The 72089-nt window shown below is 36.7% G+C and overlaps 1 long non-coding RNA gene across 2 annotated transcripts; it reads right to left on the reverse strand.

Moving 5' to 3' along the window:
- Nucleotides 1-9805: 9805 nt before the first annotated feature.
- LOC143666178 (uncharacterized) lies at nt 9806-52225 on the reverse strand. 2 transcript variants are annotated; one of them, XR_013167445.1, is made up of 4 exons: nt 51953-52225; nt 18479-18547; nt 10093-10174; nt 9806-9829 (listed from the first exon to the last, which is right to left on the reverse strand). It is a non-coding gene; the product is annotated as an uncharacterized LOC143666178 (long non-coding RNA). The 2 variants fall into 2 exon arrangements; XR_013167444.1 differs by having other exon boundaries at nt 9815-9829; nt 10089-10174.
- Between the last annotated feature and the right edge of the window lie 19864 nt (nt 52226-72089).

Raw genomic sequence — 72089 nt, forward strand, 5'->3', positions numbered from 1 at the left:
ATGGCTGTCAGAAGAGACTATGGCGAGTAGCAGCATCTGCTGGGGTTGAATGGGACTTTCTCTTCAAAACAAACCAAAAATTATGAAAATGAATGTACAATATCATTCATTTAATAAAATGTAGCTTCTAGATGCAGCTACAATCTAATTTTTGAACAAAGAATAGAAGAGGTGTGGATAAATATATATATTTTGTGGGGTATGCATCACTTTTCTGAAATGTAGGATAGCTCCATATAACACTCTTGTCTTTGTGATTTTTTGATAGCACAATTTTATAGACAAAACCATTTACAAAAATATTCAAATCTTCATCAATTTTCTGAGATGTCTTTCAAGTTTTTGATTATCATTTTATCTTCTTTTATTTTTCTCTTTCACTTGGTGTTAAAATGGTTTTCTTCTTATCAAAATAGCATTTATACCATCCTCTTTTGAAGTATCTGTGTATCCCTCTCTTCTTCATTTGACAGGTGATTTAATTCTATTGCATACTCATTTGTCAGTTGTTTTGCTGGATAGATTTCAGCAGCCCTTACTCTTACCCCTCATTAGATCTGTATCTTTGTAAGATATGCAATGTCACCTTATATTTGCTATGTATTGAATTTATTGTATTGCTAGGTATTTAAAACCACCTATTGGTTCAATAGGTGGGGTGTTTGAATGAGCACAGATTTTATTGGTAAATATTGTCCTGTTATAATGGACCCTCCATACTTTATCTAAATTCTCAAGCACGAAGTCTATCAAAGAGAAAACTTCAATAATAACCACACTTTTATAGTTTTTTTAGTTTAGTTTTTTTTTTGGCATGGGCAGGCTCCCATGGAACCCGGGTCTCCAGCATGGCAAAAGAGAATTTTGTCACTGAGACACCATTGCACTGCCCTGCCCCTTTACCTTTTATGTGCTTTATTTCATTTAATTCTCCTTTCAACTCTATGAGGCAGATACAGGCTTAGTAATTTATATAATTTGCTCTAAATCACAGATTTACCAAATTCCAGGATACAAAGACAGGAATGTTGAAAAATGCTTGTGTTCTTTGTTGCAATGATATGCTAGTGTCCTTCTCCCCACCACACCAACCCACTTTTATTTTGTCTGCCTTTATTTTCCCCTTTGCCTTGATTTCTATATCTACTCATTTGATATTTAAATTTTTTTTTTTTTTTTTTTTTTTTGCTTTTTGTTTTTTGTTTTTCACATGGGCAGGCACCGGGAATCAAACCCAGGTGTCTGGCATAGCAGGTAAGAACTCTGCCTGCTGAGCTACCATGGCCAGCTCCATTCGATATTTAATTTTACATTGTTTTACCCTTTTTGCAATTTAAATCCTTTTTTAGCAATAAAGAGAAGTATATATGTATTTTTAAAATACCAAATATCTTTTTGAATGCGATCTGAAAAGGAAGTGCAGTGGTTATGAGCACAGGATCTATAGACTATGCCCAATCTCTGGTTCCTTCACTTATCAGCAGAGCAAAATAAGGCAAGGCCTAAAACATCCATTTCCTCAGTTGCAAAATATTGTAGTTAGTATTCTGTATCACATCGGGTTTTTGCTGATTGAAAGCTCTTCTGTACCTGATAAAAGGCCATAGTCTCTTAATCTATCCTTGTAGGGCAGACCTATTGCTGGGTGGAAGCTTTTGGTTGAGTTGTTTCCATGAAGATGTGACCTAGCCCATTCAAGTTAGGGTCTTAATCCTTTGCTGGAGCCCTTTAAGAAGTTCATGGAGAGAGGGAAGGTAAGATAGAAAATGCCTCAAAGAAGCAAGAAGGACCCATAGGAGCTTAAAGAGCCATTTTGAAGCCAAAACCAGGAGAGAAGGACCAGCAGATGTCACCATGTTCCTTCCCACGTGACAGAGGAAACCTGGATGCTAGCAGCCTTTCCTCAGAGATGGTATCTTCCTCTTGATGCCTTACTTTAGACATTTTCATGCCTTAGAACTATACATTTGTAACCTAATAAATCCCTATTAAAAAAAAACAGCCCATTTCTGGTATATTGCATTCTGGCAGCAAATCAAAACAGGGTTGTTTTGAGATGGAATACATATAAAATGCTTATGAATCTGCCCTTTTCATGGAAGTTAATTAGTAAGCATTTCCATCCTCATTCATCTTATTCCAACAATGAGACAGCATAGTCAATCAAAGGTGTACTGAACTGAGAAAAGCCAGACCAGTTTTATTCTAAGTCCCATTACTGTCATGTAACTTTCATTTTTCTCAATTTTTAGATTATTTAGATGAGACATGCATTCTTTTAGCATACTGAGTGGATTCCTGAAACTTTCTTTGGAAAGGCACCATCTAAATTAATTCTGTAATGACCAAGCTAAAAATATATTATCTTATTATTTTGAGGACAGACAATATATATTAATTAGGTATGCATAAATCTCAAAGGAAAGCAATATTGGTGCTAAGGTGACTAATTTTAAGGGCTTTTACAGTATCAGAAGACGTTGTCATGATGAATTTCTCAATGGACAATGGTTTGGTCGTGGTTGTTTTAGTGGATGCTCCTCTGCAGGGTCAAGAAATTTCTTTGGGCCATATGATTTTCTACAGTAACCAAACTCTGTTCTTATTTAGACTCAAATTTGCAAATAGGAATTATATTTTAAGTTACAACTTTAAATTTTAAAAGATATTTTATGGACCCAAAGAAAAGCAACATTCTTGAATGCCGCTGAAAGGTCAAGGTAGATGATGTAAGTAAATTTGGTTGGGAATCCAAATTGCCAGTGGTCTCCTTCCAGTGAAAACACGGTCAAATTAACATTGCAAAAAAAGTTACCTGGAGACTCCTATGGTAATAGGAGTATGAGTGTGAGTTCTTGGTAAGTTATTTATTTTATTAAATATTTTTATTGAGATATCTTTATTCACCATACAGTCCATCCATAGTATACAATCAATGGTAATCACAGTATCATCACATAGTTGTGTATTCATCACCATGCATCACTCCAAAAAGAAAATAAAAAGAAAAAAGCAAAAACACATCTCATACACCTTACCTCTCCCTCCCATTGACTGCTACTATTTCAATCTACCCAATTTTTTTACACCTTATCCCCCCTATTATATATCCATTTTTTGTCCTTATTTTTTACCCATCTGTCCATACCCTGGATAAAGGGAGCATTTTCACAATCGCACAGTCACATAATAAACATTATATTGTTATTCAGTCTTCTTCAAGAATCACAGCTACTGTAATACAGTTCATCAGTTTCAGGTAGTTCTCTCTAGCCACTCCAATACACTAAAAACTAAAAATGGATATCTATATAATGTGTAAGAATAACCTCCAGGATAACCTCTCAACTCAGTTTGAAATCTCAATCACTGAGACTTTATTTTGTCTCCTTTTTCTCTTCCCCTTTTGGTGAAGAAGGCTTTCTCAATCCCATGATGCCAGGTCCCAGCTCATCTCCAGGAGTCATGTCCCACATTGCTAGGGATATTTACACCCCTGAGAATCATGCCCCACATAGGGAGAAGGGCAGTGAGTTCACCTGCCAAGTTGGCTTAGAGAGAAAAGCAACAAAAGAGGTTGCTCAGCACAATTATAAGTAGACCTAGTCTATCCTTCATAGGAACAAATCTCACAGGGGTGAGTCCCAAGATAGTGGGCTCAGCCTATTGATTTGGTTGATCCCACTGCTTGAGAGAATGTCAGGAATTCCTCAGATGGGTAAGTTTAATATTTCCTCCTTTCTCCCCAGTGCCCCAGGGGGACTTTGCAAATACTCTTTTATTCTCTGCCCACATTTTATTCTACGATGTATCAGGGCATCACACTAACCTGTGCAAACCAACAAGATCTCATGCTATACTCAAGATTCCATGTAATTATTATGTTTGAATAAACCAACCATACAAGTTGTTCTAGTCTGCTAGCTGCTGGAATGCAATATACCAGAAACAGAATGGCTTTTTAAAGGAGGAATTTAAGAAGTTGCTAGTTTATAGTTCTAAGGCTGAGAAAGTGTCCTAATTAAGACAAGTATACAGAAATATCCAATCTAAGGAATCCAGGGAAAGATACCTTGGTTCAAGAAGGCTGATGAAGTTCAGGGCTTCTTTCTCAAGTGGAAGGGCACATGGCGAACACAGAGTTTCTCTCTCATCTGGAAAGGCACATGGTGAACACAGTCAGGGTTCCCCTCTCAACTGGAAGGGCACATGGAGAACATGGCATCATCTGCTAGCCTCTTCTCCTGGCTTCTTGTTTCATGAAGCTCCCTGGGAGGCATTTTTCATCTTCATCTCCAAAGGCTGCTGGCTGGTGGACTCTGCTTCATGGTGCTACAGCATTCTCTGCTCTTTCTTAATCTCCCACTCTCCAAAATGTTTACTGTTTTATAGGACTCCAGTAAACCAATCAAGACCAACACAAATGGGTTCAGACATTTCGTCACCTAATCCAGTTTAACAACCACTCTTGATTAAATCACATCTCCAGGGAGATGATCTGATGACAGTTTCAAACATACAGTATTGAATAAGGATTCTTCTGCCTTTATGTAATGGGATTTAGATTAAAACATGCTTTTTCTAGGGGACATACATCCTTTCAAACCAGTACACAAGTTAAATTAGATAATATGCTACCAAAATATAAATTTTGCACTAAATGAACATCTCTCCTTTTGGCCTCACACAGAAGCTGAAGTTTTAAAATATAGACCATATTATCCTTTACCCTCTATTATGATTTACCTTAGTCCTATCCAGATCAGCTTCATTAAAATCTCACTGGAAGTCTGATCATTTTTTCAACTTTTTTAACAGTTGCTGCGTGGGTTACTGCTGACTTTCATAGCTTCAGATCTCTGACTCTGAATTATTATTAATACTACATTTTCTTGGCATATCTCAGTGTTTTCACATAATTTAAATACTCTTTTCTATGCAATTATACTGAGATATATTCACATACCACATAATCATCAAAGTGTACAATCAATAGTTCACAATATCATCATATAGTTGTGCATTCATCACCACATTAAATTTTTAACATTTTCATTACATATAAAATACATATACGAATAAAAATAAAAATGAAAAAGAACACCCAAAACATCCTGTGCCCCTTATCCTCCTCTATTATTTATTTTTGTTAATTTTTTCAGGACTTTTAATTATTATTTATTTATTTTTATCCTTTTTTTTTTTTTTTACTCATCTGTCCATACACTGGAAAAAGGGAGATTTTTTTGTTTGTTTGTTTTTACATGCACCCTGTTTTAGATTTGATTTGCTAGTAGTTGGATTCTATTTGCTAGTATCCTTTTATAAAGTCATAGACTAAGAGCATCAAAGAAAATTTTTAATAAGAAATGAGATATTGGATTTTTAAACCATTAAGAATTGCAGACATATTGTAATACTAGAACTTCTGATTTTTGAAGAATGGCTATTAACTCTTCTAAATGAATAATTATTTTCTTAAATTTAAGTCCCCCCACTCTTAACATTTGTGGGATCTGAGGCAAGAGTACAGTAGAGGTCTGTGGCCCCTTATCCTGCCACCTCTGCCTCTGCCCTGAACCATGCGAGGTTTTGCTTTCAGATATGTGGACACTTTAGCCATGTATCCAAGTTCCCGCTAACCTCATACACGTTGATGAATTGCCTGTCCAGTGTCTTGTCTCATCCTCTGGTGCATTGTCAACACCAGGAAATTTGTTAGAAATGGAGATTCTCAAGCCCCACCCAGACCTCGTGATTTACAGTCTACTTTTCCAAAAAAATCCCTAGGTGATCTATTTGGCATTAAAGATCAAGGACAGGGACCTCTATCTCCTACTTCTAAGGGTAGTGCCATTAAAATCCTCAGTTCCTCTCTTGGCCTCTGAAAGGATTGAGAAGATTCTGGGCAATGATCAGTTCTCCCTAATTTCTTGTTGGACTTATGTACATTTCAAATTACAGTTGATTTTCCATAGCATATAGATATTTGGAGACTTAATTTTCCAGTTTGCTAATTTCCTTAAGCTATTCTTTTATTTAGAATCCAACCCACCCAACTCATTCTTCTCTGTCAATGTTAAATTGCACCAACATGGCCACCACTTCTGTGAAGCCATTCTTAGTGCCCAAGGAGATCTTCTCATTCGGACTCCACTATCCTTAGGAAGAGCTTCTGGTAAACCATTTACTGAACTCTGCTCTTGCTACACAATTGAATCCTCCACTAGATGGGCAGTTCCCTGAGGGTAGAAACTGAGTCCTACTCATCTTCCAGTCCTCCACTGCTCAAAGATTGACTCCATTAACTTTTCCATGTGAAATTATATTTGGATCTTTCATTTTTATTTTTAGAGATTTCTGCAATTCTCTACCAGTAGTAAGAATGGAGTGGTACTAATAGGTCTTATCATATTTATAAATGTCTACACCTTTCATAATCTCTTGTGAAATTGTGCTTATGTCTGACCTGATGTTCGTGAGGAAAAACAAATACTAAGCTAAAGGTATTTTTTTTATAAATGGGAATCCTTGAGCAGCTAGTTCTAATTCTGTCAATGATTTACCCTGCTGACATAATAGTATTCAAATGGAGGAGCGTTAGCCAGGAAAATGAACATTAGATACAGGAGGAATTGAGCTGGAGGAAAACCAATATATGATGGATGGAATATGAAAATTTAAAGAACAGTTACATTCTTATAATTAGTCTAATCCTTTAGTCCATGATGTTCATGGATTATTATTAGGGGGCTGTTCTAATTTGCTAGCTGCCAGAATGTCATATAACAGAAACAGAATGGCTTTTTAAAAAGGGGAATTTAGTAAGTTGCTAGTTTACAGTTTTAAGGCTGAGAAAATGTCCCAATTAAAACAAGTTCTATAGAAATGTCCAATCAAAGGTATCCAGGAAAAGGTACCTTGGTTCAAGAAGGCCAATGAAGTTCAGGGTTACTCTGTCAAGTGAGAAGGCACATGATGAACACAGTCAGGGTTTCTCTCTCATCTGGAAGGGTACATGGTGAACACAGCGTCATCTGCTAGCTTTCTCTCCTGGCTTCCTGTTTCATGAAGTTCCCCAGAAGGCGTTTTCCTTTTTCATCTCCAAAGGTCGCTGGCTCGTGGACTCTCAGCTTCATGGTGATGCAGCATTCTCTGCTCTTTCCGTATCTCTCATTTTCCAAAATGATTCCTCTTTTATAGGATTTCAGTAAACCAATCCAAACTCACCCAAATGGGGAGAGACACATCTCCCCTAATTCAGCTTAACAACCACTCTTGATTAGATTACATCTCCAGGGAAACGATCTAATTACATACAGTATTGAATAGGGATTATTCTGCCTCTACGAAACGGGATTTTGATTAAAACATGGCTTTTCTAGGGTACACACATCCTTTCAAACCAACACATTCCACCTTCTGGACCCTAAAAAAGACATGTTTTCCCCATATACAAAATACATTCATTCCATAACAATATCAGAAATCCTTAAACCATTTCAGTTGCAATACACATGAGATACAAAGTTAGAAATGTACATACTCCTATCAAAGTTAGTAACAGGCATAGTCTGTTCTAAGGCAAAATTATCCTCTGGCTCTGGACCTATAAAAACTCAGAACAAGTTATTTGCTGCCAACATACAAAGGAGGGACATTCATAGAATACATGTACCCATTTCCATAGGGAGGAAGGAACACAGGGATCGCTGGACCCATAGAATTTCGACAACCCTCCAGGCAAAGTCCATGAAGATTTCAAAGTCTGAGAATCATTTATCTTCAGGGCTTCTGAAAGCAGCAGTCCCACCCTTTCGAAGGGCCTACACAGAGCCCTGCCTCTCTCCAAACGCAACCTTGGGGGACACTGGGGAGACCACCATTTTCTCAGCTCCACCCTCTACAAGCATCGGGGCTGCACCTGGGCTCTCTGCCTTCTCCAGGGCACACACTCAACCCCTCCATGTGGTGGCAGCCAGGCTCTCCCCAACCCCCAGGGAATGTGCTTCACCCTCTCCATGTGCATGGGTGTGTCCGCTCTCCTAGCCTGAGGTTTCTTGACTTCACATCTCATCCTCCATGGTTCTGCCTCTGAGGTTATTTTTCTTCCAATGTGTCTCTTCTCTGTCCCTCTCAGTCTTGACTGACAATGGTTTTCTTTATACAAATCCCTCAGCACTCTTGCTGGCTTTCTATGCAGTAGCCTTGGATCATGCCCATCAGACATAAGGAGTTTCCACAAATCTTCCTGGATAGCTCCATGTCCAACCCTGGCTTGCTCTGAAATGGCTGGTTGGTTCCTCATTTGGTTAAAGCCTCAAATGGGGCACTATTTTCTGGGGTCTCTCTTTCTGGAGGCCCAGAATTTTCTAGAACTTCAATTTCTATTATCTTTGTTCCCAAGAGTTCAGTTTTCAGCTTATCTCTTTCCTATCTTCCTTCCATGTGAGAGAAATGCATTACAATCTTGGTAAAGTCACTGCTATTTGGGGTTTCACTCTTTTTCATAGCCAAACTCATTTCAAACTAATGCAATGTAAACAATTTGTGGAGCAGGGAAAGGCTTTGTGGGCTCAGATTAAGTTTCCCAATTTGTATGTCAACATGACTTGCAATGTCTATTTACTGAGACCTTCTGTTTTTCAATTCTATAAGTATTACATACCTACATGGCAGATCATATATTTCATAGAGAGTACTTCTTTTATTTCCAAGAGTAGATAGGGGATGGAAGGTCAAGAAACACAATTTGTTTTTCATGGTTTTATCTTATCCTTTATTAATATATATAATTTTCTTGACATATACTTACCTATTTATTTACATACACACACACAATTTAAAGTTTTAGTCTCTAGCATTGCTCTCCTGATTATCATAAAGTCTGTATGAAAATTGGTGGGCCCTGAATTACACTGAAATATCAAGTACAAATCTTTAAATTTTAACTTCTGATGTTAACAATTGCTATTATTGGCAATAATCAATATATCTAGTGTATAGGTTTTAAAAGTATTCCCACATATTTTTCAAATTTAGGGGCTTTGATGAGAACACATTTTAAGAATTCTAATCATTTGTCTTCTATATGCATAGTTGAATAAACATACATATACACACACACCATATATAATATAATGAAATTTGTTTCCTGTGAATTTGTTTTTAGCCTGTAAAAAGTTGTTTTTAAAAGTTTTTTATAATATTTATAAATTTTATAATACTTATACATTTTAATTTCCAATTGGGGATAAGAATGGGGTGGTGGTAAAATGGTAAAAGGAGAAGTATATATATATATACTTTTATACTAGATATATATATATATTTATATATAAAAGTATACATACTTTTATACTAGATATAATCATATATATATATATTAGATTCAGGACATAAGACCTGCCAAATTCTGGGATTTTCAGTTATGTAATTGTCTTCTATTTCCAAATCTTTCTGGATGGGTAGTGGTAAAGGGACATGGTAGCTATTTCAGGCTATTTAATATGCAAACACCTTTCCCCCCTCTCTGTCTCAGATACACACACACACACACACACACACACACACACACACACATATGCACATGCAAGCATAGTACAGCACAGAAACCAAGCCAAACCATACAAAAAGTTCATTGGAAGGGGAAAGGAGATAGAAAATAAACCCTAAGACCTTGCTTTTATGTTTACCTTCGTTCCTCTCATCCAGGTTAGTGTAGATGGAAGCCAGGGTGAATAATGAAAAGATAATAAATGCCAATAAAATGAATGCTGTTTCCAGGTTGGTGAATGGAAGCTCCATGAATCATTGGAAACTTCTTCACCTACAATATAAAACAAACATTGTCTGCTATGCTCTAATACAGAGTTCATTCAACACTTATCTAGTTTAGAATCAAACACTTTTGAGATTTACAACAACTTGTTAAAATACTTCTGTGCATTCAAAGGAATGCATTGGGTACTGGCAAAAATAGTGTATGCTCTCATTTTTTGAAATTTAGCATAACTGAACTTACACCTTCACTATGTAGGTTGGATGAGAACATGGAAGTCTGAAGAGCAGCGCCAATGTGTATTTACCTACCTGTGATGGGTTAAGTTCATGTGTCAACTTGGCAAGGTGAAGGAGCCCAGATGTCTGGTCAAGCAAGCACTGGCCTGACTTACTGTAAGGGAATTCCATGGATTTAAACCATTAGTAGGTTGATTGTATCTATGGCTGATTGCATCTATAGTCAACTAAGGGAAGTGTCTTCCCCAATGAGAGAGAATTAATCCAATCAGTTGAGATCTTTGAAAGGGGAGGTGATAAAATCAGTATCCAAAAAAGAATTTTCATTTCTGCATCAGCCAAACAGCCTCTCTTGAAGATTCCTTAGAGACCTTCATTGGAATCGTCAGCTTCCAGCCCACCCTACAGAATTTGGACTCATGCATCCTCACAGTTGTGTGAGACAGTTTTATAAAATCTCACATTCACAGTTATCTCCATGGATAATCAAAAAAACTTCTATCCAGCAATATTGAATGAGGATTAAAGTACATGGCTTTTCTGGGGTCCACAAACCAGCACACCATCCCATTTTCACTATCTTGCAATGTTGACATTCATTTGTTCTCTCACATGCAAAAATGCTTTTATATTTGCACATTTAATCACCATCATTGTCCACTCTAGGCATTCCTAAGTTATACCATCTCAATCTTTATCCTCTATTTTTCTTTCTGGTGTCATACATGCCCCCAACCCTTCTCCCTCAACCATACTCATATTCTGCTTCATTAAGTGTACTCACATTGTTGAGCTACCATCAGGTAGTATTGTGCTATCCATGTCTGAATATTTGCAATCAGTCGTGTTGTGCATTCTGTATTCCCTCAGCAACAAATGCCCAATCTCTACCCTCCTTCTATCTCCTAATAACCTGCTTACTTTTTAAAGAAATATTTTTATTGATAAATCTTCACACACATACATTCCATACATGGTGTACAATCAATGGCTCACAAGATCATCACATAGTTGTGTATTCATCACCATAATCATTTTTTAGAACATTTGCATCACTCCAGAAAAAGAAATGAAAAGATAAAAGAAAAAAATCATACATACCATACCCTTTACCCTTCTCTTTCATTGACCACTAGTATTTCCACCTACTCAATTTATTTTACTCCTTATTGCCCCTAATATTTATTTATGTGTGTCCATATTTTTTTACTCAAATGTCCATACCCTAGATAAAAGAAGCACCAGACACAAGGTTTTCACAATCACATAGTCTCATTCTAAAATTCTATCTTATACGGTTGTCTTCAAGAAGCAAGGCTATTGGAACACAGCTCAAGAGTTTCAGGTACTTCTCACCAGCCACTCCAATACACCATAAACTAAAAAAGAATATCTATATAATGCATGAGAATAACCTCCAGGATAACCTTTTGACTTTGAAATCTCTCAGACACTGAAACTTTATTTTATCTCATTTCTCTCTCCCCCCCTTGGGTCAAGAAGGTTTTCTCAATCCCTGGATCCTAGGTCAAGGGAGAGCAGTTAGTTTGTCTGACAAGTTGGCTTACAGATAAAGGCCACATCTAAACAAAGGAGGTTCTTTGGGGATGACTCTTGGGCCTAATTTTAAGTGAGCTTAGCCTATCCTTTGAAGGAACAAGTCCCATAGGAGTGAACCCCAAGATTAAGATTTCAACTTATTGATTTGGTTGTACCCACTGCTTAAAATATCAAAAATTCTCCAAATGAGGAAGTTGAATATTTCCTTCTTTCTCCCCAGTCCCCCAAGGGGACTTCGTAAATACTTTTCTATTCACTACCCAAATTACTTTGGGATATATAGGAGCATCACACTAACCTAGACAAACCAACAAAATCTCACACCCTATTCAAGAGTCCATGTACTTAAGATGTTCAACTAAATTGACAATACAAGTTAGATTAGGGAATGCACTACCTAAAATATAAACTTTACACCCAATAAATATCTCCCTTTGGTCTCACACAGAAGTTGAAGTTTTAGAATATGGACAATATCATCCTTTATCTTGTATTATGATATACCCTAGCCCTATTCAGTTGAATGTGTATGTGTTGGTTTTTTTTTTAACTTGAGCATGTCCTCAAAGAAGCTGTAAATTAATTTTATTAAATAATGATTCTTCTATACTTGACTGTTAATAAAATAGGAAGTGCGCTTCAAGTTCTTTTGCTGCCTACCAAAGTACAATGGCTGCCTGGAAGAAAAGCAGTTGTGCCACTGTTTGAGTTGTAAGCTAAAAATCCTTTTGTTTTTTCCATAGGACAGCATTTCTATGTATTCTGCTGTATAGAAAGAACAACTGACAGACAAGCTATGGAGCTGGCTGCTATTTTCTTGAAACCCAACTGAGTTTCACTTAGTTACTTTGATGGAAAACAGCTGACAATATTTGTTGCCAATGATAAAGCTTGAGCTTTCAAACAAAAATTAGCATTTTGGCAAACTTGTATCTGCCACTGTGACTCTGACAGTTTCTCAGTACTTAGAGAATTTTTTTCTGTGTAATATAACATGTATACAAAGCAAAGAAAGAAAAAAGCAAGGTTTCAAAGCACTCTTCAACACATAATTACAGGACAGATTCAAGAGTTTGTCATGGGATACAATACCAACACCTCAGATTTTTCCTTCTAGCTGATCCATAATATAGGAGGATAGAAGGAATCACTATTTCCTTTATCATCACAATTGACTTTTTTCTTTTTTTGTGAAAATAACATATATACAAAAAAGCAATAAATTTCAAAGCACACCACAATAATTAGTTATAGAATAGATTTCAGAGTTTGGTATGGGTTACAATTCCATAATTTTAGGTTTTTACTTCTAGCTGCTCTCAGATACTGGAGACTAAAAGAAATGTCAATATAATGATTCAGCAATCATACTCATTTGTTAAACTCTACCTTCTCTATGTAACTCCTCCATCACTTTTTTTTTTTTTTTTTTTTAAAGGAAAGACAGAGAGAAGGAAGGAAGGATAGAAGGAAGAAAGGGAAACATTTTCTTGTTTTTATTGTATTCTGTTTCTCCGTTTTTGTTACATGGGCTGGGGCCGGGAATCGAACCGAGGTCCTCCGGCATAGCAGGCAAGCACTTTGCCCGCTGAGCCACCGCGGCCCGCCCCCTCCATCACTTTTGATCTTTCTCCCACTCTTTAGGAGTATTTGGGCTATGCCCATCCTAATTTTTTCATGTTGGAAAGGGCTGTCAATAACATGGGGTAGGGAGATGGAACTAGGTGATACTCCAGAGAGGCTGGGCCCTCTAGGTTTCAGGACTTATCTCATCCAGGGACCCACCTTAGGTTACAGGTTTCTGGAAAGTTATCCTAGTGCACGGAACCTTTGTAAAATCTTATATGTTGCCATAGATTTTCTTTACAATTGGTTGAAATGGTTTTGGTTAGGGTTTGGCAAGTTATGATAGGTAGCAATGTCTAACTGAAGCTTGCAATTAGCTTCTCTCCTCTGTTAGAACTCTTTCAGCCACTGATACCTTATTTGTTACACTTCTTTCCCCCCTTTTAGTCAGGATGGCATTGTTGATCCCACCATGCCAGGGTGAGACTCTCATCCCTGGGTGAATGTGTTTTACAATGCCCTCACTAGGCCCTCTAAATTGAGAGAAAAAATATGAGGTGAAAATTGTATTTGCTTTCTTTTTTAATTGCATTCTTCAGCATTCCATGGCAGAAGAGATGTGGGTGAAGGGAATAATGAGTTCTTAGATATCTACTAGTTTTGAACAGGTTTCTAGCATTTTTTTATTTGGACATTGAAAAAAATTTTGATAATGAAGTTTGGGGGATGTTGTTCATGGTCTGTCGTTGAGAATTATCTAAGAACACTTAAGAATTGAGGTACAATGTTTTGTATTTATCTATTAAGTCTAGTCCATTTATCATAGTATTCAAGTTCTCTATTTCCTTATTTATCTCCTTTCTAGATGTTCTGTCTATTGATGAGAGTGGTATATTGAAGTCTTCAATTATTATTGTAGAGACATTTGTTTCTCCCTTCAGTTTTACCAGTCTTTGCCTCATGTACTTTAGGGCACCTTGGTTAGGTGCATAAAAATTGTATTGTTATTTCTTCTTGGTGAATAGCCCTTTTTATTACTATATAGTGTAATTTTTGTCTTTCGTTTATTTTTAAAGTCTAATTTTTCACTTAAAGTCTATTTTGTCCAATATTAGTTTAACTACTCCAGTTCTTTTTGCTTACTATTTGCATGGGATATCTTTTTCCAACCTTTCGGTTTCGTCCTATCTGTGTCCTTGGGTCTGAGATAAGTCTCCTGGAGACAACATTTAGTTGGATCATACATTTTTATCCATTCTGCCAATCTTTGCTTTTTGATTCATCCATTTTATCCTTTGGCTTTGATATGTCATATCTTTTGTTGTTGTTGTTGTTTGCTCTTTTTTTACCCATTTAGTTACTCTGACTGATATTCTTCATTTCTGCACTCTACTTCAGGCTTCTCTCATCTGTTATTTTCCTTTCAGCCTGAAGAACTTCCTTTAGTATTACTTGAGAGGCAAGTCTCTGATTGATGAACTCTCTTGGTTTCTGTTTATCTTTGACTATTATTATTGCTCCCTCATTTTTGAAGCACAATAAAGTTTTGCCAATAAAGAATTTTTGGATGTCAGTTTTTCTCTTTCAGTATCTTAAATATATTTTACCTTCCTTCTTGCCTTCTATGTTTCTGATGAGAAATCAACACTTATCCTTATTGTGTTTCTTTTGTATATGACAGATCTCCTTTCTCTTGTTGCTTTCAGGATTTTCTCCTCATCTCTGGCGTTTTACATTCTGATTCATATGTGTCTCAGTATTGGTCTGTTAGGATTTACTCTGTTTGGAGTATGTTGTGCTTTTCATTTGTATATTTATGTTCTTCAAAAGAATTGGGAAATTTTCAGCCATTAGTTCCTCAAAATCCTTTCTGCTCCCTTATCCTATGCTGCTCCTTCTGTAACACTATGATGCATGTTCGTGCATCAAATTCCTGAGAGCCTGCTCAAATTTCCCCTTTATTTTCTCTACCTGTTCTTCTGTCTGTACGATTTCAATTGTCCTTTCTTCTAGTTCATTGATTCTCTCTATTGCCTGTTCAAATCTGCTGTTGTATGCCTCTAGTGTATTTTTAATCTTTTCTATTGCATCCTTCATTCCCATCATTTCTGTTGTGTTTCTTTTTTATGTTTTCAAATTCTTCTTTGTGCTTATACAGAGTCTTCTTAATATTTCTTAACTCTTTAGCCAATTTCCTTCATCTCCTTGAATTGAGTTAGGAGATTTTTGATTAGTTATTCCAAATTCTGTGTCTCCTCTGAAGTTTTAATTTGGTCTTTTCATTGAGCCATATATTCCTGTTTCTTAGTATGGTTTATAACTTTTTTTGCTGGTGCCTAGGCATCTGATGATCTTGATGAGTTTACTCTGGAGGCTGGTTTCTCTCTCTTGCCTAGGGCTTTCTTATCAGTTGAATTTGTGCTAAAGCACTTCTTTGACACTTGTATGACTTACTATAGAGTTTTAGAATAGCTTGTACGTAAGTGATTATAGTTTTTCAGCTCTTATTCATCTGATTCTTGCCCTGGATATATGGTACTACTTTTAAGATTGCACCACTTGGGCAACTGTTTCACCCCCAGAGGAAAACTGCCTTCCCCTATTCATTCTCTAGGAATGCTGCTCTGTTATACTTGGTTTTGCTTTCTTATTTTTTAGGTGCATAGTCCAGGTATCGAACCTGGTTCTCCCTCATGGAAGTGGTTCCACCACTGAACCACCCATGCATCCTCTGGTCCCATGCACACTGCTGTCCAATCAAAAAATCCTATTTTTGATTTGCCTTAATAGTTTTTTTTTTTTAGCAGTCTTTTTTATCACCTATAGCTGATTTTGCCTAAAGGCCATTTTCAGGGAGAAGGGTCACCTTCATCCATTCAGGAGCTTCCCCCATATTTTCCAGGCGAAACAGGGCCAGAGACCCATGAAGAGGGTGAAATTAGTTCCAAAGTGCGCTGGGGAGGAGATCTTGAAGGATGCCAAGCTTGGATTTGATGGCTCCCCTAACCTGTGTTTTCCCGGCCTGTCCAGCAGATGGTCATTTCAGCAAAATGTTCCCCACAGTCCTATAGTGGTACTGTACTTTTAAGTCTCAATCAACTTCACCCCTGTTGAGGTATGGTTGAAACAGGGGCTGCCAACCACTTTTGTCCAGAGTGAGTTAAAACCCTAACACAGAGCCAGGAGCCAGGCAACCTGAAATTGCTAATCAAAAACTATGAACAATGCTGGGTTGTGTCACACACATACCTTCCCCCCTTTACTTGGGGAAGAGCTGCCCTTCGGCAAACTGTTTCCTGAAGCCCCGAGAAAGCACTATGTCTCTAAGTCCCCCTGCCTCCCCACTTCCGTCCCTGTTGGGAGTGGGGTTGACACAGAGGCTGTCAGCTTCTCTTTTGTCCTGGGCTGGTTGAAACTGTAGCGGCCCTCAGAGCCAGAATCCAGCTTTCTGGATTCACTAACCGAAAGCTGCAATCAGTGCTCAGCCATGCTGACCCCCTTCTTGGGAAGAAGATTTTATTTCCAGTTTGGAACTGGATCCTCGGGCAGCCTGCCATGAGACTGAGGGAGGCGCACAAGCCTTAGCTGCACAAAGAGCTCTGCTCACATCTCTTCCTTGCAGGTTACCAGTCTCTTCCTTCTGTTCTTCCATGGATGGTTTACCACGTTCTTCTAATCCCCAGTGCCCCCAAACATTTGTCCCAGACAATTCCTGGCTGTTTACTAGCTGCCCCGGAGGATTAACTGAGTTTGAAGCTCCCTACTCTGCTATCTTACCCAGACTTGCTCATTATTCTTTTAACGCAGAATAATATTCTGTTATGTGGCTGTGCCAGTTTGTTTATCCATTCACTTATTGAAGGGCATATTGGTTGTTTCCAGTTTGGGGTGATTATGAACAAAGCCGCTATAAACATTCATGTGCAGGTTTTTGTGTGGTCATAAGTTTTAAACTCAATTGGGTAAATAGCTAGAAATATGATTTTGGTTCATTTGGTAAGACCATGCTTTGCTTTGTAAGAAACTGCCACACTGCTGTCCAAAGCGGCTGTGCAATCTCATGAGGCATCAGTGAGCATCTTGTTGCTGCCTGCCCTCACCAGAATTTGGTATTGTTAGGTTTTTGGATTTTAACCATTTGAAAAGAGTGTCATGATATCACATTGTTTTAATTTGTAATTCCCTAATGCCAGATAATACTGAGTATCTTTTGATAAGCTCATTTGCCATCTGTGTATCTTCTTTGGTGAAGTGTCTGTTCAAATTTCTTGCCCATTTTTTTATTGGGTTATTTATCTTCTTACTGTTGAGTTTTAGGAGTTTTGTGTGTATTTCAGATATAAGACCTTCATTAGATGTGTTTTACAAATAGTTTCTTCTATTCTATGAGCTGCCTTTTCATCCTCACAACAGTGTCTTTTAAAGAATAATTTTTAATTTTAATGAAGCCCAACTTATCAATATTTTCTTTTATGGGTTGTGTTTTGATACTGTATCTAAAAACTCATCACAAACCCAATATCACCTAGACTTTCTCCTATGCCATCTTCTAGAAGTTTTATATTTTTGTATTTTATATTTATGTCTAAGATCCATTTTGAATTAATTTTTATAAAATGTATAAGGCCTGTACCTAAGTTCACTTTTTTTGCATATGAAGATCCAATTGCTCAAGCACCATGTTTTTTCTGTAGGATGCCAGAATGTGATATGCCAGAAATGGAACAGCATTTAGAAGTGGAAATTTATTAAGTTGTAAGTTTATAGTTCTAAGGCCATGAAAATGTCCAAACTAAGACATCCAGGAAAAGATACCTTGATGCAAGAAAGGCTTTATGAGTCCAGAACTCCTTTGTCAGCTGGAAAGGCACATGGCCACATCAGCTAGCTTTCTCTCCTGGCTTCTCATTTCATACAGATTCCCTGGGGGTCTCCTTCTTCTGCATCTCCAAACATCTCCTCAGCACTAAACCTTTTTCTAAAGTGGTTCCTTCTTAAAGGGCTCCAGTAAGCAACTTCACCTTGAATGGGTGGAGACACATCTCCATGGAAACAATCTAATCAAAGTTACCACCCACAACTGGGTGGGCCATATCTCCATGGAAACAATAAAATGGTTCCACCCAGCACTATTGAATGAGGACTAAAGGACATGGCTTTTCTGGACGTATATAATAGCTTCAGATTGGCACATTCCAACCTTTGGATCCCCAAAAGACATGTTCTTTCCATATTCAAAATACATTCATTCCATAGCAATACCAGGAAGCCTTAAACTATTTCGGTAACAACACAAATACAATACAAAGTCAGAAACAGTACAAAATCTCACCAAAGGGGGTGCAAGGGTAGTTCAGTGGTAGAATTCTTGCTTGCCATGTGGGAGGCCTGGGTTTGATTCCTGGTCCGTGCAGTTTCCAAAAAAACCCAAACAAACAAAAACAAACAAACAGAAAAATTGAACAAATGGTGCTGTAATAACAGGATACTCACATGGACAAATAATGAATGTGACCTGCCATATAGCATGTAAAAAAAAATAGAATCTTATCAAAGTCTGTTACAAGCATGGTCTGTCCTAAGGCAAAAGTTTTTCTTCTGGGTTTGGATCTGTGAAAGTCAGAACAAGTTTTCAGCTGCCAACATACAAAGAAGGGACTGTCATAGGATACAAATTTCCATTCCCATAGGGAGAAATTGCAGGAACATAAAGGTCACTGCACTGAGAGAGTTCGAAAACCTACAGGACAAACTCCATTGACTTCAAAGTCTGAGCATCATTTATTCTTGGGGCTTTAGAAAGTGACAATCTCACCCTTTCCAAGGGTTTATGCTCTCTCCAAACACTGGAGTAGTTGCAACCTTGGGGGACATTGAGAAGACAACCTTTTTCTTGGTTCCACCCTTTCCAAGCTTTGGGGCAGCATCCAGGATCTCTGCCATCTCTGGAGCACACTCTCAACCTCTTCAGAACAATAGGGTGGCAGCCAGACTCCCCCCAATCCCTGGATTATGTGCTCCACATTGCCAATGCCTGGGTGGCACAACTCTTCCTGAGCAGTGAAGTGAAAGGCCCACCTTCTGCTTCCAGAGCAAACTCACCCTCTCCACAGGTATGGATGGGTCAGCTTTCCTGGCCTAAGATTTCCTGACTCCAGAACTTAGTTAGCATCCAAGGTTCTGTCTGAAGCCATTTTTCCTTAATTTGTCCCTTTTTTGTCCCCTTTAGTTCAGACTGGCAGTGGTTGTGTTTATAAAGATCCTACAACACTCTTGTTGGTTTTCTAGGCAGTGCACTGGAATCATGACCACCAGACAAGAGGACTTTCCACAAATCCTTCCTGGATAACTCCATCTCAAATCTTCACTTGTTCTGAAATGGCTGACTGGTTCCATGTTTGGTTAAATCCTCACGTAAGGCACTATTCTCTGTGGTCTCCCTTTCTGGAAGCCTGGAATTTTCCAGGCCATCAATTTCTGGTTTCTTTGTATCCAAGAGTTCAGTACTTAGCTTATGTTTTTCTGTCACATTTCACAGTAAGCTGCAAGGAGAAACCAAGCTGTACTTTCCACATTTAATTTGGAAATCTCTTCTGCTAAATATCCAAGTTCATAGCTTTTAAAATCTGCCTTCCATCTAAAACTAGTAGTTAATTTTGCAAGATTACTGTGCTGGTTTGAAAGGCTGTATGTCCCCTAGAAAACCCATGTTTTAATCAAAATCCCATTTCATAAAGGCAGAATAAACTCTATTCAATACTGTATGTAATTAGATCATCTCCCTGGAAATGTAACCAAATCAAGAATGGTTGTTAAGCTGGATTAGGTGACGACATGTCTCTACCCATTTGGGTGGGTCTTGATTAGTTTCTGGAATCCTATAAAAGAGGAAACATTTTGGAGAATGAGAGATTTAGAAAGAGCATTGAATGCTGTAGCACCACAAAGCAGAGTCCACCAGCCAGTGACCTTTGGAGATGAAGAAGGAAAATGCCTCCCGGGAGCTTCATGAAACCGGAAGCCAGGAGAGAAAGCTAGCAGATGACACCATGTTTGCCATGTGCCTCCTCACTTGAGAGAGAAACCCTGAACTTCATCGGCCTTCTTGAATCAAGGTATCTTTCCTTGGATGCCTATTATTGGACATTTCTATAGACATGTTTAATCGAGACAATTTTTCAGCCTTAGAACTGTAAACTAGCAACTTCTTAAATTCCCCTTTTTAAAAGCCATCCTGTTTCTGTTATATTGCATTCTGGCCGTTAGCAAACTAGAGCAATTATCTAGCATTTTAAAACAAGGGTCACCTTCCTTCCAGTTTGCAATAACACATTGTTCTAGTTTGCTAACTGTCAGAATGATAGTTCTAAGGTTGTGAAAATGTCCCAGTTAAAACAAGTCTATAAAAATGTCCAAATTAAGTCACAATGGCTAATGAAGTTCACAGTTTCTCTTTCAGTTGGAAAAACACTCAATGAACATGGTAATATCTGCTAGCTTTCTCTCCAGGCTTTTTGTTTCATGAAGCTCTCCTGGGGGCATAGTCCTTCTTTATCTTCAGAGGTCTCTGGCTGCATGGCCTCTTGTGCTTTTCATGGCTCAGTTGCTGTAAAGGTTTTTCCAAAATGGTTCCCTCTTAAAGGGCTCCAGTAAGCAATCTCATCTTCAATAGGTGGAGACACACCTCCATGGAAATCATCTAATCAAAAGTTATCACCCACAATTGGGTAGGTCACATCTCCATGAGAAGAGTAAAAAAGATCCCGCCCAGCAAAATTGAATGAGTATTGAAGGACATGCATCTTCTGGGAGTATATAATAGCTTCAAAATGGCACAAACCATTTCTTAAAAGGAGTGCCCTTTTTCCTTTTCTCCTTTGCCAATAATTATTTGGCTACATTTGTATGGTTCTATTTCTGGACTCTGTTATTTTCCAAAAATTTCTCTCTGTTTTTTGCAATTTTATTGAGATATATTCACAAACCATACAAACTATCCAACATACACAATCAAAGGCTCACACACAGTATAACCACATAGTTATTTATACATTCCCATATCAATTTTAGAACATTTTTATTATTCCAGAAAAGAAACAAGAATAAAAAAAATAAATCTCCAATCCTCTCTTACCCCTAATCAACCCCTATTGCTGACCCATAATGTTGGTGTTGTGCATTTGTTATTGTTGATGAAAGAATATTAAAATATTACTGTTAACTGTAATCTATAGTTTGCAATAGGTACATTTCCCCCATATATCTCTTTATTATTAACTCCTTGTAATAGTGTCATACTTTTGTTCTAGTGCATGAAATAATTTCTTAGTATTTTTTTTATATTTGTACATATAATCACAGTCATAGTCCACCACAAAGATTCACTGTGTTATACATTCCCATTGTTTTGACCTCCACCTTTCCTTCCGGTAACATACATGACTCTAAATTTCCCCTTTCTACCACATTCACACAGTTCAGTACTATTAAGTATTCTCTCAATAACATGCTAACATCGCCTTTATCCATTTCCAAACAATTAATTCAATTTAGTTAAACCATTTGCAATTATTAAGCAACCACTACCCATTCTATAGCCTCATTTATACCCTGGTGCCCTCTGCTCTATATTTTATGTGCATGATTTTGCATATTATAACTTGTTCATATCAGTGAGCTCATGCAGTATTTGTTCATATATGTCTGATTTATTTCATGCTTCAGGACTTCATTCTCTCTTACTGCTGAATATTATTTCATCATACCACATTTTGTTTATCCACTCATCTGTTGACGGACACTTGGGTTGTTCCCATCTTCTGGCAATCGTGAATAATGCCACTATGAACAGCTTCCTGAACCACTATGAACAATGCCAGACTGTCTTCCACAGCAGCTGTACCATTTTACATTCCCAGCAGTGAACAAGAGTTCCCATTTCCCCACATCCTTTCCAGTGCTTACGGTTTCCTGTCTCTTTAATCGTACCATTCTAGTAGGTGTGAGATGTCATCTTCTTGGGGTTTTGATTTACATTTCCCTAACAGCTAGTGAGATCAAACATCTTTTCATGTATTTTTTAGCTATCTGTATCCAAAAAAGGTATTTCTTTTTTTTTTTCCTTTCACATGGGCAGGCACCGTGAATCGAACCTGGGTCTCAGGCATAGCAGGCAAGAACTCCCCCTGCTGAGCCACCATCACATCACCCCAAAAATGTCTTTCTTTTTGATAGATATTTTGTAGGAGCTGTTTTATCATACTTTAGGCATTGCTCTAATGTCTTCAGAGCTACCCTCATGTCATATTTTTTAAGGTAGAAGGTTATATATCTCAACAAACTGAGACCAGCTCCTAATAGTGCACTATCATCTCCCTACTCTGTAAAACCTCTATTCACGTCTTCCGTCAATGTGCAAACACAACCTCCAAATTCAGTAATGAGCCTAACTTGTTCCTTGTTAAAAGGAAATGCATATGGAAAAACAAAAACTGAGCATTATGTTAAAAGCAATTACAGTTGAATTCTGTAACATCTTAACACAACCTCTTTCCTGTCTCTTCAGAGAAGTCTGTGCTTTTCCAAATTCCTCTTTTCCTACACCATGGAACTGAAGCCACATCTGCTTCTCCACGTCTTTTCTGACCTGCCTGAGGGGTCTCATTCTCAGAGAATTTCCTCAGAATTTGATTTCTGGCTTTTATTTCTCTCTGTTTGATTGTTTTCCTTTCATAACAAACACAGGTCAGCACAGAGTAAATGTTTCACCTCTCTTATGTCTCATTTCCCTCTGGTTTTTTTTTGGTCTCCGTGTGGCGTCCACTATGATTTCTACCCTGAGAAGGTTAAGATCCAGAGTTGGGAAAAATAAGATTAAAAGTTTGAAAGAGAATACACATTTTTAAAACTTGAACACACATTTGCAATTACATGCATAAGAAGTGTAAGAGTAAATAGTGATGCTAGTTTAGGAAGGAAGGAAGTCTTCAGAGGAAATTTGAACCTTAAACTCAGCACGTAAAAAAAAGTTGTTTTAAATCAGTAGCGAGGAGAGGAAAAGTCAGTCCAGAAGACAAAGGTTTGATTCATTTAAAACAGTTTTTGGGATTTGGCATTATGCTAAATAGTGTATGTGTAAGGTGAGGTGGTGGGAGGAGAGAGAAGAAGAATCAGCATGTAGCTGACATTTAATGGACACCTACAGATGTTAGGCATTGTTCTAAGAGTTTTACTGTTCTAAGAGTTTTACTATTATTAACCCATTTAATCATCATCATGACTCCATGAGGTAGGTACTATTATTTCTCCATTTCATAAGTGAAGTGATGTAAGCATTGAAAGGGAAAGTAATTTACCTTAAGTTTTAAAACTTGTGTATGATGGAGCTATAGTATTAATTCTGACAGCTTGTTTCCAGAAACCTCACTCTTTATCAACCTGCTATACTAGCACTCAACCAACCAGACAAACAAACAAATGAGCCACAAACCACCCTAATTCCTAGAATTCTGTTTTGCAAATCACTGTGTGAATTGATTGGAAAGGAGTTTTTATTTTCGTTAATGGGAAAAGATAACCTTGGTTAGACAATGAAAAAATGGAAAGAATTTAATTGCAAGATTAGAGTTTAGATTTGATCCTAATGATATTACAAGGTGAATATAAACTCTTTAGTACTGAAATGGCACAATGAGGAGGTGTTTTGAGAATATGATTTGAATTTTCATGTGCAAGATAAATTGAAGAAAAGGAATGACAACTGCGAAAAGACATGGTAGTTTTAGATCTGTAGGAAGATTTTAGAGGAGGAGAGGAAGCTCCATGCTGTTCTGAAGGACGAACAGAAGAATCTTGGAAACTTGTTGGCTATATGGGTGCATAGGGTGTCCCAACAGTAGTTAAAATGCAGGACAGGGAAAATATGGGACATGGGGATAACTGGGAAAAAAAATTCAGAAAAGCACGGGTGAGTACAGTGGTAGAGAGTATCAATTCCTCAAAACTTCCTTATGGGTGGTAGAGCTGTAGAATGTATCCCTTATTTTTTAACGCAGATTTATTGAGATATATTCACGTACCATATAATCATCCAAAGTGTACAATCAGCAGTTCATAGCATCATCATATAGTTGTGCATTCATCAACACAATCAATTTTTGAACATTTCTATTACTCTCCCCCAAAAAACCCATTAAGAATAAAAATTAAAAAAAACACCCCAAACATCCCAGACCCCTTATCCCCCTATTATTTATTTATTTGTTTATTAGCTTTTTGTCTTTATTTTCTTATTCATCTGTCCAAATACTGAAAAAGGGAAGGTCAGCCATAAAGTTTTCACAATCATATGGTCACACCGTAAAAGCTGTATGGTTGTCCAATCATCTTAAAGAATCAAGACTACTAGATTACCTGTCAACAGTTTTAGGTATTTCCTTCTAATTGTTCTAATACACTAGAAACTAAAAAGGGATATCTTTATAATGTGTAAGAATAACCTCCAGAATGACCTCTCAACTCGATTTGAAATCTTTCGGCCACTGACATTCATTTTGTTTCATTTCTCTTTCCCCTTCTGGTCACAAATGCTTTCTCATGATGTTAGCGCCAGGCTCATCCCCAGGAGTGTCCCCTGGGAGTGAATTTATTCCCCTGGGAGTGAATGTGCTTTCATACATTCTATCATCCATCAATAAATATTGCTTATGCTTTTATTTCTTCAGAGAATATGAAGATTATTAAGTCTATTAAAGCACAGGGAAAGAAAGTCATTTTTATTGCCAATATACTGTGAATACTTTCCTCATGAAAAAACAAAACAAAGCAAAGAAAAAAAAAAAGGAACTGGAGCCACCTAGTGGTGTCCAAGTACAATAGATAGGAGAAAGAAATAAGCATGAATTATCCATACAATCTATTGGTGATATATTACATGTATATGGTACCAAATACCTAGGCAAAACAGTGTCCCATATTCTCCAGTTTTATGCCAGGCTTACGGTAGCCACTGATTTGAAGGTAGCTGCTTCTGGAAGGAGGCAGTGTTACTGTTTCCTGGCCATTCAGATGATGTGTGGTGAGCTATTTCTAGTATCATCATACGAGATGCTGTCATTCCAAGGTTCATACTAATGTAATGGCCTCTGGATTTTCAGCAAAAATAGAAAGTTGGGTGAAAAGACACGGTGGGATAATATACATTGTCAGACATCTACGACCATTGAACATGGAACATGATTATCTCCTATCAAGTGCATAGTGCATGGAGCGCTTTACCAGGAGCTCTCTACCATTTGCTCTTAATTACAGAATGGTGATTCCATGGCTATTTTCTGTGTCTCAAAACCAGGCAAAAGTTCAGTGTCTACAGGGAAAGATGATGCTTCTGGTGTTGCCTGAGCCATCCCCACCCTTGAATATTCTTGTGAGAACATCTGAAAAACAATTGGTTGTAGGACCCGTGTTTGTTCCCAGGTTGAGTATATCTGTACTCTCATCTCTGGAGACTTTTCTCCATCTCAGCTTACTCAATGCATAAATGACTCCCTTATCCCCTATAGCTTCTCCCCCCGCCCCACACACACACAGCTTCTTAAAGCATAGGACTAATTGTAATTATTACTTAACAGGAGACTATGTAAAGCATACTCACTTTAATGGAATAAATGAATCTTACATCTTTTATCATCTATGATAACATATATAATGTATAATATGAAAGGTTATCTAAGCTTATTTAAGTTACAGTCATTTACTAATAACTAAAGCGTGGTTGCCTTGATTTTGTCATTATTACTTAGATGATTCCAGGAAACCAATTAATGCAGACATTAGCTCTCAATTTGGAGAGAGAAATCAGTCATTAGATTAATGCTGTCACTCCTCGGTCCTGCTGTGTGTCAGCAACGGGACTGATCTTTGCAAATGTAAATCGGATCCTGCCATTCTTCTGTTTAAACTCAGAATTGGCTTCCCATCACCCTTGCAATGAAATCCAAACTCCTAACCCTTCTCTCGAGGCCCTGTGACACTTGCACCCACCTGCTGGTTGTGATAACTGTGATATTTTATGTGCTCCAACATAATGACTCTGTGTCCCTGGGCACGCTGAGCTTATCCCCACCTGGGCCTTCACACTAATTCTTCCCCTTGCTTGGAACTCTCCCTCCACATTTTCTCAGGTCTGTTTCCTGAGTGTCCTTCATTCTTCAGTCCATCTATCACCTCCTCAGGGAGACCTTTCTTCACCTCCAATCTAAACCAGGCTCTGAGCATGCGCTTCACTGCCCTATCTAATTTTCTTCACAGTCCTTACTATCCATTGCATTTTTTGTTGTTTGAAATCAAATAAAGCTCCATGAAAGCAATTCCTTCATTGTCGCCTTCCGCATTTGTAGGACTCAGAAAATTGAACAGTATATAGTAACATTTTCAATAAATGTTTATTGAATGAATGCAAGCAAATAAATAGTGGATGAAAGGAGCACATAAGCAATTGTATGTAAAGGTCTGAATTTCATAGCTGTGGACAGAAAATGTGGGTTGACGGTATCATCAGAAATCTCAGTGGCATAAAACACTAGATCACTTGGGCAAACTCCCCTCAGAGGTTGAGAAGAAGGCTTTGAAAATGCTCTAAACGTTTCAGTAAAATAGGTAGGGCGGCTGGGATTGCTGGTTTTTCTTCCTGTAACTGCCCGCACAGGGGAGATGTGCTCCTTCTTGATTTCTCTCTTTGGCAGTTGTGTTTGTACTACGCTCACTGCTCTTTTTGCGCTTCCTTCGTTTATTCCATCGTGATCCCCTCGAGTGCTATTATGATTGCTTGGGGAAGACGGGGAGCATTCTCTTCTTGTTCAATCTCCGTCCTAATGTAAATGCTGCCTGTATGAGCTCAGGGCCAAAGAGAGTAGGTAGAATGATTCCCTTAATCCAAAGAAAAACCTGCCAGAGTCAAACAAAAGGGCTCATTCATAGTAAGTAAACAAACTGTTCCAGGCACCCAAGGAATTTTTTTTTTTTTAGCATTTTGAATTCTTACAGCCTATTACATCAGAAAATTATAGGCTGAAAAAATCCTGAAAGGCTGCATTCTCTCACATTATTTTCAAAGGCCTTGGGAAAAAGTCTAAAAGTTATAATATTTACAGATACCATCTCATTTTAGAGCAGTCTCTGCCCACTTACCCAATGTGCATGGTGTTTACCTTGCCTGCTGGAGCTGTTTGCCCTGTTTTTGTTTTTGTTTTTGTTTTCTGAGACAAATTATCACTCCCTTCTTCCTTAAAAATTCTGAGCAAGATGTAGGTGCTGCATGGAATGCTTAACCTTATTTAAATAGTCTGATACCTGTAGCGCTTCTTTCTGCTGTGTTCATAGGACTGCAGATGGTTATATGAGTGTTTGTGTTGTCATGCAAATATCAGCTACAAAACAACATCTTGAACTGGAATCTCTTCCATTTCTAAAATAATACCACTCACTAGTCTCCGTGTATTTCTGAACTAACTATTCACTGTATAGGCTCACATTGGTGAGAAACTCTTGTTGACTCCTGGTTACCACGTGCCAGGCAAACTGTACTTGCTGAATGACAAATGAGGCATCCCCAGCTTGTGTCACCATCGCTTCTATTTCAGCCTGCTCAATATTTTCATGATTGCTTTTTCTCAATTTTTATTTTGAATCATGCATCTTATTGCCTCTTCCTTTTTCTTGGATGAATCCATATCTTACACCCTTTCCTCTTCAAACTCAGACTCAAAAGCCATCTCCTCCCTAAGAACTTTCCTGTAATTCAAATTTCAGATTTGGAATGGTAATTAAAATCACCTTGTCCAAATACTATGCAGTTATTAAATTCTGCCTGTTTTATTTTTGTCAATTAGATTTCCCGCCTAGGCTTGGATTTCTCTAATGACAGAAAACTCATTACCTTTAGAAGACACCCATTTTGTCACTGGTTAGCTCTGATTGTTAGAAAACTTTCTTAAGATGAGCTGAAATCCCTCTCCTTTTACCCATTACCCTTCAGTTCCTGGGTGAAGAACTAGCAATTTCCTGTTTCATGGGAGTGTGCTTCAAATATTTGGAGGCAGTGAATTTATCATGAGTTTCCTGGGCTTTCTCTCCTTTGTCTAAAGAAACATCCCTCCCGTGACATGGTTCTGCATCCCTTCTGGTGATTCCTGATCTTTGCCTCCACATTCTTCTAATGCAGACACCCGTACTGAAGACAATGTTTCCAATCATGTTGACTGAGGCCCAATAGGGCCGTCCAGCTCACACAGCATTCCTGCTATTCTGTTTCTGCTGATGGACTGGTTGTCGGCCAGGCCTCACTGTATTGTCAGACTAAACCTCCTACTTCTTTTTCACGTGCATTCTTGTCGATTTGCCAAATTATAGTTCTTGCATTTTGTAGTTGATTGCTTGGCCCTTAACATTTATACCCACTACATTTCATAGTATCAGATTGAACCCATCTGTCCTGTCTAGGACCTTTGTGGATCCTTCTTATCGTCTCAATGCATTTGGAAGTTCATTCAGCTTTCTGTCACCCACAAGTTGAATATTAGAGCGAATATCTATGCTTTCATTGAAATCTTGGTGAAAACTCTGCCTGGAACATGGTTATCTTTTCCATAAGAGCAAACCCAAATATACTGTGATTAATGGATTTGCTTAATCTAAGCGTTGAGGAGCCCATTTTTTGAAGTTTAGGGAGGATCGTATGGAATAAAGAACCGGAAGAGCGTCTGAATTTGGAGGTTGTTCAATAAATATAGCCATTGAGACCCATCCCCGTTTCTGTACCTACTATCATGTCTTAAGGTTAATTTATCTTTGTAGAGCTTTTTTTAAAAAAGAAATAGTTCCTTTAACTTCAGTATAAGTATCTATTTGAATCAATCCTTAAAATTCTCAGGTTTTACCTACATATTTATTTTCAAAGAGGTTATTTTCATCCCTTCTGGTGTATTTGTTGAATTTCATATCACTTTCAGGGGCTTGTAAAGGATAATTTAAAATAAAATTTATTGCTTTTTTTTCTGGTTATGAAAGTTAAAATATTGGTTCAAAATTTTTGGAAAATAAAAATAGGAAAAGGGAAATAAAAACCACTGAAGAGTTTGTGTTTTTATTTTGATATTCTAAGTGAATTCTTTAGGAAATGGATTTTTATACTTATAAAATAAATATTACCGAATTTGCAATTCTCTAAGATACAGATTTTCTAAAATATTTTTCCCCTTCTTCAGGGGAAGTTCATGCTAGGAATATTAACTTTCACTTTCATTTTTCTTGACTCCTTTTGTCTCTAGCTAGATAGTCATCCCATAAGCAAAACAAACAGAATTCCTTTGTGATTGCAAAATAATGAGTCTCCAAAGTCTTTTCAATTCAGGGGTCATTTGAGCACTGCTTTTTTTGCTTTGTTTTGTTTTGGTTTTGCATGGGCAGGCTCCAGGAATTGAATCCAGGTCTCTGGCATGGCAGGTGAGGAGTCTACCACTGAGCCACCATCGCAGCAGCCTCAGCTCTACTTTTGCTGAAGGAGAGCATAAATACAGGTGTCTTTCTATTTTCCTCTTTGCATACTCTTCAGTATTTCACCTTTCAAGGCACATAAATCCACCCTCAGCTGCGTACTTCTGATGCTCTTAAACCTGATAGTTTTATAGGAACTGGGCATTATGTATATCAAATATTTTATAGTTTGTTTTATGACATTATGGCAGTATGGTGTGCTCTGATTAAATACTATTGAAGACTTTCAATTGTTTTAGTTGAATCAGATATATATTAAATTAGGAGAGGCTTTTATTTAAGACCTTAAACCTATTCTTCCAAAACCTGGACTTTCAGATTGATGTCACCTTTACAGGGGCTGTCCTGATGTTGCTTCTGTTGTTACTGTTTTAAAGTGGGCATATTTATAGTCACTTTCCAATTATAAGCTTCACATTGAAGTTTCTATGTAAAGTTGCAACCAGTTTCCTGCTTCCTTACCACTAGTCCTTGCAGAATGTGCTCTGTGTGAGTTGGGGGCAGGGTGGTTGCATCAGCATGCCCTCCCTCCTCCCATCCTAACTGAGCCTGCCAGAGTCGTGGAAATGCGAGCCAAGGCAAAGCATCAAGGATGCCATTCAGTTGAGTGAGTCTTACATCCAGGGTGGACGCGCCTGGTTTTATTCCAGGCGTAAGTGTGAAGATGGGCTGTGGGAAAGCTGGGAGGTTGAATTTTACTGATCCAGTTCTGTGGAAATCCAGACTTTCTATTCTAGGCATGAGTAATTGATCTTGGCTCCTTTTATTGGGCGAGTCAATGCTGAGATTTCTAGGTTGCTAGATTCTACAAGACAGAAATTGTGTCTAATTTTGTAACTTCCTTTGTAAAATTAATAGATAACCCCTATGTGATAGCTAATTTCATGTATCAACCTGGTTAGATTATGGTGTCCAATTGTTTGACATACTTGTTACTGTGACAAAATTTCATAGATGGCATTTGCATCTACAGTCAGTTGATTCCATTTAAAATCAACAAAGGAGATTGCACTTAGCAATGGGGTAACCTCCTCATGTAAGCAGCTGGAGGACTGAAAAGCCAGAACTGAGAGTTACAGAGGTCAAAAGGAGAATTGCTGTCTTAACTTCAACATTAGCTCTTGCCAGAATTTCCAGCAAGTGAGTTTCCCTGGAAAATCTGGCCTAGAAATTCAACATCCTCTTTATCAGAGTTTCTAGCTTATGGCTTTCCCTACAGAGCTCAGCTTTGCCAGCACCCATGGTCATGGGAGCCAGTTTCTTATAATGCATTTCTGTCTTTCTATCTATCTCCAGTTGCTTCTGTTTCTCTGGAGAACCCTGACCAGTACCCACTACTAAGTTTCCAGAGAGGTTTAAAAATGATTTTTTTATGATGATCATTATGGCTTAATAAAAGAAGTAAAATAATTATATGCAGATTAGAAATCAATTCAAGAAAACTACTCAATTTGTAATGTGAAATACTAAAAATGAAATTGTTAGTTTGCTTCTTTATAGTAATAATAGCTACAAGGATATTTCCCTGATATGCTATATTATGACCTTGAAGCTCAATTACTAATGTTTCTTTTTATGAATAGTTAGCACTTAAAATCCTGATTTTGAGTATATGGTAGCTGTGAGGAAGGACAGAAAAATAACCAAAGCACATTAACCCTTTGGCTTGAATAGCAATAAAAAATGCATCATAGATGGGCAGCTACATTTTGAGAAAATATGTAGTATTTCTGAGCTGCAAGGAGCTTAGGAGACTTCATTAGACATTGATAACATACATCCATGGGTTTTTACATACCATCACTCAAACTTAGTTCAAAATGGAATTCCTGCTTTATCCTCCTTCTACCTCAGGTTCTCCATCCAGAGTCTTTTCCTTTTCATTCGACAGTAACTCCATCCTTCCCATTGATCAAGATGAAATCTTTGAAGTCACCTTGACTTTTCTCTTTCCTCCAAGTTTAAATCCTCTTTCATCAAGAAATCCTGTTGACTGTATCTTCAATTTATATTCAGAATCCTACCTCTTTAATTGCAAGCACTCTAATTTGAGGCACTATTTTCTATCATAAGGTTTAATGTGGTAGCTTCCTAACTGATTTATCAGTTTCTACCTTTGCTTCTCTTGAGTATATTCTTAAGACAGAATTTTAAAAATGTGAGTCATACTGCATCATTTACCTGCTCTAAGCCCTACTATAATGCCTGTTCTGGTTTGAAATGATGTATGGCCCCTAGAAAAGCCATGTTTTAACCAAAATCCTATTTCATAAAGCCAGAATAATCCCTATTCAATACTGTATGTTTGAAACTGTAATCAGATCATCTCCCTGGAGATGTGATTTAATCAAGAGTGGTTGTTAAACTGGATTAGGTGACAACATGTCTCCACCCATTTGGGTGGATCTTGATAAGTTTCTGGGGTCTTATAAAAGAGGAAACATTTTGGAGAATGAAGGAGACTTGGAGAGAGCAGAGAATGCTGCAGCACCATGAAGCAGAGTCCACAGCCAGTGACCTTTGGAGATGAGGAAGGAAAATGCCTCCCGGGGAGCTTCATGGAACAGGAAGCTAGGAGAGAAAACTAGCAGATGATACCGTGTTCACCATGCGCCCTTCACACCGAGAGAGAAGCCCTGAACTTCATTGGCCTTCTTGAACCAAGGTATCTTTCCCTGGATACCTTTTATTGGACATTTCTATTAACTTGTTCTAATTGAGACATTTTCTCAGTCTTAGAACTGTAAACTAGCGACTTATTAAACTCCCCTTTTTAAAAGCCATTCTGTTTCTGGTATATTGCATTCTGGCAGCTAGCAAACTAGAACAATGCCCCATTTCATTCAGGGTAAAAGCTAGCATCCTTGTACCAGCCTATTACAATATCCTATGTGGTCTAGCCCCAATTAATCTCTGATTTTCTCTTTTCCTTTTATCTCCTCTCACTCAGTCCATTCTGGGTACACTGGCTTCCACTTTATGGCTTCTGTACCTAATGTTCCCTCTGCCCGGAATGATCTTCCTCAGATAACTGAATGGTTCTTCACTTTGTTGAAGTCTTTGCTCAAATATGTTACCATTTCAACATGGTGTATTTTTACCACCCTATTCAAAACTGACATCCCCCAATATCCTTACACTACTTTGTCTTATTTTTGAGATGGATTAATGATCTTCTAATTATTTATTCTTTATCATGGTTTTCTGTTTAGTATAGTAGACTTTGAGCTCCACAAGGATAAGGATTTTTGCTTGTTTTGTTCAATGAGCTTGAAAATAGTGCCTGAACGTAATTGGTGCTCAATATTTATCAAGGAATGTTTAGAAATATTATTAAAGGCATGAATGACTGATGGGAGATCTGATAGGTTGGATATAGGTTTGGCTATTGTTACAATTCCTCATTAATGGGAGAATCTTTGAATAAGTGACTATAGAAATGCATTTGAAAGAAAATGAATTTGATGGTAAGATGGAAAGCGTTTAACCTTTAGAGCCACAACTGACTGTAGGCTCTGCCACTTACTGCTACAGTTACCACATTTTTAAAATGAGAATAACAATATCTACCTCAAAGGATTGTTGTGGGAATTAAGCATATTAACGTATATAGTAGACCCAGTACAGTAACTGACACACTGAAGAGCTGGTACAATGACAGCTATTATTACCCACCTCCTTTTCCATGGGAAATCTGTGATGGGCTCTTAGAGGATGAGTGCCTCATATCAAACAAATACGGAAAATAGTAACTCACTGTTAGAGGAGGTGGGTAATGATCTTTCAGAAAATAGGGACAGCAGAAATAAACCCAGATATTTTTATGAAGCCTGCATTTATTCTGATACCTAAATATGACAGACATTACAAAAACAAAAAATAAAATTTAAGACTAATATTCCTCATGAATAAAGACACAAAAATCTTAACAAAATAATAACAAATAAAATCCAGCAACATACATAAAAGGATAATGCCATGCACCAAATGGGGTTTGTCCCAGGTTATTTCAAGGTTAGTTTAACATTTGATATTCAATCAAAGTAATTTCCTGTATTAACAAAATAAAGAAGTAAAACTACATAATTATTAATAAATGCAAAAAAAAAAGCATTGATAAAATCCTTCACCATTCATGACAAAAATCCACAGTTAATTGGGAAAACAGGGGTCTTCCTCCATCTGAAAAAAGGCATTAATTAAAAACCTAAAGCAAACATCATACTTAAAGGTGATATATTGATGTTTTACCCCATGGCAATAATATCTACTCTAAGCACTTCTATTCAACAATATATTGAAGGTTTTAACCATCTTAATAAGGTAAGAGACAAAGATTAAAAAGCATAATTATCATAACCAAAGTAAAACTATCTCTGTTTGCAGATGACATACTTGTTTATGCAGAAAATCCTAACGAATCTACAAAGTAACTATTAGAATTTTGCAAGGTCACAGTATTCATATTTACAAGGTCAATGTGCAAAAGTTAATTGATTTCTATATCTTAGCTTCAAAAATTGTAAACAAGATTTTAAAATTTCATTTAAACAGGCATCTTAAAACTTAAAATCTTTAGAAATAAATTACAAAAAAGTCATAAGACCTCTATACTGAAAACTATAAAGCACTGCTAAGGAAAATAAAACAAGATCTTAATAAATTGAGAGGTATACTGTGTTTATGGTTTGGAAGACTCAATATTCTTGAGATTATTCCTAAATTAATCTATAAATTTAAGGCAGTCATAGTTGTAATCTTACCATGCTCTTTTGTAGAAGTTTACAAGCTGATTCTAAAATGTCTATGGAAATGCAGAAGGCTTAGAATATCCAAACAATCTTGTAAAAGAACAAAGATGTCTCATACCACCTGACCTTAATATTTACTTTGAAGTGGTAGAAATCAAGACAGTGAAGTATATGCATAAGAAGAGACAAATGGATCTATGGAACTCAATACAAGGTCTGAAAATAAGATCTGCCCTTGACATTCATCTCCTACAAAGGCTCCAAAGCAATCCAGTGGAGAAAGGAAAATGATTTTAAAAAATGATGTTGACAGCAGCTTCCAGGAAGATTGCAGGATAGAGAGTTGCAGGGCTCACTTCTCTTCCAAAAACAGCTAATGGACAGGAAGAAAGTGTCTGAATCAACTGTTCTGGGGCTCCAGAGACCAGGGGAGTACGCCACAGCACCCAGGGAAGAATGGGACTAAAAGACATGGAAACTGCAGTGAAAAACTGTAAGTAACTCATGTGGCTGCAGCTCCTGGCACCCATCCCCCACCCTTGCAATAAGCAGCTTTTTGTTGGCCTTGTCCCTGCCTGGCAGGCAACTGCAGACTGGAAGGGCTGTGGAAATCCATCCCCAAGAACAGAAGGGGACATAGCCTAGTGCTGATCCAGGTATTGATTGGCCAGTGAATTTATAGTACTGTTGCTTTAGCCCATTCCAGACAGGCATCAGTCATGCTAGCGTTTGACCCACATCAGAGATAGAGCCACCAGAGGTCCAAAAATACCCTGCCTTCCTAGAGCTGTGGGGAGTAGGTTCCTGAAGAGCACTATCTTCTCAACAGCCCCAGAAAGCAAAATTTCAAGGATCCATCCAAAAGGATTCTTGGTGAAGACCCCCATTTGCTGGGTAAGCCAAGAAAGCATGCCATTGGGCTTTTGGCATCTTTCCTGACTCTCTCCCCAGGGTCCTTTGGACTGGTTTGTACCCCTAGTGTGGGTCCCTGACTTTGTTTTGATTGGGAAATACTGATGAACCAAGGATCAAAGAAGAGCCTTAACCCAAACTCAATCAACAACAAAATCTTAGACAAGAGAAAGAAACAGACATTTAGAATAATCTGGTGAAAATAATCAAATGCCTTGATATCAGCAAAAAATTCCAAGGTGTACTAAAGAAACAGGAGGATATGGCCTAGAAAGGAACACTTAAAAGATCAAAGGAGATACAGAATTTGAACAGCTAATCAAAGATGTTTAAACAAATCCCCTAAACCAATTCAAGGTGATAAAGGAAAATATTGCTAAAAAGTGTAAGATATTAAGAAGACACTGGGTGAGCATAAAGATGATTTGAAATCATGGGGAAAATAATGGAAACTTAGGAAATGAAAGGAACAACAGATGAGATTAAAGATACACTGCAGGTATAGAACAACAGATTTGTACAAGCAGATTAAAGGATCAGCAAGAAAGAAGATAGGGCATCAGAAATCAAAAAGACGAAAGATAGAGAGAATAATGGGGAAAATGTGCAGGGATTAAGGGAATCGAGTGACATAATGAAGGACCAAACGTATGCATCATAGGTGTTCTAGAAGGAAAAAAGAAGGGGAAAGGAGCAGAAAGAATTTTTAAGGAAATAATGGCCAAAAACTGACCAGCTCTCATGTAAGACAGATATACATAACGAAGAAATGCAACCTCTCCAAATAATAAATCTGCATAAACCTACTTCAAGATGCATACTAAATAAACTGACAACTGATGAAGATAAAGACAATTCTAAAAGCAGCAAGAGAAAAGTAATCCATCACTACAAGGGACACTCAATACGATTAAGAACTGATTTCTCACTGTAAAAGCAAGAAGGCAGTGGCAATGTACATTTAAGATACAGAAAGAGAAAAACTGTCAGCCCCAAATATTTTATCCAGCAAAACTGTCCCTCAACAATGAGAGATAATTCTAAACATTCAAAAATAAATAGAAGCTGATAGAGTTAGTTAACAAGAGACTTATCCTACAAGAAACACTAAAGGGAGTCCTGCAGAATGAGAAGAAAAAATAAGAGAAAAAGCAGAAATGAAGATTATCAGTAAGGATAACTAAAAGGGTAAAAAAAGACAAAAGCAAGATATGACATATAAAGGTGAAAGGATAAAATGATTGAAGTAAGTACTGTCTTCACAATAATAACATTGAATGTTAATGGATTAAATTTCCCAATCAAAAGACAAAGATTGGCAGAATGGATAAAAAATATGATCCATTTATATGCTCTCTACAAGAAACTTACCTTTTCCTTTAATATTTTTGTTATAAACAATGGGCAGACATATCAACATGGACATACAGTCATTTTTGTCATGCAAATATTCTCGACATGGTTATAGTCAATGGCTCACACTCTTACCACATAGTTGTGTATTCATCGCTACGATAATTTTTTTTTGAACATTTGCATCTCTCTAGCAAAAGAAAGAAAAAACTTATACATGCCATACCCCTTTCCACTCCCTTTTATTGACCACTAGCATTTCAATCTAACTCAATTTATTTTTTATCCATATTTTTTACTTATCTGTCCATACCCTGATAAAAAAGAGCATCAGGCACAAGGTTTTCACAATTACACAATCACATTGTGAAAGCTATATTATTATACATTCATGTTCAATAAAAATGGCTACTGGAACACAGCTCTACAGTTTAGGCACTTCCTTTTAGCTACTCTAAAACACCATAAACTAAAAAGGGGTATCTATATAATGCATAAGAATAACTTCCAGGATAACCTCTCAATTCTGTTTGCAATCTCTCAGCCAGTGACACTTTATTTTGTTTCATTTCTCTCTTCCCCTTTTCAGTCAAGAAAGTTTTCTCAACCCCTTGATACTGAGTCCCAACTCATGCTAGAATTTCTGTTCCACATTGCAAGGGAGGTTTACACCCCTGGGAATCATGTCCCATGTAGAGAGGGGGAGGGGAATGAGTTCACTTGCCATGTTGGCTGAGAGAGAGAGAGAGGCCACATCTGAGCAACAAAAGAGGCTTTCTGGGGGTGACTCTAAGGCCTGATTTTAAGTAGGCTTAGCCTATCCTTTGCAGAGATTCATTTCATATGAACAACCCTCAAGATTGAGGGCTTGGCCTATTGATTTGGTTGTCCCCATTGCTTGCAAGAATATCAGGAGTTCTCCAAATGGAGAAATTGAATTTTCCCCCTTTCTTGCCATTATGCCAAGAGGACTTTGCAAATACTTCTTTATTCACTGTACAAATCACCAAGAGACTCATCTTAGTCTCAAGGATAGAAATGGGTTGAAAGTGAAAGCCTAGAAAAAGATATTCCACAAAAACAGTAACAAAAAAAGAGCTGGGGTAGCTATATTTGTATCAGAGAAAATAGACTTTAAATGAAAACTGTGATAATAGAAAAGGAAGAAAACATTTTATATCTTGTAAAATAAAATTATATTTTTATTAATATATAGTTATAATTATTAACTATTAAAAGGGGCAATCCACCAAGAAAAATCAACAATCATAAATATTTATGTGCCTAACCAGGATGCCCAAAATTACATGGGGCAAATACCGGCAAAATTGAAAGAAGTAATAGGTGTTTCTACAATAATAGTTGGAGACTTCAGTATACCATTCACATCAATACATAGACTATCTAGACTGAGAATCAAGAGGGAAAGAGAGAACTTGAATAATTTGATAAAAGAACAATACCTAACAGAAATATACAGAACATTGCACCCAAAACAGCAAATTGTACATTCTTCTCATTTGGTCATGGATAATCCTCAAAGACAGACCACATGTTGAGTCACAGAACAGGTCTCAGTAAAAATAAAAAAAGATTGAAATTATACAAAGCACTTTCTTATAATGGTCATAATGCAATGAAGCTGGAAATCAAAAGCAGATGGACAAGTGGAAAATTCACAAATATATGGAGGTTAAACAATACACTCTTAAACAATCAGGGAGTCAAGCAAGAAATTGCAAGAGAAATCAGTAAACATCTTGAGATGAATGAAAATGAGAACACAGCATATCAAAACTTATGGGATGCAATGAAGGCAAGACTGAGGGTGAAATTGATAACCCTAAATACCCACATGAAGAATAAAGAAAGAGGTACAATTAAAGACTCTTGGAAGAACTAGAAAAAGAACAGCAAACTGATCTCAAAGCAAGCAGAAGCAATAACAAAGATTAGAGAGGAAATAATTGAAATTGAATGCAAAAAAAAAAAAACAATAGAGATAAGCAATAAAACCAAAAGTTAGTTCTTTGAGAAGATCTATACAACTGACAAATCCTTAGCTAGAGTAGAGAGGAGGTGCTAATAAACAAAATCAGAAATGAGAAGGGAACATTACTCCTGATCACACAGAAATAAAAAAGGATCATAAGAGGACACTATGAAAACCGTATGGCAGCAAATTAGACAACTTAGATGAAGTGGGAAATTTTCTCTAGAAGCACACAACAGCACATTACAAAAATTATAAATTATGATCATGTAGGTTTTTTTTTTTTTTAACATGGGCAGGCACCGGGAATCAAACCCAGGTCCTCAGGCATGGCAGGCAAGCACTCTTACCTGCTGAGCCACCGTGGCCCACCTGATCATGTAGGTTTTATTCCAGGTATGCAAGTGTGGTTAAACACAAGAAAATAAATTAATGTAATACACTACATTAACAAATTGAAGTTGAAAAAGTAAATGATCAAGTCAATCAATGCAAAAAGGCATCTGACAAAATCCAGCAACTTTTCTTGATAAGAACACTTTGAAAGGTAGGAACTGAAGGAAATTTCCTCAACATAATAAAAGCATATATGAAAAAGACACAGAAAGAATATTTGAGAAAGTAATGGCTGAAAACTGTCCAACTCTTATGTAAGGCAAATACACAAAACTAAGAAATGCAAACACCTACTCATTGGGGAAAGACTGAGAACTTTCCCTCTAAAAGCTAGGGGAAGACAACATTGCCTCCTGTCACCACTGTTATTCAACATTGTACTGGAAGTTCTAGCCAGAGCAGTTAGGCAAGAAAAATAAATAAAAGGCATTCACATTAGAAAAGAAGTAAAACTTTCACTATTTGCAGATAACATGATCCTACACTGAAAAAAATCCCGAAGAACTGACAGCAATGCTACTAAAGCTAAGAAATGCATTCAAAAAATGGCACAATACAAGAGCAACACATACATGATTCCTGGAAGATGGCGGCTTAGTAAGACGCGCGGATCTTAGTTTCTTCTCCAGGACACCTACTAGGGGAGTAGAAACGATACAGAAAGCGCCCAAAGCCACAACAGAGATAAAAAAGACAGCGTACCCCATCCTGGAACGGCTGGCTGGCTGAGAGAAGCAGCTCGGGTGAGATCGCCGAGGCGCGCGGGCCTTACCGGGCGGGGTGGCAAGCGGCCGGAGTTACTCCCTTCCCCCTTCCCGGGCCGGCTGGGAGAATTGGAGAGGCGGTCCCCTGAAACAAAGACGGCTGGCGCCCACACCACGCGCAGCCCCCGGACCAACTGAGAGAATTGGATCGGAAACCCCCAGGCCGCGGAGAACGGTGACGGGTGGGGGAGGCCCCTTCCAAACCCGTGACTCCCGGGGAACGTGCACTCTCTCGGGCGGGCCGCTGCCGCTGGCGCCCTCCCGCCACGCTTGTTGCCCAGGGCCGACTAGGAAATTCGGACGGGCTCTTTCCCTGGCTGCGGCGACCAGCAACCCTCCCTGCGTTCGGACCCCGGGCCGGCTCAAGCCGATTCGGCTAGCGAACCCCCAGGACGGCGAGAGTTTTCCAAAGTTTAAGGTCCCACAGCACCTTTTACTGGTGGGACCCGCAGACAAACGTGTGCCATGAGCGCCACCTACTGGGCAGGATAAGAAAAACAGAACCCAGAGATTTCACAGAAAAATATTACAACCTTGCTGGGTCCAACACCAAGAGAAATCTGAATAAATGCCCAGACGCCAGCAGCAGAAGATAACTGTCCACGCTCAAAAGATTGAGAATATGGCTCAGTCAAAGGAACAAACCAATAGCTCAAATGAGACACAAGAGCTGAGACAACTAATGCTGAATATACGAACAGAAATGGAAAACCTCTTCAAAAATGAAATCGATAAATTGAGGGAGGACATGAAGAGGACATGGGCTGAACATAAAGAAGAAATAGAAAAACTGAAAAAACAAATCGCAGAACTTATGGAAGTGAAGGATAAAGTAGCAAACATAGAAAAAATAATGGATAGCTACAATGATAGATTTAAAGAGACAGAAGATAGAATTAGTGATTTGGAGGATGGAACATCTGAATTCCAAAAAGAAACAGAAACTATCGGGAAAAGAATGGAAAAATTTGAACAGGGTATCAGGGAACTCAAGGACAATATGAACCGCACAAATATACGTGTTGTGGGTGTCCCAGAAGGAGAAGAGAAGGGAAAAGGAGGAGAAAAACTAATGGAAGAAATTATCACTGAAAATTTCCCAACTCTTATGAAAGACCTAAAATTACAGATCCAAGAAGTGCAGCACACCCCAAAGAGATTAGACCCAAATAGGCGTTCTCCAAGACACTTACTAGTTAGAATGTCAGAGGTCAAAGAGAAAGAGAAGATCTTGAAAGCAGCAAGAGAAAAACAATCCATTACATACAAGGGAAACCCAATAAGACTTTGTGTAGATTTCTCAGCAGAAACCATGGAAGCTAGAAGACAGTGGGATGATATATTTAAAATACTAAAAGAGAAAAACTGCCAACCAAGACTCCTATATCCAGCAAAATTATCCTTCAAAAATGAGGGAGAAATTAAACCATTCTCAGACAAAAAGTCACTGAAAGAATTTGTGACCAAGAGACCAGCTCTGCAAGAAATACTAAAGGGAGCACTAGAGTCAGATACAAAAAGACAGAAGAGAGAGATATGGAAAAGAGTGTAGAAAGAAGGAAAATCAGATATGATATATATAATACAAAAGGCAAAATGTTAGAGGAAAATATTATCCAAACAGTAATAACACTAAATGTCAATGGACTGAATTCCCCAATCAAAAGACATAGATTGGCAGAATGGATTAAAAAACAGGATCCTTCTATATGCTGTCTACAGGAAACACATCTTAGACCCAAAGATAAACATAGGTTGAAAGTGAAAGGTTGGGAAAAGATATTTCATGCAAATAACAACCAGAAAAGAGCAGGAGTGGCTATACTAATATCCAACAAATTAGACTTCAAATGTAAAACAGTTAAAAGAGACAAAGAAGGACACTATATACTAATAAAAGGAACAATTAAACAAGAAGACATAACAATCATAAATATTTACGCACCGAATCAGAATGCCCCAAAATACGTGAGGAATATACTGCAAACATTGAAAAGGGAAATAGACTCATATACCATAATGGTTGGAGACTTCAACTCACCACTCTCATCAAGGGACAGAACATCTAGACAGAGGATCAACAAAGAAATAGAGAATCTGAATATTACTATAAATGAACTAGACTTAATAGACATTTATAGGACATTACATTCCACAACAGCAGGATACACCTTTTTCTCAAGTGCTCATGGATCATTCTCAAAGATAGACCATATGCTGGGTCACAAAGCAAGTCTTAACAAATTTAAAAAGATTGAAATCTTACACAACACTTTCTCGGACCATAAAGGAATGATGTTGGAAATCAATAATAGGCAGAGTGCCAGAAAATTCACAAATACGTGGAGGCTCAACAACACACTCCTAAACAACGACTGGGTCAAAGAAGAAATTGCAAGAGAAATTAGCAAATACCTCGAGGCGAATGAAAATGAAAACACAACATATCAAAACTTATGGGACGCAGCAAAGGCAGTGCTAAGAGGGAAATTTATTGCTCTAAATGCCTATATCAGAAAAGAAGAAAAGGCAAAAATTCAGGAATTAACTATCCATTTGGAAGAACTGGAGAAAGAACAGCAAGCTAACCCCAAAGCAAGCAAAAGGAAAGAAATAACAAAGATTAGAGCACAAATAAATGAAATTGAAAACATGAAAACAATAGAGAAAATCAATAAGGCCAGAAGTTGGTTCTATGAGAAAATCAATAAGATTGATGGGCCCTTAGCAAGATTGACAAAAAGAAGAAGAGAGAGGATGCAAATAAATAAGATCAGAAATGGAAGAGGAGACATAACTACTGACCTCACAGAAATAAAGGAGGTAATAACAGGATACTATGAACAACTTTACGCTAATAAATACAACAATTTAGAGGAAATGGACGGGTTCCTGGAAAGACATGAACAACCAACTTTGACTCAAGAAGACATAGATGACCTCAACAAACCAATCACAAGTAAAGAAATTGAATTAGTCATTCAAAAGCTTCCTAAAAAGAAAAGTCCAGGACCAGATGGCTTCACATGTGAATTCTACCAAACGTTCCAGAAAGAATTAGTACCAATTCTCTTCAAACTCTTCAAAAAAATCGAAGTGGAGGGAAAACTACCTAATTCATTCTATGAAGCCAACATCACCCTCATACCAAAACCAGGCAAAGATATTACAAAAGAAAACTACAGACCAATCTCTCTAATGAATACAGATGCAAAAATCCTCAATAAAATTCTAGCAAATCGTATCCAACAGCACATTAAAAGAATTATACATCATGACCAAGTAGGATTCATCCCAGGTATGCAAGGATGGTTCAACATAAGAAAATCAATTAATGTAATACACCATATCAACAAATCAAAGCAGAAAAATCACATGATCATCTCAATTGATGCAGAGAAGGCATTCGACAAGATTCAACATACTTTCCTGTTGAAAACACTTCAAAAGATAGGAATACAAGGGAACTTCCTTAAAATGATAGAGGGAATATATGAAAAACCCACAGCTAATATCATCCTCAATGGGGAAAAATTGAAAACTTTCCCCCTAAGATCAGGAACAAGACAAGGATGTCCACTATCACCACTATTATTCAACATTGTGTTGGAGGTTCTAGCCAGAGCAATTAGACAAGAAAAAGAAATACAAGGCATCAAAATTGGAAAGGAAGAAGTAAAACTATCACTGTTTGCAGACGATATGATACTATACGTCGAAAACCCGGAAAAATCCACAACAAAACTACTAGAGCTAATAAATGAGTACAGCAAAGTAGCAGGTTACAAGATCAACATTCAAAAATCTGTAGCATTTCTATACACTAGTAATGAACAAGCTGAGGGGGGAAATCAAGAAACGAATCCCATTTACAATTGCAACTAAAAGAATAAAATACCTAGGAATAAATTTAACTAAAGAGACAAAAAACCTATATAAAGAAAACTACAAAAAACTGCTATAAGAAATCACAGAAGACCTAAATAGATGGAAGGGCATACCGTGTTCATGGATTGGAAGACTAAATATAGTTAAGATGTCAATCCTACCTAAATTGATTTACAGATTCAATGCAATACCAATCAAAATCCCAACAACTTATTTTTCAGAAATAGAAAAACCAATAAGCAAATTTATCTGGAAGGGCAGGGTGCCCCGAATTGCTAAAAACATCTTGAGGAAAAAAAACGAAGCTGGAGGTCTCGCGCTGCCTGACTTTAAGGCATATTATGAAGCCACAGTGGTCAAAACAGCATGGTATTGGCATAAAGATAGATATATCGACCAATGGAATCGAATAGAGTGCTCAGAAAAAGACCCTCTCATCTATGGACATTTGATCTTTGATAAGGCAGTCAAGCCAACTCACCTGGGACAGAGCAGTCTCTTCAATAAATGGTGCCTAGAGAACTGGATATCCATATGCAAAAGAATGAAAGAAGACCCATCTCTCACACCCTATACAAAAGTTAACTCAAAATGGATCAAAGATCTAAACATTAGGTCTAAGACCATAAAACAGTTAGAGGAAAATGTTGGGAGATATCTTATGGATCTTACAACTGGAGGCGGTTTTATGGACCTTAAACCTAAAGCAAGAGCACTGAAGAAGGAAATAAATAAATGGGAACTCCTCAAAATTAAACACTTTTGTGCATCAAAGAACTTCATCAAGAAAGTAGAAAGACAGCCTTCACAATGGGAGACAATATTTGGAAATGATATATCAGATAAAGGTCTAGTATCCAGAATTTATAAAGAGATTGTTCATCTCAACAACAAAAAGACAGCCAACCCAATTACAAAATGGGAAAAAGACTTGAACAGACACCTCTCAGAAGAGGAAATACGGATGGCCAAGAGGCACATGAAGAGATGCTCAATGTCCCTGGCCATTAGAGAAATGCAAATCAAAACCACAATGAGATATCATCTCACACCCACCAGAATGGCCATTATCAACAAAACAGAAAATGACAAGTGCTGGAGAGGATGCGGAGAAAGAGGCACACTTATCCACTGTTGGTGGGAATGTCAAAGGGTGCAACCACTGTGGAAGGCAGTTTGGCGGTTCCTCAAAAAGCTGAATATAGAATTGCCATACGACCCAGCAATACCATTGCTAGGTATCTACTCAAAGGACTTAAGGGCAAAGACACAAACGGACATTTGCACACCAATGTTTATAGCAGCATTATTTACAATTGCAAAGAGATGGAAACAGCCAAAATCTCCATCAACAGAAGAGTGGCTAAACAAACTGTGGTATATACATACGATGGAATATTATGCAGCTTTAAGACAAGATAAACTTATGAACCATGTAATAACATGGATGGACCTAGAGAATATTATGCTGAGTGAATCCAGCCAAAAACTAAAGGACAAATACTGTATGGTCCCACTGATGTGAACGGACATTCGAGAATAAACTTGAAATATGTCATTGGTAACAGAGTTCAGCAGGAGTTAGAAACAGGGTAAGACAATGGGTAATTGAAGTTGAAGGGATACAGACTGTGCAACAGGACTAGATACAAAAACTCAAAAATGGACAGCACAATAATACCTAATTGTAAAGTAATCATGTTAAAACACTGAATGAAGCTGCATCTGAGCTATAGGTTTTTGTTTTGTTTTGTTTTGTTTTGTTTTGATTTTACTATTATTACTTTTATTTTTTTCTCTATATTAACATTCTATATCTTTTTCGGTTATGTTGCTAGTTCTTCTAAACCAATGCAAATGTACTAAGAAATGATGATCATGCATCTATGTGATGATGTTAAGAATTAATGATTGCATGTGTAGAATGGTATGATCTCTAAATGTTGGGTTAATTTCTTTTTTTTTCCGTTAATTAAAAAAAAAAGAAAAAAAGAGAAGGGATATTTGGAGATGAAGGGATACAGACTGTACAACGGGACTGGATATAAAAACTCAGAAATGGACAGCACAATACTACCCAATTGTAATGCAATTATGTTAAAACACTGAATGAAGCTGCATGTGAGGTATAGGTTTTTTGTTTTTGTTTTTTTTCTTTCTATTATTGTTTTAATTCTTATTCTGTTGTCTTTTTATTACTTTTTCTAAATCGATGCAAATGTACTAAGAAATGATGAATATGCAACTATGTGATGTTATTAAGAATTACTGATTGTACATGTAGATTGGAATGATTTCTAATTGTTTTGTTAATTCTTTTTTTAATTAATAAAAAAAAATAGAAAAAAAAAAAGAGCAACACATAAACATCAATAATGTTTCTATATACTTATAATGAGCAATCTGAGGAAAAAATCAAGGGAAAAATACACTTGCAATCTTGTGTAAAAGAAGCAAATATCTAAGAATAAAGTTAACCAGAACATAAAGGATTTGTATTCAGAAAACTACAAAATAGTGCAAAAAGAAATCAAAGAAGGCTTAATAAACGGAAGTACATTCCATGTTCATGGATTGGAAAACTACATATTGAAATTTCAGTTCTATGCAAATTGATTTACAGAATCAATGCAATCCCAATTAAAATTCCCATCTACTTTGAAGAAATGGAAAAGCCAATTCTCAAATTTATTTGGACATGTAAGGGCACCAGATAGCTAAAAACATCTTGTAAAAAGAAGAAAGAAGTTGTAAAACTTGTATTTTTTTTATTTTAGAGCTAATTACAAAGCTACAGGGGACAAAACAGCATGGTATTGGCGTGAAGATAGGCATACTTATCAATTGGAACTGAATTGAAAGTTCAGAACTAGACCCACGCATTTACAGTCAATTCATTTTTTTAACATATGAACATTCTATTCTTGGTATATAATCAATGACTCACAATATCATCACATATTTGTATATTCATCACCATGATCATTTCTTAGAATGCTTGCATCACTCCAGAAAAACAAATAAAAAAAAAAGAAAAAACCCATACCTATCGTACCTCTTACCCCTCCCTCTCATTGATTGCTAGTATTTCCATCTACCCAATATATTTTAAACTTTGTTCCCCCTGCTTTTTTTCTGTGCCCCTTACTGCTCCCATTCATTGATCACTAGTATTTCAATCTACTCATTTTTTTAAACATTTATTCCCCCATTATTTATTTTCTTTCATTCCATGTGTTTTATCATCTGTCCATACTGTAGATAAAAGGAGCATCAGACACAAGGTTTTCACAATCACACAGTCACATTGCAAAAGTGATATCATTTTTTTTCCAGTAGAAACATGGCTACTGGGACATAGCTCTATAGTTTCAAGAATTTCTATCTAGCCTTTCTAATACACCCTAAACTAACAGGGGACATTTACATAATGTATAAGAATAGCCTCCAGGATAACCTCTCGACTCTGTTCAAAATCTCTCAGTCACTGACACTTTATTTTGTCTCATTTCTCTCTTCCCCCTTTCACTCAAGAAGGTTTTCTCAGTCCCTTGATGCTGAGTTCCAGCTCATTCTAGGATTTCTGTCCCATGTTACCAGGGAGGTTTACACCCCTAAGAATTATATCCCAAGTAGAGAGGGGGAGGGCAGTGAGTTCGCTTACCATGTTGGCTAAGAGAGAGAGAGGCCACATTTGAGTAATAAAAGACATTCTCTGGGGATGACCCTTAGGCCTGATTTTAAGCAGGTTTAGCCTACCTTTGTGAGGATGTTTCATATGAACAACCCCCAAGACTGAGGGCTCAGCCTGTTGCTTGTGAAAATATTAAGAAGTGTCCAAATGGGGAAGTTGAATTTTGCCCCTTTATTCCCATTCCCCCGGGGGACTTGGCAAGTACTTCTTTATTCACTGTTTAAGTCACTCTGGGATTTATCTGGGCCTCACACTGGACAAACCTAGAAAATCTCATGCCCTATTCAAGGTTCCGTGTACTTATGCTGTTCAATTAACCTGTCCATATAAGTTATATTAGGAAATGCACTAGTCAAAATATAGATTTTGAACCAAATACATATTTTTTGCTGAAGTCTCACACAGAAGTTAAGGTTTTAAAATATAAATGACTGTCTATTCTCAACACCCTGTCACATAGTCAATTCATTTTTGACAAAGCTGCCAAGTTCACTCAACTGGGGCAGAGCAGTCTCTTCAACAGATGGTGTTGGGAGAACTGGATGTCCATATCCAAAAGAATGACAGAGGACCCCTTTCTCACACCTTATGATATGTTATAAAGGCTCAAAGTGCTAACTAAACCTAAGAAACAGGCCCATAAAATTCCTAGAAGAAAATGTAGGGAAGCATCTTCACTATTTAGTAGTAGGTGGTGGTTTCTTAGGGCTTGCACCCAAAGTACAAATTATGAAAGAAAAATAGATAAATGGGACCTCCTCAATATGAAAACTATTGTGCTTTGAAGGATGTTGTCATGATGGTGAAAAGACAGCCTACTCAATGGAAAAAAAGTTTGGAAGCCACATATAGAGAAAAAGTTCAATATCTAGACTGTATAAAGAAACCCTACAACTCAGCAATTAAAAAAGACACAGCCCAACTAAAAAATGGACCAAAGACTTGAACAGCCATTTTTCTAAAGAGGAAATATACTGACTAAAAAGGGCATGAAATATGCTCAACAAACATACGAGGGAAATGCAAATCAAAACCACAACGAGATATCATTTTGTGACCTACTAGAATGGCCATTGTTAAACAAAAAGAAAACTGCTGGTGATGGAGAGGATGTGGAGGAATAAGAAACGTTATTCAAAATTTATTCACTGCTGTTGGGAATGTAAAATGGTACATCCATTGTGAAAGACAGTTTGACAGTTCCATAGGAAACTAAGAATGGAATTGTTATATGATTTGGCAATCCTGTTTCTAGAAATGCTCAGAAGAACTGAAAGCAGGGATGTGAACAGACATTTTCACACCAATGTTCAAAGCAGCATTATTCACAATTGCCAAAAGATGGCAGCAACCCAAGTTTCCACCAACCAATGAATGAACAGATGAACAAAATGTGGTTTATACACATAGAAGGATATTATTCAGCCGTGAGAAGGAATGTGATCCTAATGCATACAACAACATGGATGAACCTTGAGGACACTATGTTGAGTCAAATAAACCAGGCACGACAGGAAACATATTGATGATCTCACTAATATAATTTAATCATAAGTGAATTCATAGAGTTAAAATCTGAATACAGGCTACCAAGAATAAGAATGAGAGTAGAGAATGGAGATCTGATATTAGTGCAGAATTTGTAATTAGGCTAATTACAAATGTTTGAAGCTGAATAGAGGTGATGGGAGCACATTTTTGTGAGTAATTAAAGTGCTGAATCATATGTGTGATTGTGGTTGAAGGGGGAAATTTAGAGTCATGTATGGCACTAGAAGGAAAGTTAGAGAATGAAACATGGGACTCTATAACTTAGTGAGCCCTGTGGTGGGTGATGGAGCTGGTTCATAGTACAAATGTAAGGATGCTCTTCCGTGAGCTAGAACAGTTGTATGTCACCATTGCAAGGTGTTAATAATTGGGTGGTATATGGGAAAAATACACCTAATGCAAACTGTGGACTACAACTAACAGTAATACTATAATATTATTCCATCAATGGAAACAAAGGTAGCAGATCATTACTAAGTGTCAATAACAGGGGATTGGAAGGGGAATGTTTTCTTTTTTCTTTTTGGAGCAATGAAAATGTTCTAAAATTGATTGTGGTGATGAAAGCACAGCTCTGTGATGATTCTGAGAGCCATTGATTATAAATGTTGCATGGATTGTATGGTTTGCGACTAACATTGCTTTAAAAAAACACGGAAAATTAAAATTTTAGAAAGGTGTTGGCACAGCTAGATATTCATATGAAAAATATAAGAACCCAAACTCCCACTTCACACCATGCACAATAAATGAATCCAATATAGTTACATAACTGTACATAAAAGCTAAAATTTGCAGGCTTCTAGAAGAAAACATAGGAGAATATCTTTAAAGTTGGAATTAAGAAAAGTTTTATTAGATAAGACAGATTTCATCAAAATTAAAAACTACTGCTCAGCAAAATTAAGGAATGAATGCGCATGGTACATCCTAGAGGAGAATATTTACAAAATATGTATTTGATAAAGGACTTACATCCTAAATGTATATTTATGAAAAACTCCTAGCGCTCAACTATTCATAATTTGATGTAATAGTTGGTCAAGTATTTGGACAGATATTTCACAAAGGAAGATATGCAAATGATCATTAAGCCCATGGGAAAATGTTCAAGATTAGTCATTAGGGAAATGCAAAAATAAAACCACAATTAGATAGCACTGCTCAACTACCAATATGGATAAAATTAAAAGTTCTGACAACTTCAACACTGACAAGGATACAGGGTATCCGGAATTTCATACAAAGTTGGTGAAGGTGTTAAAATTATGCAATCACTTTGGAAAAATCTCTGACACTGTCTTAAAAAACTAAGATTAAAATTACACTATGATCCAACGATTCTACTCCTACATATTTGCCTAAGAGACTGAAAATATATGTCCAGAGGAAAACTTACATAAGAACTTCTATAAGAAAGTTCATAACTGGTTCGCTTATAAAAGCACAAAACCAGGAAAAGCTGTGTTCATCAACAGGAGAATGAATAAGCAAACTGTAGTGTATTCCTACAATAGAATACAATGTAATAATAAGCAAGGAATGAATGACCTACAGATACATACAACGTGGATGAAACTAAAACTGTTATACTTATACATTGTATAAATAAGTAGCATACGTGTTTCTGGGGCGTGGGATCAGAGACTGCCAGTGTAGGGGAATGAGGGAACTTTCTAGCCAGTAATGATGATAATTTTCTTTATCTTGTTAAGGATTTGGAATAAACAGATACTGGCATTATCAAAATTCACTGAATGGTACACCAAAGACTGGTGCATTTCACTGCATGTGAATTTTATCTCAAAGAAAATAGTTAACAGTATTGAATTTTAGTTAGAGATTTTCATCCTTAAGCGTTTAGGGGTAAAGTACATGAAGTCTGCAATTTACATCATAAAAATGAAGAAGCTGAAATAATGGATGGATAGTTGGATGGATATTGGATAGGGTATGATTAAGCCAAAATAACAAAATGTTAATTACAGATTCTAGGCTGGGGGGTTCATGGTATAATTATTTCAACTTTTTGTATGTTTGGAGATTTTCAAAATAAAATATTGGAAACAAAATGGATTTGCTACTTTAGTCCTAGATAAAATTACTCTTGGCTGTGCTTCTAGATATCATGAAGATTAGCATATTTAGTATTGTTGGTATAGATTTGTTATAAGAATCGCATTCTAAAGAACTTTATTTTCAAGCATTAACAATGCAACTGCTGCTCTCTGTGCCAATAGCAGAGGCCCTGTGGGGCCAGTGGATTTTCTATATCTCATCACATGGCACACTAGGCAACTCAGTAGGGTCAAATTGATCTATATCAAACTTTAAAAGCATAACACTTTTCCTCAGATTTCCAGATTGAATATGACAAAATAACATTGAACACAACAAAATAAATCAGCATGGCCGTTGATTTATATCAACAGATTTTATGCTATAAAGAAACTTTAGGAATAATCAGGAGGAAATGTTATCATTTATCTGCCTTTCATTCTAAATTAAAAATAAATAAATCATTATTTAACTATCCCTCAGAAAATTTCCCTTGACATTTCTTCTTGTTTTCACCAGAATATGGTACCATATTTTCAACAAGAAAAAAGTACTAGAACTGAGTCCTGTGTTTTAATTTGCTTAATTCCACCTAGGAATCAAATAAAAAAATACTTATCTTCTAACTTGAAGAGAAAAGAAAAAACAAAGACAAAGAAACTGCATGTAGCAAAGAAGAAAAATATTACGAGTGGGAGTTGTTTCACAAAGTACAGATTTCACCTCCCCCCTATTATTCATATTTCTTTTATAGCTAAAAATCTCCAGGAAAGAACAATAAGTGATATTGCATATCCGTGGCAATGAGATATTATACTATTAGTCAATATGGACTAATAAATGAAGAAATTTCTTTTTGTAGCAAAGAAAATATGGGAATTTTATAAAAACTTACCAAAGGCATTCCTGTCTCTGAAAGTGGCTAGGAAGGAACCTGGGAGTCTGATTCAAACAGAGTCTCCAGTGTCTGGTTCAGGGAAAGATGGTCTGTGTTCATTAGTAAATATTTTCACTGATGTTTACAAGGCCATGAAACAGGCAGTTCCCGACACCCCTTCATTAGCCAGCTTACTAGTCCCCTGGCTGGAACTTTTAGTTAGGATTTATCCTAGGAGAATCTATACCTCTCCATATCATTCCTATATGAAGAATGAAGGAGGAAAAAGGAAACAGTACGAATGAATTCTATTTACTTTTTCTATCACACACCCTTCTGTAAATACCACTGACACACAGAGCTCTGAGCAATATTGTCCCTTGGCTGATATGCACACATGACCTTGGACAAGTGGTTTAGAGAACTGACGTGTCTGAACACAGGTCAACCTTCATATTGTTCTTTAATGATAATAGCCGTACTAAACCAATAAGAGTTTGGCAAACAATTAACTTTCCAACCACTTTATCTTGGGACTTTATAGCTAGTTGTCAACTTTGGCCTTGGTATATATTGCTGTATTTTAAGTAGTCCTTTTGCTGTTTATTCCACAAAGAAGTCTCATTCCTTTACTTTCTTTTACTGTTTTTATATTAAAATGATTAGTTAAAGAAGAAGAGCGATGTTTTAGTTGACTAAGCTGCTGAAGGCAATGTGCCATGAAATGGGTTGGCTATAACGATGGAAACTTATTAGCTTGAGAGAAATGTTTGAGGCTGAGAAGATGCCCAAATCAGTGGATCATCAAAGTGATGTTTTTTTCCAAAGAAAAGCTGCCATCGATCCTTCTTTTTCTATCACATGGCAAGGCACCTAGTATCATCCACTGGTCTCTCCCTTTTCTTCTGGGTTTTGTTGCTTTCAGTTTCTTTCTTCCATGGCTTTCTCTCTGGCTGAATTCATCCTGTTTATAAAGGACTCCCCAGTAGAAAGACTCATTCTGGGTCATGCCTTACCTAAAGTAACCTCATGAAAACCGACTTACAATAGGTTCACACCTACAGGAATGGATTAGCTTTAAGAAGGTGATTTTCTGGAATTCATCAGGTTCAAAACCTCCACAGGCAACATTTCTGAAAAGACTTTAGCAGTAAATAAAGACTGAAGCTGTGGTTCCCCCACAGAAGTATTTGAGTGGAAGAAAGTATTGAAAGCAATCTCTAAATTTTTATGTGTACCAGGCATTGTCTATAAGTTGAACAAAAATTGGCACATATGTGCTCTTCAGGATTTTTTAATTTTTTTTTTTTATGAGTGGTGGTAGATTTACAGGAAAATCATGCTGAAAATCTGGAGTTCCCATATACCAGGCCCTTCCCCCACACAGAGTTCTCCCAATTATGAACATTTTGCATACTTCTGTTAAAATTGATGAAACAATTCTGTAATTGTTTGAATTGATGAAATGCTGCTATAATTGTACTATTAACTATAGTCTGTAGTTTACATTAGGGCTCATTCTTTTTTTTTTAATTAGGGAAGTTGTAGGCTGACAGAAAAATTATGTTTAGAATACAGAGTTCCATGTAACACATTATTATTAACACCTTGCATTAGTGTGGTACATTTGTTACAATTCATGAAAGAATGTTATTATAATTGTACCGTTAACTAAGATCCATTGTTTACAATAGATTTTTCTCTTTATGTTGTACAGGTCTATGCTTTTGAAAAGTTTTTTTTCTGGTAACATATACACCATTTAAAATGTCTCATTTAAACCACTATCAAATACGCAATTCAGTGTTATTAATTGCATTCGCAATGTGCTTCCATCACCAGCATCCATTCCCAAGGCTTTTCCATCCATTGCAAACAGACAATCTACCCATCAAGTGTCATCTGCTCGTTCCACACTATGGACATTCGGGTTGCTGCCATCTTTTGTAAATAACGGCACAAAATTGTGAATAATGCCACTATGAATGTTGGTACGAAATATCTGTTTAACTCCCTGATTTCAATTCTTTGGGCATATAACTAGAAGTGGGATTGCGGGTTACGTGGTAGTTCTATGTTTAACTTTCTGAGGAACTGCCAAACTGTTTTCCACAGAGGCTGTACCATTTCACATTCTCACACCATAACTTAATTTTAGTATGATATTTTGAAGAACAACCCTTACAATATATTTAAAGAGGTTGTGCCTTAGAATAATCTCTAAAAAATATTAAAAATAAAGAAAATATGTGTAATAAACACAATCATGTTAAAACTAAATCCACATATGTTTACATATTGGATTGTATACACATAGCATATCTATAGAAGAAAATAGACACACACACACACTCCTACCTGCACACACACACACCCACACATAACTAATAAAGTTCATTGCCTCCAGTGAGGATAACTAGATGGTTGGGAAGCAGAAATAAAAGGAAGAATTTTCCCTGTGTACCCTTTTGAATCTTTTGAATTTTGAACCTGGTTGTTTTAGTATTTCAGGCTACTCTGACAGATACCACACAATGGGGTTCAATCCACCACACCTGTAATGTAAGATTTTAATTTTTAAAGATTTATATCTAAGGAAAATTTTCCCTGTCATATTTTCCAAATCCTGATGTTATAAACTCTTTCTTATTTTTATCTGCACATATGTTATGAGTTTTGAACCTTTTTTAATGAAAAATGTAAAACTTTCAGCTTATCTAAGGAAATTTGGTTCTGGGCTGTTTTCAGATCCTAATGTTATAAACTCATATTTCTCTGCAAAGTATGTCAAAGTAGGATTTTCCTCGTAAATAAACTTCAAATGGACACAAGAAACAAATCATCCTTTTAGGATCAAGGTCCAGAAATTTGACTTAAAGTGACCCCCTAAGAAAAAACAAATATGGAAGGTTCTCCTATTCTGAAAAGCTTATTTGTCCCCCACCTATACCCTCACCACAGCTTAAGAGGCCCAAGGATCCTGGGTTCCTTAACTGAAGGCTAGAAATATCTTGACATTGTGTTGCATAACTATAACAAGGAACATATATAGACCCCTAGAAGACAAGCTATGATCTCCCAGATTACAGTGTATTATCAAGAACAACCGCTGTTGGATCAACCTTATTTCTTAGAGTTATTTTACATTAGTCAACAAAGAAGCCTAACTGTCCCTTAGCAAATCTTTCACAAAGTTATCATAACGATCTGTAAATAAGAAGTGTACGTGTATACTAATATCCAAATGAGGATTAGTAGTTGGTTGAATAACATAACTAAAGAATGTTTGATTAATAGATTTAGATCAAAAACATATTTTTGGTGTGTATACTCAGTCCATACTTTTCAGCATTTTTATCAGTAAGTTGATAGAGAAAACAATATGCTTATCAAGTTTGTGAGACACAATATTGTGAAAGATAGTTTATACATTATTTTATAGAATTGGATGGCCCTGACATAGTGTAAAAACAAATTAAATTGAACTTAGGAGAAAGAAATGTAAGGACCTATGCTTATTTGCAAAGAAACCATCTACATTAGTACAGAATGGAGGAGGTCTGGTTTATCTGTGGCAAGTGTGAAAGAGGTTTGGGGTCGTTAGTTCACAGTACGAATAATCCCACTGCATTAAGGGGAGGACATTATCTAGAATGGTGAGACATCACCAAGGTTCTATTGTGTGTTGAACAGAATTCCTGTTGATATTACAAACACTTCTGGGCAACGCACTTCCTAGATGGACACAACAGACTGGAAGAGAGTTAAATGGAAACTACCAGGATTCTTAAGAGGTACGAATTTATGACATAAGCAAAAGCATATTTAAAAACTAACAGACAAGTCTCAGAAGGAATGATTTAGCTGTCCTCAATAATCCCATGTTTTTGGGTGGAAGAGGAAGTAGAAATGTTCAATGAACCTCAAGGGGTAGAAATAAGCTCGGTTGGTAGAAGTTACAGGGACACAAATTTTTGTTTTATATATGTTGGTCTTTTCCAATAGAGTTCCAGATGAGATGGACTACACCCCAAAATAATGTATCCCCAACACTGGAGATGCTCATACTGAAAGTAGTAAACTTCTTCTGTGGAAATGTAACGGCAGGCATATGTGCATAGGAAGTACTGATGAGGTAGTGACTTTGAAAGACCTTAGAATTCTATAATGCTATATCCCACCTAGTCTGTAGGAGGGCATCAAGTTTCCCTTTCTCAATTCGTCTTTCTTTTTTCAAACATCATTGTGGAATCTCTGGTGTTCTTGGGGAGATGAAAGACTTCTATTTTCTTATTGCTTATGATGGCAGATTTTGAAAACTAGAGAGTTTTTCAAAATCTACATAATCAGAATCTCTCTCTTTATCCTTTCTTTTCTCAACTTAAGACCAAAAATGGGGATACAAGTACTTTTCAGAATTTATAATATCCCCAAAGTTAGACACCAATACTCCAACCAATGTTCAGATTTTTCAAGTGACATTCATCTCAGTCCTTGTGGTAAATTGAATTATCTACCCCAACAAAAGACATACACTTTAGCTTAATCTGTGTTTTAGGGTAGGAAGCCATTTGAAAATAGGACCCTTTAAAGATGTATAGCTAGTTGAGGTGCATACTCATTTGCGAATAGGAACTTCTAAAATCCTACTTAGGTGTGGCCGGACTGCCTTAGGGTGGGAATTCATCCATATTACTGGAGGCTTTTTTAAGACAAGCCACACGAAGAGGCCTGACATCAGTGAATACCAGAAGAGCAGACACAAAAATAGAGAGATTGTCAGGTGACAGGAAGCAGAGAAGCAAGTCAGGGAAACCCAAGGATCGTGGCAAGGCAGCACCAGAATGCTACAGCCTGGAGAAAGTGTAGCTTTGCTGAGGCCTTGATTTTGGACTTCTAGTTTCTGAAACTGTGAAACAGTCAATTCCTGCTAAGTCAACTGGTATGCGGTATTTGTCACAGCTGTCCTAGCAAACTAAGACAACCCTAATTGTAATTATTCCTGTTAGTTTACCTCTTTTTTTTCTTTTGCCAGTTGAACAAGAGGTTATCAGCTCTTGGTTTCAGAGACTAGAAGTCCAAAGTCAAAGTATCATCAAGGACACATTTTCTCCCCAAGGTCTGTAGCATCCTGGTGCCAGCTCTCCCAAATCCTTGGGATTCATTGGCCTTCATCTTTACCTCCTGCCACATGGCAATGCCCTTGTGTCTGCTCTTCTGATTTCTGCGGACTTGTAGCTTCTGGTACCACTGTGGTCCTCTGACTCCTCTTTATAAGGCCTCCAGTAATCTGATTTAAGACTCACCATCATTCAATTTTCCACACCTTAACAAAAAACATATTCAAACGGTCATATCCACAAACGGGTTCAAAACCCACAAGAACGCAGATTAAAATTAAAAACATGCCTTTTATTGGGATAAAAAATTCAAACTACCACATCTGTTAATGAAAATATGTATATTGTGAAACCATATATTTGTGGTTTCAGAAAAATGCTACCTGAACGCTCTTTGAATATATTACTGAATGTCAAAGTAAATGAGTTGGACTATTAAAGAAAATGGTGACAATTAAGGAGCAAATGGTCTAGGTATGAAGATCACAGGGCTAATGTGGCAATGTAAATTGAAGGATAGGTTGAACCTGAGAGAAATCATGAGAAAAGTCTTGATAACGGATTTGAAGGAGAGAAGAGCCCAGACAGCATTAGGTTTTGAGCCCAAGTACGGGCAATCCAATAGAAATACGATAGGACCCACACAGGTAATTTTAAATTTCTGGTAGCCACATGAATAAACAGAAAAATAAATAGGTAAATTGATCTTAATTATATATTTTATTTAACTTAACATATCCAAAATATCATCATTTCAAAATCTAAATCTGCATGTATTCTGCATTTAATTTGGACAAGCCACAATTTAAGTTCTTATCAGCCACTGTGGTAGTTAGATTCAGGTGTCGAGTTGGCCAGGTGAAGGTGCCTAGTTCTATTGCTGTGGACATGAGCCAATGGCATGTGAACCTCATGTGTTGCTGATTACATCTGCAGCCGGCTAGGAGGCGTGCCTGCTGCAATCAATGACACTTGACGTAATTGGCTGGTGCTTAAATGAGAGAGCACAACATAGCACAGCCCAAGCAGGTCAGCATACCTCATCTCAGCACTTGTAGCTCAGCCCAGGCCTTTGGAGATGCAGGAAGGAATCACCCTGGGGAAAGTTGTTGGATCCCAGAGGCCAGGAGAGAAGGCCAGCAGAGATTACCTGAGCCTTCCCATGTAAGGAAGAACCTCAGATGAAAGTTAGCTGACTTTCCTCTGAAGAACTAATGAAATAAATCCCCTTTTGTTAAAAGCCAATCCATCTCTGGTGTGTTGCATTCCGACTGCTAGCAAACTAGAACAGCCACATATGTTGGCAGCTATTGTCCTGGACAACACAGGTCTAGAGAAAGTTAATTTGCAGAAAATAACGTGCTTTAAAAATCATAAGTTGAAGAAACTGACAAGATATCTAGGTAAAACTATAAAGCAAATAGTCCAAATAGTTAGACTGATTTGTGTGATCATTTGCTGGTGGTGATAAAGCCATGAGAGAGAATAAGGGAAGAAATATCAAAGCAGCACTGACAAAAGTATGTCCTGAGAACAGCTGTTGTCTCAAATGCTTAATTAGAAAAAATACTTTTTAATTAACCACAACATCTTCACACATTTAAAATATTGCAGAATGAATGGTCAAAACCATCTTGAAAAAAGAAGAACAATATTGGAGGAATCATACCTTCTGATTTTAAAACTTATTACAAAGCTATGGTGATCAAGTAGTCTTGGGACAGACATATAGACCAAAGAAGTAGAATCGGGAGTTCAGAAATAAACCCTCACATCTATCACCAATTGATTTTTGGCAAGGGTGCCAAGTCTAGTTAATGGGGAGAGAACAGTCTTTTCAACAAATAGTGCCAGAAAAACTGGATAATTGTGTACGAAGAATGGAGGAGGACCCACCTCACACCATATACAAAATTAATGCAAAATGGATCAAAGACATACTATAAAACTCCTAGAGGAAAATGAAAGGAAGCATCTTCAGGACTTTGTCTTAAGCAATGGTTTCTTTATACCAAAAGCATGAACAGCAAAAGCAAAAATAGATAAATGGAACTTCATTAAAATAAAAAACTTTTGTACATGAAAGAATATTAATAAGAAGGTGAAAAGGCAGCCTACAGCACAGGAAAAAATATTTGGAAACCATATATCTGATAGGTGTTTAATATCTAAGATACGTAATGAACTGCTACAATTGAACAACAAAAAAATTTTTTTTGGTCTTTGTTTTTTATTTTTTTAATTTTCAGTCAACCTATTTTAAAAATGGGTAAAAGACTTGAATAACTGTTTATCCAAAGAAGATATATTAATGGACAATGAGCACATGTAAAGGTGCTCAACTTCACTGGCCATTGGGCTGATTAGGGAAATGCAAATCAAACCCACAATGAGAAACCATGGTCAGAGAAAATGAGGAGAAACAGGAACACTCACTCATTGTTGGTGAGAATGTAAAACACTGTAGCCACTGTGGAGAGAGTTTGGTAGTTCTTCAGAAAGTTAAATATACAATTCTCATATGACCGGGCAATCCCACTTCTAGATATATACCCCAAAGAATTAAAGCAGGCGTTTGAATAGATTTTTGTACCCAATGTTCATAGAATCATTATTCACAATTGCCAATAGCATTATTCAAGTGTCCATCAACCAATGAATGGGTACACATATGCAGATACAAAATGGGTATATATATATTCACATATTTTATATATACATATATTTTTATATATCACTCCATATATCTATAATGGAATAATATTCAAACGTGGAAAGGAATGAATTTCTGATACATGCTGCATACATCATGCATCATCCAGAATGAAATAAACCAGACATCAAAGGATTAATATTTTATGATCTCACTAATATGAAAAAATTTAAAAATGCAAATTCATAAAGCTGGAAACTAAAATACAAATTACCAGGTACTGGGGTGGTGGTAGACAAAGGGGAGTTAATGCTTAATGGGTCCAAAAATTTGGTTTGGGGTGATTGGAAAGCTTTGGTAATGTTTAGTGGTGATGGTAGCACAACATTGTGGATGTAATTAACACCCCTGAATTGTACATTTGAAAGTGGTTGTACTGAGAAATTTTAGGTTTATATACTTTAACAGAACAACATTTTTTTAAAAACCCACAAAACTGAACAACTAAATGAGTAAGCCCTAACGTAAACTATATACTATTGTTTATAGTATAATTATAATGATAGTGCTTTATCAGTTGTAGCAAAAACACCACAGTCATGTGAAATGCTAATAATAAGGAAAACTGGGGGGGGTGGGGAGGACAGGGAGAAGGACTTTCTGCATGACTTTTCTGTAAATTCATAATTTCCCTAATAAAAGTAGCTTCTTGTGCTGTAGTTGCTTGTTTTCATTTTAATATTAAAACATGAAATTTCACTTTATTTTAAAAGTTCAAATATTTTTAAAAAGTTAAGTTGGACAAACCACTAGATGGTGCTCTCATCACAGAGAAATGAAATACACGCACATCTTAAAAATCATTTGCGCATTATAAGGAAAAACACCAGCTACAAAAGAACTATATAAAGCAAAAAATATAAGTGAAGATCTTAGCTTCTATTCCCTAAGGTGGAAACTGACATCAGAAAATAATTCTCTTCCCAGTTGTTTTATCTATTTTGTTTGTACAAAAAAATATTACAAATTGCTGATTCGAAACTTGCTTTTTAATTAACCTAACACTATATAATGGAGTTTTCTCAATGCCAGTGCATAATTTCATTCTTTAAGAAACTTTGCTGAGTGAATTATTTTAAATGATCAGTGTGCTATTTAAAAATCCTGTAATTTTTTCACCTCTGATAATTGAAATTTAGTTTTTCTCTGAGTTTTTGCTTGTACAAAAAATCATGCAATTAATACCACGTACATTTTTCCTTGTGCAATGGGTGCACTGGAAATCATTTTCTCGCGGAACTTGAAAGGCACAATCTCTTATGATGTAAAGCTTCCAGCATTGCTGCTGCGTAGTTAAAACATGCCATTCTGCACCCGAGCCCTTCGAATCTGATCTCGTCTGCCTCCCTTCCCTCCTTCATTTGCTTCTCATCTCAACTTTAAAGATCATTTCTTTGTTCATGGCGTTCTGAACATTCTTTGTGCCATTTTTTTTGTATGCTGTATGGTGGGGGTCCCATTTCACTCTTTTTTCATGGGACTATTCCGTTATTGCAGCACCGTTTGTCGAATTGCTTTTTCTTTTGGGTGGGCGGAAGTGCATGGGCCGGGAATCGAACCGGTTCTCCACATGGCAGGCAAGAACTCTGCCTTTGAGCCACGGTTGCCCGCCCTAAAGATACTTTTTGATATAAATATTCTTCAATTTGGGCAGGCCATGGTGGCTCAGCAGGCAGGGTTCTAGCCTGCCATGCCGGAGACCAGAGTTCGATTCCTGGTGCCTGCCCATGCCAAAAAATAAATCTATGTATATACATAGATATGTTTTTTCAATTAGTTCTCACTCCTACATCATGGGTTATTCTTTTTATTTTTTATTTTTTATATTTTTATTGAGATATTTTCATGCACCATACAGTTCATCCAAAGTATACAATCAGTGACTCACGATGCCATCACATGGTTGTGTATTCACATAGTTGTGTATTCATCACCATGATCATTTTCAGAACATTTGCATCACTCCAGAAGAAGACATAACAAGAAAAAAGAAAACCCCTATATATCACATACCCCTTGCCCCTCCCACTAGTATTGCAGTATACTCAAATTTTGTTTTATCCCTCTCATCTATCTTCTATTATGTATTTATTTATTGTCCTTATTGTTTTATTCATCTATCCATCTCAGCCTGTTGCCCTACTGCTTGTTAGAATATCAAGAATTCCCTAGATGGGGAAGTTGAATATTTTCTCCTTTTCCCCAGTCTCCCAAGGGACTTTGCAAATACTTTTCCATTCTCTGCCCAAACTACTCTGGGATGTACCAGGCATTATACTAACCTATATAAACCAACAAGATCTCACTTTCTATTCAAGATTCCATATAATTATGATGTTCAAATAAATTGACCATAGAAGTTAAATTAGATAATGTGCTACTGGAAAAATAAATTTTGTGCCAAATAAACATCTCTTCTTTTGGACTCACACAGAAGTCGAAATTTTAAAGCATAGCTGGTGCCATTTTTTTTTTAAAGTTGTTTTGAGCCTTCATTTGAACCCTTTGACTCTGGAAACTTACGTTCTTGAGTTCTGGAAAATGTTCTTGCATTCATTCTTTGATAATTTCCTTCTCTCTAATTTTTTGTTGTTCTTGTTGTTTTTTGTTCCAAGTACTCCTATTATTCAGATGATCTGCTTCCTGAACAGGTATTCTATTTTTCCAAAATATTTTTTCAACTCTATTTGTCATCTTTGCCTTTTGGTTATATTCTCTTATACGTGTCCTCAACTTTATTCTACAACTCTCCCATTGGCTTTTAAAAAATTCTGCTGTCATAGCTTTAATTTACTAAGCCCTAACCCCTTTGTTAGGGCCACCAGCAGTAGTGGTTTGCCTGAACTAAGGGGAATTCTAGGTTGCAGGACTTTAAGTGCTAAAACTGAGATAATCCCAGGCATACTAGTATAATACATCTCCTGGTATTCATCTTTCGTAGCAACTTCTTCTCTTTTTCTGGGTGCAGTATTGTTATTTTATTCCTCTGAGATTGTAATTATAGAACAGTTACTTTCCTCCCTGTATGCATATCCTGATCGTTATATTAAGAGGTAAGCTCAGATTTCCCTCCCTGTGAATCTGGGCTGGATTCAGTAACTTGCTTAATGAGCAGAATGTGACAGAAGAGATGTTCTGGGATTTCTGAAACTAGGTCCTAAGAAGTCTTACAGCTTCTACCTGGGTTTCTTAGAATGCTCATTCTTAAGATGCTCCTTTTCAGAATTTAGCAGACATCTGATGAAAACACATCGAGAAGCCTTTGTAGGTGCTCCAGTGTCCAGCCCCGGCTAAGAGCCAGCATCCACCGGCAACCACAAGAGCGAATGATCTTGGACATCTATCCTGGATGAGCTTCGGATGACTTCCACCCCCACCCAGCTGCGATGTCATGAGATGCCAAACAAGAACCACCCAGCTGAGTCCAGTCAAGGCCCAAAACCATTAGAGAGAGTCATAAATTGTTTTTCCAAGACATGAAGGTTTGTGTAATTTGTCACATTAAAAAAAAAGTAACCAGAACACTCATGCATTTTTTTTTAATTTTTATTTTTTTATTGTGAAGAATAATGCGTATACAAAAAAAGCAATACACTTCAAAACTCACCACAACAATTAGTTGTAGAATAGATTTCAGAGTTTGGTATGGGTAACAGCTCCATAATTTTAGGTTTTTCCTTCTGGCAGTTTCAAGACACTGGAGACTAAAAAAAATATCAATATAGTGATTCAAAGTCATACTCATCTGTTAAATCCTATCTTCTCCTTTATAAGCCCACTTTCTCCTTTGATCTTTTAAAAATTATTTATTTTTTTTGATACATAAAAATAAATATATATTTTATTGATATATAAATAAATACATATATATATTTAATTGATATATATTGATGTATATTGATATATACACACACCATGTAATCATTCAAAGTGTACAATCAGTGGTTCACAATATCATCACAGTCAACTCTTTTTTTCTTTTTTTTGTGAAAAACAACATGTATACAAAAAAAGTAATAAATTTCAAAGCACACTGCAACAATTAGTTGTAGAAACAGATTTCAGAATTTATTCCACAATTCATTCATTAAATTTTTACTCACTAGTTTTTAGCATGTCTGCCTGTTTTTGAACCAGCACCAAATTGCTGAATCATTATAATATTACAGTATTTTTTAGAGCCAATTTCTCAACATTACAGAGCCAGTATACCATGTTGGTTTTATATATAGGCTCAGGAGTCAGATTACCTAGACACAGATTCTATCTAAACATTTTGTAAATATATTCCTGAATGTTATTTAACCATTCTGTGCCTCAGTCTCCTCATCTCTAAAGTAAGTATAATAAATATACCTACTTCATATGGTTATTTAGAGAAATTAATGTGATAATGTATGCAAAGTGCTCAGTTGAGTGCCTAACAATTTATGAAGTCTCAATAACTGTTAGCTATGATTATTACTCTTCTCTTTCAGATTTTTCTTGGATCTTGATAATAACATTTAATCTCATTAGAGAGTGTGTTTGTTATTAAAACATCCCATCTATGAAGTTAATCAACATACTTTTCTATCTTTATTATTTTTGTAAAATATCTTTAAAGTGTTTTAACATTTAAAATTATTTAAGCAAATTATACTGAATGAAATTAATTTAGGTCTGTAATCCCTTAATCAATGTGTTTAAGGGATTTTTCATTCAGATGTGTTTTTGCATCCTGAGGCTTTGGTTTTGTGCAGGTTAAAGGATTCTTGCACCACTCTCAGAGGAGAACTGGAGTGTACCCTGTCATCAGACATAATAATAGTTCTGCAGTAAAATGTATGACTATTCACACTAAAATAGATGGTACTGAAAGTACCATCAGACCAATACAGGTCAGGGTTTACTAAAAAATGAAATCAGGTCAGGTCATACTCTAATGTCACACTTGATTTTCAGAGTTGTTTTGACTTGGGAATTGCAAAATAAAAGACTGGGGACCAGCACACCTTCTTTATTTGCGAGTTCTGGAGATACAGACTCAGAGGTTGTTAGTGTTGTAAGTACTAGCTGGAGTGCACGAGGGAATGGGCTTGTCAAGGAAGATACGCAAAGTGACTGGGAAACATCAGCACGAGTTCCTTGCTGGGTTTCATAGAATGCTTATTCTAAAAAATGCATGTTTATATCTTCTGATTTCTAATTCACTTGGTCTCTTTTTTTTTCATTCCGCAGGAAGTTGTTATTTTTCCCAAACAAGAGCAAACTAATACCTAAAATGAATTCCTGAAATTCGCTCTTATAAAACAACATAAAGGCTGCCTATCATAGAACCAGACAGTAGGATATACAGTCAATAATTTGAACAGAATATCACAAGCCTGAAAATAAGATGACTTAAAATATAATCCAAACCTTTCAGGAAAAAATCATAAGGAAGCTGCTGAAAATAATAATTTGGTGATTTTTGAGTAGCAGCAAGTGTTAAGAAAATACGGGTACATAAAATGGAATATTGTTTTAGCCATAAAAAGAAATGATGTCCTGATAAGTGAGACAACATGGATAAAACTTGAAAATATTATAGTGACTGAAATAAGCCAGACACAAAAGAACAAATGTTGGATCATCATATTGATATGAAGTAGAACAAGCAAACTCATAGTCAGAACCAGAATCTAGGTTCCCCAGGAGCCAGGGTGGAGCTAGGGAATGTAGCGTTAATGCTTAAATTTTAGAGTTCCTATTTGAAATGAATGAAATGTTCTGGTAATGGATAGTGGTGAGGCTGTCACAGCATTGTGAAACTAATCAACGACACTGAATTAAATATTTGAATGTGTTTAAAAGAGGAAAGTTTTACGTGTTACTAGAATAAAAATTTTAAAGAAAACATAGAGCTGCAGAACACAACACAGTGAAGCCTAACGTAAACCATGGACTGTAGTTAATAATGCAATACTAGTGATATTCTTTCATCAATTGTAGCAAATGTACCACACTAATGCAAGGCGTTAATAAGGGGGGCAGTATATGGAAACTTTATGTTTTCTGCATAATTTTCCTTTAAACCAACAATTTCTCTAATAAAAAAGCAAAAAAAAAGGGATAATATAGCAGGTGGGTGTGAGTGTGATAGGGGTTCATGAGGTGGGAATACATAGTCAGAGAGGTAGAAATGTTGATCCATATGGTTTTTGTTTTTTGTTTTTTTTTACATAGGCAGTCACCAGGCATCAAACCCAGGTCTCTGGCATGGCAGGTGACAATGCTGCCACTGAGCCATCATCGCACTGCCCGAGCCATATGTTTTCAGTAAATCTGGAGAGCTAGAAAAAAAAGGTATACTTATTTAGTAACCACAAGAATAACAATTATAATTATTAAACTTTTAATCTCAGAATTTCATAAAAATTTATTGATCCCCTCCCCTGTAAAATGCACAGATGTATGTCCACCTAATTTTGTACACCATTTCATTAAATTCATCTGCTGACCCTGGAAGTCTGGTTCAAATAAAAACTAATTCTTATCCAAATCTGGACATATATGTATTTGCCTGCTAATCTCCAAGCTTGGAATAGCACAGAAAGAAACAAGAAAGAAAAAGATGTAAAAGAAATCAGGAAATGGCTTCTACATTTAATGGTAGTATCCATTATGACTTATTTTTAGAATATTAAAAGATCTGACTAAGCTACTGGAAAGGGAGTAAGGGACAATTTATTTTAAATTATACTTTTTAAATTAAATTATAGAATTTACTTAACTATATGGTTATATAAACTATAAGAGGATGGAAAAATCATTTAAAACAATTCTTGTGTGCGCTTTGATACATTTCCTTTTAGAATTTGTCCATTTCAAAAACTAAAAAAACCAAAATATATAGAAGTAGGGAGAATATTATGGTAAATCTCCAAATACTTACCACCTGGTGTGGCAAATATGACTGGAACAATATCTCCCCTCTCACATGCCACTTTCCATCAAAAGCTGGAGGCTATGACCCCTCCACGTGACCCGAGTGGACTTTTGTGACCGCTATAGAACAGAAGTGATGCTGAGTGACTCCTCTGGTTTGAAGCTGTTACGTACCCCGTAATCCATCCCGTAATCCATCCCGGAAGAGGCAGACCTATTGTTGGGGATGGGACCTTCTGGTTAAATTGCTTCCATGAAGATGTGACCCACCTCATTCAAGATGGATTTTAATCCCCTTGCTGGCATCCTTTATGTGAGAATAAAAGACAGATGAGACTGAGAGGGAGCTCAGAGAAAGAAAATGCCCCAGGAGAAGCTAAAAGAGAAATGCCCGGAGACATTTTGGAAAGAAGGACCAGTAGATTTGCTATGTGCCTTTTCATGTGACAGAAGAATCCTGGATGCCAGCAGCCTCTTCCCAGAGGAGGTATATTCCTCTTGATGCCTTAATTTGGACATTTTCATGGTCTTATAAAGGAAAATTTGTAACCTAATTAATCCCCACAGAAAAAGCCAAACCATTACTGATAGACTGCATTCCAGAAGCTTTAGCAAACTGAAAACAGTGACTACTAAAATCACTGTTCAAAAAGACCATGCAACTTCTGCTGGTTTCTTTTGAGACACTTGCTTTGGGAGCCTTCAGCCACCAGGAGAAAAAGGTCTGTTTCCCTGAGGTTATCACATGAAGAAACCATTGAGAGAGAGAGAGGAAGACTCTTGAGGAGCCCCATTTCTTCCAGCCCCCATCTGTTTAAAGGAAGATTGACCCATCACATGTCTGCCATCACTTGACTATACCTGCAGCACAACCTAAGTCAGACCTGCTTAGCTGATTTTTTAAGTCAACTTTCACATTTGTGAACAAAATAACAATTTGTATCGCTTTAAGACCCTGTTTCTTGATGATTTGTTAAAATACCATAGATAACTGGAACAGCTGGATTTAATAATTATTAGCAGTTTTTCATACTCATCATCTAATTTTTTCTTTGTAGAAGAAGTTGGAAGCAAACCTCAGATGTCATGACATTTCCCCTCAAGTTTATTTTACATTCCTAAAAATTAGGACTTTTTTCTGTAATGTTAAGTGTGAAATATATGATATAATAGTCCATATTCAAATTTCCTTTATTGTTCCCAAAACATCTTTTTTACTTATTTCATCCAAATCAGATTCCAAACAAAACCTACACATTGTGTATGATTATTATATCTCTTCTTATATTGAATAACTTCAATTTAAAAAAAAATGCTATTGATTTGTAAAAAAGACCACGTTAATATTTTAAAACACTTTTAACGGCAATGTATATAAATTTATACTAAGCACTTTAGTAATATAACGAACATTTTTCATATTGCTATAAATTTGTAACTATACCTGTTAATGCCTACAGGGTATACCATGGAATTGCTGCACCTTGACTTGCTCAGTCATTGCCCTATTGTTGGATATTTTAAAAACTGATCCTCTGTTCCTATGCTTTTGCGCTATTATCTAGTACCTTGAATTCATGAGTAAGTTTTTTTACTAGATTCTGAAATTTTTCCCTTTAAAAAACGCCCAGAGGTGAAATTACTAAGTCTAAATTTATTTAGCATTTTTTATTTTTTATGACTCTTGAAATACATTGCCAAATTTCCTTGGAAAACTAGGAAACTAATAAAAAACAGAAGGCCTTTCCATGCTCTAATAATTCACTAGACAAATTCATTAGATAATCTAGTAATTCATTAGATAAAAATGGCAGGTGATGGTTAATCTAATCTGTCAGCTTGGTTTGGTTATAGTATCCAATTGCTTGGTCAAGGACTGACCTAGATGCTCTGTGGATACATTCTCTAGATGTGACTGGCATCTAAAATAAGTTGACATTAAGAAAAGGAGATTGCCCTTAATAATGTGGTTGGGCCTCATCTAGTCAATTGAAGGCCTTAAGTGCACAGAACTGAGGGTTCCTGGAAGAAGAAGTAATTCCACCTGAAGACCACAGCGTCAACCCCTCTCTGAGTTTCCAGCCTACTTTCCTCCCTCCGGACTCAGGACTTCAACCTCAAATCTTACTGGAATGTCTAGCCTATTGGCTTCCCCTAAGAAATTCAGACTCAAGTCTACAACTTCACTCTTTCTGGAATTTCCAATCTGTCAGCCTACCCCACAGAGTTTGGACCTGCCAGCATCCACAATCACATTAGTTAATTCCTTGAAGTAAATTTCTTAATGCACACATACAAAGACACCCTTACACGCACATCCTGAGGCTCTGCTTCTCTGGAGAATACTGTCAAATACTTGGAGCCATCTGAAATACTGTCATATGCTGTGATAAGGATGGACTCTGAAAAGGTACTGCTAAGTGAAGGAAGGCAAGCGCAAAGCTGGCTGATTCCATTCGATCCTATGATTCCGTTTATATGAAATGTCCAGAATAGACAGAGATATAGAGAGACGTAGATTAGTGTTGCCCGGGTCTCAGTAACTTAAGAGAATGTGGGAAGTGACTGCTAATGGGTATGCGATTTCTTTTTTGAAATAATGAAATTGTCAGAAATTGATTGTGGTGGTGGCTGAACAACTCTGTGAATATACTAAAATAGCATTTAATCGTACATTTTAAGTGGGTGAATTACAGAGTGTGTGAATTGTATCTCCATATGCTGTTATAAAAAAAATGGCAACACATTCTTAAGTGTTTTTTTATTTTCCTGATTAGTAACAAGGTCGAAAACTTTTTTTATGTTTGCTTTCTGACTGTATTTTCTCTCATTTAAGTTTGATATAGTTTAAACATATTTAAAAAGCATTTTCTTTAAAAATTAAAATAGTCTGTTTATTTTAACTACTATGAACAGTCAAAAATGATTTATCTTTAGTAGGAGAATTGCCTGTTATTGTAGAATAAAACACATTTTGATTCTTGAAAAAATTCAACAAATTATTATAGTGCAATGTGGAAGCTGTTTAATGTGAAAAAATACAACAGATTAAAGAGGCACATCTGATGTGAAGAATAATAGAAATTACAACCAAATACAAAAGTCATTAACAAAATTTAGATTGTTTGTTCACTGTCATATATATTTCAAATTTCTTCTTTCAACTGAACCAATACTTTTATTCTGTTTTACCTCCATATTTAAAGTTAGTCATTTGTTTTTAAAGGATTTCTTCTAAAAAGGGGTCCCTTATACACTACTTAGTTTACAAATTTATAGGTATGCATTCTTGGAAATAGTAGAAGTGAATAAAAATAAAGGAACAGAAATGGAGGCATGAGGAGTGAGTGGCTTCGTGGTGTGGGAGCTTAATCTTAGAGCTCGTAGTTACATTAAGGAACATAAAACAAAGTATTTCTTCACATATTTGCAGGCTTATTAGGTGATGTGATGCAAGGACTCTGAGGAGTGAAAGTTATCCAGTAATCAGGTATTTAATGCTCTTTGAGATACTACTAGGAATATGTGGCAAACAACTCAATCTCTTTGCTTTATTAGACCAAAGCCCAGGTTACAACAAATTTCAAGCACATCTCTTTCAGTCCTTCTAGTGTTTTAAAAGCTTCATTTAATTCTGAGGAATCAAGAAAAGGAAAGAATAGATACTTGCCTAATATAAGCAATAGAAATTGCAGTAGTTGCTCATATAGGAAAATGAGCCTTTTTGTTGTTAGTTTTAAGATTCTAATCCCAACGAATATTCACAATTCTCTGCCTGTCCATGCCCCTTCACCCAAGTTCAGAATGGGTGTTAGGGTGAGCAGAGTTATGATCTTGCCCCCAAGATTCCCTGCCCCACTGTTTTACATATCCTGCATAATTCCAGGACTGTGGCTCTGTTGGAATTTTCTCCCATGATTAGGCCATGTTATGTGGCTCTGTTGATCTGAAGCTATGAAGATTATTTGGGTGGCCTGGTCGAAACACATGAACTTTTTAAAGTAGTTTTGCCAACTGGCTCCAGAAGGGAAGTTAGAAGCTTCAAATGTGAGAAATGAGTTGATATGTTGTTGATAGCTTGAAGAAGGAGGTGACCACGTGACACAGAACTTCAAGTGGCCTCTAGTTGCTGAAAATAGCCCCTGGCTTATAGCTAGCAAGAATGAAGGGACCTCAGTCATACAACTGCAAGCAGTTGAATTCTGCCAACAACAAGGAATGAACTTGGAAATGAATTTTCCTCCAGAGCCTCCAGATAAGAACTCAGTCCAATTCAGTCTTGCTGAAATCCTGAATAAGAATATTCCCTGAATAGGGAACCCAGTGCTGCTGTGTCAGGCTTCTGACCTAATAATGTGAGCTAATAAATGGATATTGGTTTTTTTTTTTTAACTTTTTAAATTGTATAAATTAACATATATACAAAGCAAATAAATAAAAAAGCCATAGTTTTCAAAGCACTCTTCAAAAAGTGTATACAATATAGATCCCAGAGTTTGTCATGGGCTACCCTTCAATCCTCTCATATTTTTCCTTCTAGCTGTTCCAGAATATAGGAGGCTAGAGGGCTTAAAATGCTTTTTTATCATCACAATTGACTTTTTTTCCTTCTTTTTTGTGAACAATAACATACACGCAAAAAAGATATACATTTCCAAGCACAGAACCACAATTAGTTGTAGAACATACTTCAGACTTTGACATGGGTTACAATTTCACAATTTTAGGTTTTACTTCTAGCTGCTCTAAAGTACAGGGGAGGAAAAGAGATATCAATTTAATGATTCAGCATTCATATTTATTTATTTAGTCCTATCTTCTATGTATAATATCACCATCACCTTTGATCTTTCCATAGCTCTCGCTGGGGTTCTTTGGGCTATGGCAATTCTAAATTTTTGATATTGGAAGGGCCTGTCACTGTTATGGGGTAGGGAGCTGGAACTATCTGATGTTCTGGAGAGGCTGGGCTCTTTAGGTTTCAGGACTTATCTGGACCAAGGATCCATCTGGAGGTTGTAGATTTCTGGTAAGTTACTCTAGTGCTTGGAACCCTTGTGGATTCTTATAAATTGCCCTAGGTGTGGGTATTGTTTTAAACCAAGAAGCTTCTGGCAATTTTCTTTCTTTTTTTTTTTTTTCACATGGGCAGGCACAGGGAATCGAACCCAGGTCCTCTGGCATCGTACGCAAACATTCCTGCCTGCTGAGCCACCGTGGCTCACCCTTCTGGTAATTTTCTATACAGCAATAGAAAACAAACGTTACTACTTTTTGCTTCACTAAAAGTATCTCCTCCAAAGGTAAAGAGTTGTACTAAACTAAGGCATCAGTGGCCAAGAGATCAAATGGAGTTGAAATTTATTCTGGAGGCTCTTATGCAAGTTTCAGTTAGATGGTGTTGATTGCAATG

This window comes from Tamandua tetradactyla, chromosome 22, assembly GCF_023851605.1.
Source record: "Tamandua tetradactyla isolate mTamTet1 chromosome 22, mTamTet1.pri, whole genome shotgun sequence".
NCBI classification, from domain to species: Eukaryota; Metazoa; Chordata; class Mammalia; order Pilosa; family Myrmecophagidae; genus Tamandua; species Tamandua tetradactyla.